The sequence below is a fragment of the Vigna unguiculata genome, chromosome 7, assembly GCF_004118075.2.
Source record: "Vigna unguiculata cultivar IT97K-499-35 chromosome 7, ASM411807v1, whole genome shotgun sequence".
NCBI lineage: Eukaryota > Viridiplantae > Streptophyta > Magnoliopsida > Fabales > Fabaceae > Vigna > Vigna unguiculata.
Genome location: NC_040285.1, coordinates 534,190 through 605,055, shown reverse-complemented (window position 1 = coordinate 605,055; position 70,866 = coordinate 534,190). Strand labels below are relative to the sequence as shown.

The following is a 70,866-nucleotide window of genomic DNA, read 5'->3' as shown; positions in this document are numbered from 1 at the left end:
ATTATTTTAGTGATTAAATTTTATTTAACAGTCAAATAGAAAAATCTATTAAAGAATACACTTTTTAAAATAGAATTCATTTACAATCATTTATTAAGATTAAAAAAATCATTTCAAATATGTATATAGTAAAAATTATAGATAATTTATTTTTAAAGTAAACTCCACAATTTTACCTCTTGAAATTTCTCCAATTTTCTAACAAAGAAAAATTAAAAGCAAAAAAATAAATAAAAATCAAAGAGTTTGGTAGAATGTATTTTTCGTCATAAAACTTATGTCTCTTTCAAGTTTTCTTTTTTTAGCATTGAATGAAAAACCCCTTTTTCAAAAACGCAACGTGGCTAAATAGAAGCCCAAAATCTAACCCAACACACACAAAAAAAAAAAAAACACGGAACGAAACGATCCTCATAGCAATCAAATCCAGAACACAACACAGAGCAGCAGGAAGAAGTGTTCCCATTTCAACACTCATCAGATCCCATTGAACAATCAATTGCATCTCCACTGGTACGTTTTTTTCGTGTTTCTCACCCTTCTTCTTCCCAAATCCAACAATGTTGGAATTTCTCAAACCTGTGCCCTAGTTTTCTTTGCTTCAGATTTCACCTTCAAAACATATTCGTGGTTACGATTCGCCTGCAATGCAATCTGACCCTTTCTTCATTCTTCCCAGACTTGCAGATGCATGAGACCCATCACGTTTATTTGTCTTTCTGATGTTTCCCCAATTTCTCATAAAACGCTATTTTGTGTGTGTGTGAAATTATTGTGTGGATTTTATGTTGAGAGAAAATTTGAATTTTTCTTATTGGGTTGTTTTTTTTTTTTTTTTTCTTTTTGGGAAAAAACTTAGATACAGCCCCGTAGTTGTTTTTGGCACTGTTTTCTTCAATCAGAAGAGAATCAGAGTTTTATCTTGATAATTTTAGTGATTAAGGTTTGTTTTAAAGGTGAACATAGTTAACAGAGATAAAACTCCAATTGTGATGCCTACAAATGAAACTGCATCTAAGTTTTGTCCTTGTTTATGTTATTTGATTTGATTGCGCTGAATAGGGTTTGATTATGAGTAATTGTAATTGGTAATTTTAATTATTGTGTTCATGTGTCCCGTAGTCAATAGTCAATTTTATTTGATGATGTATAGTTGTGGACGATTTGATTAACCCAAAATAATTTGTTCTGAAACTTGGAATTAATGTCAGGTAAGGCAATCATGAGGGGAATTCTTTCACTAAGGACAGCCTTGGTTCAACATCGTAGTGAGAAATTGGGTTTTGGTTTAAGACAATTTAGCACTCAGGGTGCTTCTACTCCTACCTCACCACAGCCGCCACCACCTCCTCCACCGCCAGAAAAAACCCATTTTGGTGGCCTTAAGGATGAGGACAGGATATTTACTAACTTATATGGGCTACATGACCCTTTTCTGAAAGGTGCCATGAAACGTGGTGATTGGTATCGAACGAAAGATCTCGTAACCAAGGGTACTGATTGGATTGTGAATGAAATGAAAAAGTCTGGCCTCCGTGGGCGTGGTGGTGCTGGTTTCCCTTCGGGCCTTAAATGGTCATTCATGCCCAAAGTATCTGATGGCCGCCCTTCCTATCTTGTCGTTAATGCTGATGAAAGTGAACCTGGAACTTGCAAAGACAGGGAGATCATGCGGCATGACCCACATAAGCTGTTAGAAGGTTGCTTAATTGCTGGAGTGGGAATGAGGGCTACTGCTGCCTACATCTACATCAGGGGTGAATATGTGAATGAACGTAAGAATCTTGAAAAGGCCAGGCAAGAGGCTTACGCAGCTGGTTTATTGGGTAAGAATGCTTGTGGCTCAGGCTATGATTTTGATGTTCATATCCACTTTGGTGCTGGAGCTTATATTTGTGGTGAGGAAACAGCCCTCTTGGAGAGTCTTGAAGGGAAACAAGGTAAACCAAGATTGAAGCCACCTTTCCCAGCCAATGCTGGGTTGTATGGTTGTCCTACCACTGTTACAAACGTGGAGACTGTGGCTGTTTCTCCAACCATTCTAAGGCGTGGGCCTGAATGGTTTGCCAGTTTTGGTAGGAAGAACAATGCTGGGACAAAGCTGTATTGTGTGTCAGGGCATGTCAACAAGCCTTGCACTGTTGAAGAGGAAATGAGTATTCCACTGAAGGAGTTGATAGAGAGGCACTGTGGAGGTGTTAGAGGAGGATGGGATAATTTACTTGCAGTGATCCCAGGAGGATCGTCTGTTCCTCTGCTTCCAAAGAATATATGTGATGATGTCTTGATGGATTATGATGCGTTAAAGGCTGTCCAGTCTGGGTTGGGAACTGCAGCTGTAATTGTGATGGATAAATCTACTGATGTTGTGGATGCTATTGCAAGGCTTTCTTACTTCTACAAGCATGAGAGCTGTGGGCAGTGCACCCCATGCAGGGAGGGAACTGGCTGGCTTTGGACGATCATGGAAAGAATGAAAGTTGGCAATGCCAAGCTAGAAGAAATTGATATGCTTCAGGAGTTAACTAAACAAATTGAGGGTCATACAATTTGTGCATTGGGTGATGCTGCTGCATGGCCAGTGCAGGGTCTTATCAGGCATTTCAGGCCTGAGCTTGAGAGAAGGATTAGAGAGAATGCTGAAAGGGAGCTGCTGCAGGCCACTGGTTAGGCTATTACTAAGGTTGTTTCTTAACTTAGTTACCTTACTTTACCCTTTTAATCATTTAAGGGAACATCTCTTTATCAGACTTTTCCATATTTGTTTGATCAAGCTTGGAAATGCTAGATAAAAACAGGGTTAAATAGATAAAAGAATATATTTGCTTTCAAATTTTTGTAGTGAACAACTTGATGTTTGGAGAGGCACAAGAGAGGCATGATTAGACCCAAGAGAATTGCATATACAAACCAGATAGTTCTCTTTATATATTTTCTGGATTAAATCTGAAAATAACTTAAAACAGATATCTGATCAAACAACAAAGGACGAACACAGGGCAAAGTCTCTCACAGAATGACCTCTCTCAATAAACAATAAACTGGTCGTCTAATCCCCAACACAGGCATTTTCTCTTTCAAATACAATCCCTACCAATTACCTTTAGAACACAGAAACTGTTATGCCATGTATATATATGGTAACACCACAAATCTATAACTGCCTGAAGACAAATAGTACACCAACAAATACTTCAGATACATAACATCCTAAACAACAGCCTAAAGACGCATCAGATACCTATTCAGAGCTAGTACGAACTTAAATGCATAATAAGGTGTCCTAGAGTTCAACTTTAGTAGTATGTTATTCCTGAAGTGATAAATGTGGGACATCTACGTGTTGATGAAATCTATTTTCAGGATATTGCTTGTTAAATTAACTACCTTAGAGAAAGTTCTAGTGTTTGGCTAACAAAAGCAGAGTTTTTGGTTTATATATTTCGATAAAAGCAAAATTTTTTGTAGGTAGAAAGTTGTGACCCGAACTTATTCCAAGTAAATTGCACTCCCCCCTTCCCTTTGGTTCAGTTTAGTGTAAGCACTCTTATTGGAGATTTGATAGATCTTAGGGACTTTAGAAGATGAAATGAAAATTATGGGTAAACTTTCAAACTAGAGGGATTTTAAAAATGTCATCCAATATTATGAAGTCCTCAAATCAATAAGAAAGCTGTGGAGAATGGAGAACTATCTCTAGTAGGTCTATTCGTAGTCGTTTTTCACTAATAAGTAGCTTGTTTTCTACTTGCTATTGTGCTGCTATCAAATCACCTAAATATCTAGTCTCATACATACTCATGATGTCCAATTTTCAAAGTGAGGTAGTGTATAAGATATATCAAATTAACTAAAGACATAGTCAAATTATAGTATGTAGATAGGTGGAAATCTTATTTTAGGTCGATTTTGTGAGGTTGAGTCATGTTTAAAATTGACTTTCTAAGATTAGTTTGATTTATGTAACATTTATTTCTCATTGAAATATATCGCTGAAAGAATTATGTTTATGTTGTATGCTCTATTAGCAATATGAAGAGTAAAGGCTTATCTACCCTTAATTTGTATTAAGTCACGTGTAAACTTAGCCCACTTCGTATGAAGAGTGTACGTGAACCTTTACTTTATCACTTCATATATTTTTGTCAAAGACCAGTTATCCCATTATAATTTCTTTGTCCGTGGTGGAGTTCAAAATAGTTTCTTTTTTATTTTTTTTTTATATTATTGATGTTGTATAGTTAGTTTTTAACATGTGAGATTGAGATGCTTTTGACTGGCAAGGTTAACCTGAAACCAATGCTAGGTTTATATCTTTATTTTATAAATGTTGACAAACGTCTTTCGCATTGACATTGCTACCGATTGAGTCCATCTTAATATAAAAAATATGAAAGAAAATTCATACTTAAATATCAACATTAACTATGCTATGCAATGGGAAGATGTTTGCTTATATGATGTTTGATGCCTGACCGCTCTTTACATACGAATTGTATTATATGCAGGGGTATGACTGTCTGGTGGATAAAAAGAATCAGAATAAAACATTACCAGTCATTTTGCAAAAATAGGTGGATCAGGTTACTGTAGCTTTATCGCTACTTCTATTTACTTTTTTCATGTTGTAGCAGTTATTGGCTGGACCATACCTGGGAATCCATTTGGGAGAGTTTAAACTGTGTACCTGCTTGTCATTTGACACATTTTCCTGTAATTTGTTAATAATATCTGTATACTGTATTAATTTTGAGAAACAATTCATGCTTACGCATGTTATCAGTGAATCATGAGGTATCATGTCCACCGGATTTGATTGAATTATTTATTTGGGTTAACTTTCTTAGAAGAACATGTTATTCAACAACCATTCTCAACTTGCTTGTTCGAAGTCTGTTGATTCATATGCATGGACTGAAACATATGTATACTTTGATAATTTTCGGCTAGAATTATAATCCCGGCACCAAGGTCATTTCCTTATTTCTTTTATATGCAAGAGACATTTTTGACTTCTATGAAATACTTCTTCCAAATTGCTGTGTTTTGATTTTGCCACTCTTTATTGTAACAGCAGCCGAAGTTCTACCTATATTTGGTGTTTTGTTCTTATAGCATATTATTAACTGTTCTTATAGCATATTCTTGTAATATGCTATAATTATAGCATATTATAGCATATTATTAACTTTTTTGTCATTTTGTACGTCTTGGCAATACATGCTGTTCAGTCAAAACAATTGTCAAACAAGCACAACTTTTGGCAAACTATGACCAAAAGAATTTTTGTAGTAGGAAAATAATTTCATACCTTTGCATTTCTTCAATAATTTATTTGTTATGATCTTTTTATTTATAGAATAAATCAAATATAAAAATTAGGAGACTTATTTGTACTATCATTTTACAATATATTTTTTAATAGTACAAATTTAAAATAACAATAAATATTTAACTAAATTGAATTGAATTTAAAGGGTGAAAACAATTAAAAAATGACCATGAAATTTATAAAATTAAAATAAAGATTCATATTGAATTGCCATTGAATTTTCTGTTGAGTGAAACTAAACACATGATTGTGAGTGAAATAAAGAAATCGGAAGGATTTGGGGTAAAATATATAAGATTTTGTTGAAAAAAAGTGTCAATTGCTACCAATCACGTATATACAGAAATTTAGACCAAAAAATTAGGGTGTGTGTGTGAGAGGGTTAACCCTCCCTAATATTGTAAATTTTTCTTAATATTTTTTTACCAGAATAATAATTTGATTTGAAAGATCTTTGAATTTCTTAATGATTAGTAGATTACCCAGTTACTTTTCTCATTTTTCTGAACCACAATTATTTCATTATATAAACCAGATTTTATTCCAATTTAGTGCGTACTATAATTTAGTCCCAAAGCAACTAGCAAAGCTGATTTAATTGTTTTTCTTAGATGGAGCAGATGGAGAATACTAAACTTTCACACAGTAGTTAAAGATAAAAAAAAATCATGTGCAAATTCATCTTTCATTTTCATTAGAAAGCATACACACTATCTTTTGCTTGCTCAGCTATATTAAATCATATTTCTTTCTCCAATCTTGTTTTCTGTCAAAATATGCAATGTGATATCTCTCCAATTGTGAAGAGAGTGAAAAGCAAAATGGTCACACCCTAAACAACTTAATAAGCTTACAAATACTAAACTATTCCTAAGTTCTTTATTCTGACACTTAAGCTGTTGCTATGCTCTTTCTTCCACTTTCAATCTCTAATTAACAGGAGAAATAGAATGTGATGATAAAATAGAAGAGAGAAAAAAACTAGATTGAAAGTGTTAAATAGGAGTTTACAACATTAAGCTGTCTATAAATCGATATTGAATCAACTAATCACTTGAAACTTAGTTTGACACATCGCATCTCTTCTCCTTCAGTTCTTGTGCAAGCACATCAATAGAATCTGAAATTTCAGCTCTGTACACAAAGTACTTTGCAGCAAACATGAAGAAGATGAAATTCAGAAAGTTTAGAACCACGAAAAATGCGTAGTAGTAATCAAGATGAGAAGCATTCAGGTTGTTCAAAACCCATCCTTTGTGGCCATTTTTCTTAGTGATGCTTGAAACTGTGGAGAGAAGAAAAGAGCTGATGAAACTCCCAATGCCAACAGTAGTAATGGAAAATGAAGTTCCAAGGCTCTTCATGCTTTCTGGGGCTTGGTCATAGAAGAACTCTATCTTTGAAACCTCTAAGAAGGCTTCACCTAATCCCATCAGCACAAATTGAGGAGCCAAAATGAATATGCTCAAAGGAACTTGTTTTCCATTTTGAACTACCCCATGTTCCTTTGCCACTTTAAGTCTATACCTTTCTGTCAAAGATGCTACTATCATAGTCACTATGTGGATCATGATTCCTATGCCCATTCTTTGAAGAAGAGTGATCCCTCTGGGATTCTTGGTGAATCTCTTCATGATCTTAACAAAGACACGGTCATAGAGTACAACACAGACAAGCATGGTGAAAGATGTGAATGCAATCAAACTTGCAGGTGGAATGTTGAATCTGCCAATGTGTCTATCAAGAGTAACTCCTTGCTTTACAAAAAGGGTGTTTGTCTGAGCAAGCATTGTGCTTGGAATAAATGTAGCAACCCAGATGGGGATCATCCTCAGGATTTGTTTAGTTTCCTCTACTTGAGTAACTGTGCACAGCATCCATTCACTAGTACTTGAACTACTTCTCACACAAGCCTTGTTGAGGAACCTGCATATTTGTACTTGTGAACATAACATTTCATAGTAACAAGATCACACATCAAATGAATGAGAAAATAGGCTAGAACTACACCTTGTTTGTTTGCAGGTTTCAAAAACAATTCTATGTTGTGTAAACTGTTGTAGCCTAAGCACATTTGAAAGTATTTTGTCCTCTATGCACATTTCTTTTTTTTGTTTTCTAAAAGTTTTTCCCCTGAACAAAGTTTGAAGAGAACAGAACAGGATGAGAAAGCTTCTCCTAACTCTTTCTCTTCTTTGGCTTTTAAAAATTATTTCAGAAACTATTTTCAAAATGGGTTAAATATATATTTAGTTTCAAAACATTGACGCGAAATTAGAATTTAAACTTGGACATAATTTGGTTTTCAAATTTTAGAAATGAATAGATACAATCCTTCTAACCTAACTTGAGTTAATTTTTTTAGATGTGTAAAATAGTATTTTAGGCTAATATTTGAACAGTTTACAATGTTTGACATGTTCCAACTCAAATGTCAACTTCGAACGTCATTTAACAATTAATGTCCTTGGTTTAAAATAGTTATATCTATTCATTATTTAAGTTTGGAGATCAAAATATACTAAAGTTGAGACAAGAACAAATTCTAATTTTACTTCCAAGTTTAAGTAGAGTTTGGATGAGAAATTATTATCCATCAGTGTGAAAGGAAAATTTTTAAAACAAAAAAATTAGAAGAGAATCAGACAGATCATAGTACCTCAATGTATGAGTGGAATTAATCCTGAATTTCCCTTTCTTTCTGTATTCTTCCACATCAAGCTCATGTAGTTGTGTAGAGTCAACAGGAACATTCACATTCCTTTTCCTCACAGCAGCCACTATAACCCTTGCAATTCTAGTGAAGGAACTCCCTGAGGCCAATCTGTGTCTATAGAAGGGTGTGCCTGCCATGAATGTGATGAATGCTATAGCAAGCCCAATAGTTGGAATACCATAACCAAGAGCCCACCCCACATTGTCTTGTATGTACACAAGAACTGTGAATGAAAAAAGGGTCCCAACGAAGATGCTGGAAAACCACCAGTTAAAGAATGAGAGTTTATATGCCTTCTCTTTGGGGTCAAAATCATCAAATTGGTCTGCACCAATGGTGGAAATGTTGGGCTTGGTTCCACCACCACCCACTGCTAAGATGTATAGTGCACCATAGAACACACCTAACTGTAGTGTGGTGGCCTTCTTGCATTTTGTCACATCCATTTCATGGCACTCTGGAGGCTTTAAACTTGGAAGGGAAACTGATAGTGTAAGCAGACACATACCCTGCCAATGCCAATACACATTAATTTCTCAACCCAGCCAACAGATTTAACAATTTAGCAGAAAAATTGATAGGTAGTAGAAGCTAAGCCAATGTACAATACCTAAACTGAAGATAAACCTAAACATTGACTCTTCTTATTCATTCATTGATGATGCACTCAACAAGACATGTTAGTGTGATTTGCACAAAGATTTGGACATACAACAACTTCATTTCACAAAATCATGGCAGAATTGGCTTTGAACTTGATAAGGATGTGTAAAATGTGTAGAAAGACATACCAGTAGATAGATAACAGAGGAAATGACGAAAGTCCAATAGCGACCAAGGTGAGCATCAGCAACATAGGCACCTAATATAGGAGTTATATAGTTCGTGCCAACCCAATTATTGACATTGTCAGAAGCAGTGACAGTGCCTTGGTGAAGCTTCCTTGTCAGATACAGAACCAAGTTTGATGATATCCCATAGTATGTCATTCTTTCAAACACCTCGTATACTGCATCACACATCTCATTGATTTATTCAACCAAATCAAATCCAATCGATTCAATAGACAATGCAATTCTGTTTTACATATTCACAACCTTATGAGAAACATATGACAATGTTTGGCTTATGCATGACTGCATGTTCATACAACAATATAATGGTAAGGATTCACCTAGAAAATCACAGCATAGACCTAAACAACAAATAGTTCCATTCAATTGCAGCTACTTCAAAAGATGTTATCCATAAAGTGGAAGTCCAGATTCTCTACTGGTTTTTTTGTGTTGTTTTTTAATGAACATTAAAAATACACTGGATTGGTATTTTAAATATCTTTTTAATATATTTTAAAACATTAAAATTAATGGTAATCAGTATATTATGAAAGGTACAGTAGAAAAATAACACAACAAAATTCAGCGGAGAATCCAAGTTCTAAGTAAAGTCATACCATTATAAGGATTAAGTAAGTAAATTTTATATACTACTTTCTGAATTTGGATTTTCTGCTGGTTAATAAATTTTAGTTAATGTTTTGGTATCTTTTGGAGTAATCTTTTTGTACAAATTTTGAGTACAATATCATATCATATAACAAACTTTATAAAATAGGCCTTAAATTAAACCATAGTAAATAAAAAAAAATAATATATTTTATGCCATAAATATTTTGGTATCGACGTAACTCATTTTAAGAGTTCTTCATATTAACTTATATGATTACATTCATTTTAACACTTTTATAAATCACAACCAATATACTCGTCAAGCTATATAACCAATTCACACCTTTAATAAATCATTTCAAGGATTAAATTTGATAACATAAGACACATTCAAGAACTTAATTCACCCCTCATTCAATAAAAGTATAAGTAATTGATAAAATAATAAATAATTATTTAACTTAATTACTCACCTAGCAATAATCTAATCACATCAATTTAAGATGCTTTTTATTATGTTAATCATTTTAATTAATATTTTTTTATTAATCATCTAATTATAACTAATAATATGAACATAAAAGATCTAAACATGATTTTTTTTTACATAACTTAAAACATAATATTGATAGCATATCCACATGATTTATTATTATAAACAAGTTTAAATTTTAGAAGAAACCTATATAATAACATATATGCCAAAATACGTTGACAAACTAACATTCCACGTTCAACTTCAATTTTTCTTCTTTTTTATATTCCAAAATCACATCATCTCTCTTTTTTCACTCTTCTCTCTCTCTCTGCAATCTCACTTCTTATATCCTTTCTTTCTTCCTCTTCATCGTTTCAATTTTTTTTTTCTCTTCTTACCAAGAAAACAATCTTTTAAACACGTAGCAATGTCTTCAAAATTAGTTTACGAAACTAAACAAAATATATGAAAAAAAATATGTAAATATATATAAAGAAAAAAACTAGTTATTTTATGATGGTTAAAATTAATTTTCTACATGGAATCTAAAATTTGGATAGATATAAACATGTAAATGTTAAAAAAGTGTTAAAGTTGTGAAATGATGATAAAAGTGAGAAGAAGAAGGTTACCAAGAAGAAAAGAACAAGCTTTCCAACCACCACTCTTAGCTTTGAGAACAGGTTTTCCTTTGAGATCCACAGTTCCATCTTCTGCATAATCACTCACTCTTCTTCCTCTTTCCATACCCAAAAAAATCTTCACTTCTGAACAAAACCAAAACTATGTCTTTGGATTTGTCTTCAGATTCCCACGTTTGCCTATAAATTCTCATCAAAATTCTGAAACTACGCACAGAACAATCACTCATGTTTCGCGTTTAATGAACATCCTATGACTTTCTTAGACTCAACCAAACACGCAAATGATCTTCTTTCTCTTCACACACAACTATGCTACTTTCAACGTTCAGCACCCAAAAAATCTCTTTCTTCCATAAAATATTTGTCAACTTATATAAATATATGCATACAAAATTAGTAATAAGTAATTAATGAACAATAACTTGTTATGAAAACTTTTTTATGTTACCACGGATAAATGCAGTTACAAATTAATGACTCTATTGAAAAAAAAAAATTGTCATGATTTTGTCTTAAATTAAATGAAAAGAAATTAAATTCCAATGGTTCCCATGTACTTTTGCCTAAATGAGCATAATTAATGTGGAAGTATGCTGACATCATTATGATTCTATATGTTGACACCCTCTAAACTAAAACTATGGATGACAAAGCGAACTGGATTCGACGGGTTAGTCTACTAGCCTGTCAGCTTGCCAAAATAGGGTGGGTTAGATTATATTTTTCAATCCGTCAGTTCGTTTTGATCTGGTCTGCCAAAGACGAATTAGCTCGTCTTGAATCGTTAAACCATTTTTATTTTTTATATATTTTTTAAAATTTAAAAAAAAAATTCATATTATATTTTTGTAAAAATGTAAATATGAAATATCATTATAATTTAAATCATTAACATTTACAAATTAAGTTCCAATTATTAATTATAATAGAGTAATTTAACATGTAAGTGTAAATTTGTCAAATTAAAAATGTTAATCGATCAATTCAAAGCTTAGAAAATATTTAAAAGCTTAAATATTTATTTATGAGTATATATGCAAACAAATGTTATAAATAAAATGTTAAAATAAAAATGGTGCACCTAGAGGTGCAAATTTTACAAAATTGAGAAATACAACAAGTAAATGAAACGAGTACATATGAAAGTGCAGATTTTACAACCCAATCCTATTGCCAAGCAAGAAGCCTTAAGATCAAACCTATCTTAATTGATTCTTGGTGAACTTCAAAGTCCTAGGCAAGCTTTTCACCAAGAACTCGAGAACTCTCTCAATCTTAGTAATTCCCCTTTTTTACTTCAAAATTCCTATTTTACATGAGAGACAATGTTGATTTTTAAAGATAAGGTTGCTTTTGATGAGATTAATTGATTGGGGAAATAATATAATCGATTATCGAATTCAGGTCTTGTATTAGTGGCTCTAATGATCAACTTAATTGATTAGATTAGTTAGCTAATCAATTATTGAGATATAGAAAACTTTGCTTGGTTTAGATTTATCCTTGATTAGGTTGATTTTAAATGCATTAAGCTTGGCTTACAATAGTTCTAGATTGACACTACCATTATAGATTTGGGCAGCTCTAACAAAGCTAGTAACAGATCTAGGACACTATCAATGTGCATATGGACATCATCAAAAACTTGTATATTGTATGACAATCTTCCCTTGTCAACATAATACAATCACCCTTACCTAATGTTTAAAAAATATTTTTAAGAACAACATCATATGCATCTTAATATCATGCCAGATTGATGATTATTTAATGAACATATATTTCTTATACTTAGACTTAAGAAATGAAATACACATAAGTTCAATTCAGGCTAAACATAGCAAACAAACTTTATTCTCCAACTAAATATTACTAACCTCTAAATGAATATTTGTAACCTCCAAACTAGAATTCTCCTTAGAATCGCACAAGATTGACCATTTAATAGTTAACAGTCCCCAATTTTGTAATCACCAATCCAAACAAAATTTCGAATCCATTGTTCCACCTCAAAAAGAAGCTTAATATATAGGCTATTTGTAAACCTTAAAGTTAAAAGATAACAAGCCAACAATTACCGAATTTACTAGTTAAATTCTTCCTATTATACTAAACAATCTCCCTTTCCAAAAATCAATCTAATTACAAATCTTATCAACTAAAGACTGAATAAATCGTGCTTTAAGAATCCCACAAAAATTGATACACTTAAATATGTAAAAGCCTATTGAGATGTCTATCAAGAGAAGAATAATTTTTACTAATTATTTAATTAATAAATAGTAATTACTCATTTAATAAATTTAAATAAATTAATAAATTTAATTGAGAATAGTAGTTTGACTAATTATATAACTAATAAACATTCCATTGTAGCTAATGTTGTAAATATTAAATTAATAAATTTTAATATAATATGAACTTTTATGCATTTATTGTTTTTGAATTTGTCAGTAACTATTATATTATATTTTTTTCATTTTGATAAATAATTATTTCTTTTAATAAATAATATTAATCTCACCAATTATTTAATTAATAAATATTTAATACTTTATTGTAATTAAAGTTTTAAATATTAAATAAATACATTTTGACCTTATGAATGTATGTTTAATAAAAAAATATAAAAATAATTTAGATAAATAAATTATAAATGATCATATAAACAACACCTTTATTACAAGTCTTATTAACCATAATAGTGACAATTGTTACATTTAAGTTTCTTCTCGCAATAGCAAAATATGCTATTATTCAAAAGATGAGATGGTATAAATGGTGTTGACTAATGAAAAGAAATATTATTATGACTACTCTTACCATAAGTGATACTGATGACAAATTTTTATACATATATTTGTTATTTGTTAAATATAAGTTGAAAATGAAGACATACATGTTCCAAAAAATTATAAAATAAACGAAAAAAAATTAAAAACAATCTCATTAAAATTGACTTATTGGTTATAAAAATATAATTTTTTTACTAGTAATGATTTCAACAATTTTTGTAACATTTAATTCAATTAAGTTATGAACAATTACATACGTCTAACACGTATTTACGGAATTTATAATAATATCATGAAAATACACAATGTTAACGTATCCATATTCTCCTTTTGGTGTACAAGAGATATATAAAAATATTAGATACTAATATCTTAGGTTATGAAAATGTATTCAAGTCTAATATATACAAATGCTTAGAAAATAAGTTTTTTACTACGTACTTAAATAAATAATTATTTATTAATATAATATCATATAAATATATTCTCTCACCACATTTTCTTATAATATACATACATGATATCATGGGTTATCTCGATTGATAATGAATTGGTACCTAAAATAAATACTAATTTTTTTTGTATTAATTGAGATTCTCTTGAGATGTGTGACCTAACATGCAGATTCTACTTGACTTTTCTAGTGAAAAAGCTTATTTTAATTTTTCTTTTGCAAGTCAAAGAAGTAATATTTTCTTTTTTATACTCTTGGCTATTTATTATGGAGTGAGAAAATAAAATGAAATTATATATTAGAGGAAATCTAATTGTTACAATTAGAAAATTACATAATATAGTTTTAAAAATTTAAATATTAATCATACTTCTCAATTTCTCTGTAGAAAAAATTAAATATAAAATAAAATACTAAGAAACCTTAGACTGATCTTGCAACCAATGAAATGAATTTTTATAGTAACTTAAGAGTGAGCATAATTTATGACCCTTTTGTTTATCATTTATAACCTATTTCAGTGATTGTGTATGAAATAAAATATGTGATGTGTATTGTATAATATGGAATTTAAGATAACTAAAAAAATAGCATATGTATTTATCAACTTTATTGGCTGAAGACTTAATATTATTATAAAAGTATAGGGTTGATGTCTTTAATGGCTGCTGAGAAAAAAAATTTAACATGCATGTATTATTATTTTGTATCATCAAGTTTTTGTGATTAAAGTGTTAAATAACATTAAAATTCTTGCACTGATATATTATTATTTAGTTTATGATATTGAAAATGAATAATATGTTGTTTATATTGTAGTGTATATGATTATTTGACATAGTTTATAATTGGTTTAATGTTGGCTGAAGATATTTAAAAATTGGAAACAATGGTATAAGTATTTTTGTAAGAAAGAATTTTGTAAATCGAGTAAAATTAGGATGAGTATATGGGTGAATTATGTGGACTATTCCGTTAGCTCACAAGAAAGAGTAAGACATATTAAATTTTCTAGTCTGCAGACTTATTTAGGTTTTGTAGAAGGATAATGATATTTTAATCCATTTTTTTGGACTCACTTTAATCCATTACTCTTGTCACTTTTAAATCATCTGTTTTGATTATTTTAATGATGTGATGTGTTGATATAAGAATGATTGAAGTGGTGAGTTAGAAATAAATTAAAATATCATTGTCCTTTGCATGATCTGCAATGCCATTAACGAGACATAATGAAATGATTTGCCTGAAGAAAAAATTATATTTTAATTTCTATGTTAGACAAAACTCATTTTGTTGTTCCTTCACTCCATGCTTGAATTTCTAATTAAGTAAGTTATGTTGTTCAAATTTAACATTGATTAATTGTTATAAAGTTGTTTGGGCCAGAAGCCAGCTGCATCTTCAGCAAGTGAATCACGGAAGTTAACTTATTGGGCCCTCAACTTGTTCATGCAGCCCATTTTTATTGGGCCCTCAACACGTGGGTAAGGGACACTTTCTTAGTTGTGGCTGCATAGACTAAGTGGCCACGTTTCCTTCTACACATTTTCTTGTTATTAGGATTGATAGACGACTACCTTCTTCATTTCCGTTCTCTGTTAACGTTTTCCGGCTTGCCTTCATCATAAAAAGGCAGGCCAACCTTTTGTAGCGGTTAACTTTGAAAATATACGAGAGTGACTAGCCTTTTAGCTTTTCTCCTTTCACCTTCAGAGTTCAAATCGAACCAGAGTTAGGGTTCTCCTCCTAACCTTGCTTCACCGTAAGCACCGAGCTCCATGATTGGAACCCTCGTTTGCTTCCATCGTTCTTCACTTCCGCTGCATCATTCACCGATCATTCACCAGTTCCGCTGCGAGAACGAGGGTTCGAGAATGTTCTACCGAACCATTTGTCATCATTTGGTATCAGTAGCATCATCTTCAGCGGTTGGATCGCGTTTGGGCCCACTTCAAAGATGAGTAGCTCTTTTCGTTCTTTTCAAACCTGTCTTTGCGTTTCGTGGACATCAAATGGTTTAGATGATGCCTAGGCTGACTGTGTTCTTATGTAGTTTTATTATCTGGCAGTAATGCTACAATGTATAACAATGTATAACAATGTATAGCATGCATGTTAGGTTTCATTGATTAGGGCCAGAATACAAATAGATGAGATAGACTGACATTACACCTCCACTACAACATCTAGTTATGGAATCTGAATTTAGAAAAACATACAAATAGAACGTTCATATTTGTGCTACAATTTAATCTATGAAAATTCACATATCTGGAATGATGTGGATTTAGTTCCAGATAGTTCATTCACCTTTATGGGGAAAGTACATAAACAATCTGATGAATGGTGTTCTAAATTCAGATTCCATGACTAGATGTTCTAGTGGAGGTGTAATGTCAATTATAGTCGTCTCACATCTATTTGTATTCTGGCCATAATCAGTGAAACCTAACATGGAAAACCACATGCTATACATTGTAGCCTTACTCTTCGTTTGTAACTGTATATTGAAATTGTGGATTTGAATATTGCAATGACAGAGCAATGGCATCTCATATTGTTGGTTATCCACGCATAGGACCCAAGAGAGAGCTTAAATTTTCCTTGGAATCCTTTTGGGATGGAAAGAGTAGTGCTGAGGAGCTGCAGCAGGTTGCTGCAGACCTTAGGTCTGCTATCTGGAAGCAGATGGCCGAAGCTGGTACAAAGTATATTCCAAGCAACACCTTCTCATACTATGATCAAGTGCTGGATACAACAGCCATGCTCGGGGCAGTTCCTGCTAGATATAATTGGAATGGCGGGGAGATTGGGTTTGATGTTTACTTCTCAATGGCAAGAGGGAATGCATCCGTACCAGCTATGGAATTGACCAAGTGGTTTGACACCAACTAGTAAGTAAAATCACCCCTTCTAAATTTTTGAGTTTTACATATAGTTAGATTAAATACGATTAACATGAAAGGTGTAAGTTAGTGTATGATGGAGATTTTGTTGGGGACTTTGAATGACTGCAGGAGCACACACATACGTTCACTCTTGACACTGTAGTTGATTTAAATCTATTAATGCAAAATTTAATATGGCAATTGTTTTGATATTTGTTTAGTTCTCATTAATGCAAAACTTATGATCCCTTATGTTACAGTCATTACATTGTTCCTGAATTGGGTCCAGATGTTAAGTTCTCATACTCATCACACAAGGCTGTGGTTGAATACAAAGAGGCCAAAGTTGTAAGTTCTAAATAGATTTAGCACAACTATCCTAGATTGATCTGAAAAGTTCATAATAAACCTCTGTAGACTCTAGGCTTAGAAGAATTTTTACTACCTTAACTATTGACATATTGCAAAGGTCTCTGATATGCAAAGAATGTTAGTGGCCAAAGGGTGAAATAAATTATTTTGAATTGTTAATTTCATTCACCGATGCTTATAACCTTTGTCTTTCTATAATGTAGCTGGGAATTAATACTGTACCTGTGCTTGTGGGACCTGTATCCTACTTGTTGCTGTCAAAACCAGCAAAGGGTGTTGATAAGTCGTTTTCCCTTCTTTCCCTAATTGACAAGATCCTTCCTGTCTACAGGTATGGTCTTAAAGTGCTGATATGTGCTGGAATTGTATATTAATGTTGCTTCAATCATACTTCGTTAAATATTTTAGGAAGGTTGTGGTTGATTTGAAGGCAGCCGGTGCTACTTGGGTCCAGTTTGATGAACCTACCCTTGTGAAGGATCTTGATGCCCACCAGTTACAAGCATTTACTCATGCCTATGCAGAACTAGAATCAAGTTTGTCTGGTTTGAATGTTCTGATTGAGACATATTTTGCTGACATTCCTGCTGAAGCATACAAAACTCTCACCTCTTTGAAGGCTGTTACTGCATATGGGTTTGACATTGTTCGTGGAACAAAGACCCTTGATTTGATCAAGCAGGGATTTCCATCTGGAAAATTTCTTTTTGCTGGTGTTGTTGATGGAAGAAATATTTGGGCCAATAATCTTGCATCTTCTCTGAACACCTTGCAGGCACTTGAGGACATTGTTGGGACTGGTACTTGTTGTCAATTAGCATTGTTATTGACATATATTCAGCATACCAGAAATTAAATCTGAACCATCTTTTACTTCTGCAGACAAGGTTGTGGTTTCTACATCCTGTTCTCTTCTTCACACTGCAGTTGATCTTGTGAATGAGACCAAGTTGGACCAAGAGATTAAATCTTGGCTTTCATTTGCGGCACAAAAGGTTGTTGAAGTCAATGCGTTGGCCAAGGCATTGTCTGGACAGAAGGATGAGGTACATCATACCCATTGAATTGAAAACTTTTTGTTACAAACTTACATCATTTTGTTTTTTTATGGCCTATCTTTTTGCAGGTTTACTTTTCTGCTAATGCTGCAGCCTTGGCTTCAAGGAAGTCCTCCCCAAGGGTGACAAATGAGGCCGTCCAAAAGGCCGTAAGTGCTGATTTAGATTTTCAATTTGGTTCTTTTACTTGAGGATTGTTTTAGAAGATACGTATGCAGAATCATCACTATTGTTGAAAGGACTATTTACTAAACTGGTCACAGAGGATGTGATCACTTTCTTACTATGTTGAGAAGAGAGAAATTGTGAGGGAATATAATGAATTCCTTGTGTTAGTACATGCATGTACTCTTATAGCAAAGAAAGGATATAATAATAAGGAACAAAATTAATATCTAATGATGAGAAATATTTGGTTTCAATATATCCGTATCAAATCATATCATATCTTCCTATTTAATGTAATCAAACCATATCTCTAACATAATCAACTCATATCCCTAACACTACAACTAAAGTTGGAGCATATGTAATGAACGGGACTGAATATCATCATGATCAACATAAATTTTCAAGCTAGAACTACTGTTTTAGCATAGGAGCAATGAAAATATGGTGATCAGCAGTTTCAAATGCATGTTGACAGTGTTTACACGTAGAAACAATATAATAGCCAAGTATAATAAGCATATCATTAGTTGGCAGCTTAAGCAACAATCTCGAACCAAAAAAAGACACAGCAGCAGGAATAAATTTATACCAGAAAACTTTGGATAGAGGAAGTGTTTTACCAGAGCCTGAAACAAAAGCATAGGCTTATTTTAGTGTTACCAGAAAGACCAACAAAAGGAGTAATTAATCCCTTTTCATAACAGCTGAGGGAGACCCCTACCAAGAACCTGTTAACTGGAAAACAAAAGAGAAGGGGTGATGGATGATAACCCTGTTGGACGCTTCTTGTACAAACAACTAATAAAGCCAACAACATTCCCATTAAAAGAAAAAGATATAGCTTAGCAGATTCCAAAACCAATTTAACCCAATGACAGAATCTATCATGTATACCAAACTATTTCAGAACCTGCAAAAGGAAAGACCAACCAATTTTAGAAGGCTTAATATGTTTTTTCCTCAGGTTGCAACTCTGAAGGGATCTAATCATCGCAGGGTCACAAATGTTAGTGCCAGGTTGGATGCTCAACAGAAGAAACTGAATCTTCCTATTCTTCCAACCACTACAATTGGATCTTTTCCTCAGACTGCAGATCTTAGAAGAGTTCGGCGTGAATTCAAGGCTAATAAGTGAGTATAAAGTGTTCATCTCCTGCCACCTGCCAAATCCAACTATCATTACAGTATGACATTTAGAATGCTATATAATTACTGTGAATAGGATCTCTGAGGAAGATTATATCCGTTTCATTAAGGAGGAAATTAACAATGTTGTGAAGCTCCAGGAAGAACTTGGTATTGACGTCTTGGTTCATGGAGAGCCTGAGGTGTGTAGATGATATTTTTGATTAGTAGTAGTTTAATAAAAAAAACTTCTTTCTGAAGAAAAATATAAAACTTAATTGTTGAAAAATGTTTGGCAATTTAGAGGAATGACATGGTTGAGTACTTTGGAGAGCAATTATCTGGCTTTGCTTTTACTGCCAATGGGTGGGTGCAATCATATGGATCGCGATGTGTGAAGCCTCCCATCATTTATGGTGACGTGAGCCGTCCCAAGCCCATGACTGTTTTCTGGTCTTCAACAGCTCAAAGTTTGACCAAACGACCTATGAAGGGAATGCTTACTGGCCCTGTTACTATTCTGAACTGGTCCTTCGTTAGAGATGACCAGCCAAGGTATGAAAACCTTTATTTTGCTACCTTGCAGGTTTGAGTGGATATTGTCTTACTTAACATTATCTATTTGTTATTAGATTTGAAACATGCTACCAGATTGCTTTGGCTATCAAGAATGAGGTTGATGATCTTGAGAATGCTGGTATTACTGTAATCCAGATTGATGAGGCTGCTCTAAGAGAAGGTTTACCGCTGAGGAAGTCTGAAGAGGCTTTCTATCTAAACTGGGCAGTTCACTCATTTAGGATTACCAACTGTGGTGTGAGAGACACCACTCAGGTTCACCTTCATTTCTCATCTTCTGATATCTACTAATTTATTAATAATATTAATATACTTTGATGTTTAATAGATTCACACTCATATGTGCTACTCCAACTTCAATGACATCATCCACTCAATCATAGACATGGATGCCGATGTGATCACCATTGAGAACTCCAGATCAGATGAGAAATTGCTTTCAGTGTTCCGCGAGGGAGTGAAGTATGGTGCTGGGATTGGTCCTGGCGTTTATGATATTCACTCACCAAGGATTCCACCCACAGATGAAATTGCTGAGAGGATCAACAAAATGCTTGCAGTTGTTGAAAGCAACATTCTGTGGGTCAACCCAGATTGTGGCCTCAAGACACGCAAGTACACTGAGGTCAAGCCTGCTCTCACTAATATGGTTGCAGCTGCCAAACTTATTCGTCACAGGTTAGCAAGTGCAATAAATAAATCCATGTGAAGAATATGGATCAAATAATGTCTTCATACAAGAATATGGATCACAACAATTTTGATACAGAATGGTGGTGACTTTTTAAAGATATTCAAATAAAAACTTGTGTGAGGGTAATTACATTTTTCTGTTTTTATTTAATAATTATTTTTTAATATAATTATTATACTAAATTTCAATTTATCATTATTAAAATAAAATTAATAGGATAATATATAGTTATAATATGCAAAATTTTGTATATAACTAGAGTGTTTCTGGTGCAGTTTGATTTGGTTTTTAGATAAATATACATCTAAACTAAACAAAAAAAATCAAATTAAACTAAAATTAAAGATCAAATTAAAAAGCATAAAAATATAACATCGAGTCAATATAGAATGGATCAAGGAGAGTCGACAACAACGACGAAGATAAATTAAAAAAAAATCATAAATCAAATAGATAACTTTCTACTTTTATTATTATTGCAATTACTCTATTTTATTATTATTATTATTATTATATTTATAATAATTAAAATATATAGTTATTTCTTAAGAATGTTGGTTCGACACTTGTCCAATATATTTGTGAAGAACCAAATCTACTTGACATGGATTCTTTGTTTTTTAATCTAACTTAGAGTGTGTTGGTTTTATGATTCCACAACTGTAACGAAATACAAATTACTTACAATATGTATCTGTCTCACAAATATATGTAATCCATTACAATCTCTTTTGATATGATTTTGAATGGTAAACTTGTGTGTTCTTTCTAATAATCATATTTTTGTATTTTGTATATAAAGATAGAATAATGTGTGGGAAGTGAAAAAAATATAAAGGAAAGTAAAGAAGATGGAGATAGATTGCACTGATAAATTAGAAATGTAAATTGTAAGAAACTAAATTATAAGGATAAAACAAAAATTGATACAAAAAAATTATAAAAGTGGTAATCCAAGTTGCAATATTGATCACTAGATTTGTCGTTTTTCTTGTTCGATGTGTTCTAGTATTTGAATTGTAACTATAATTTGTAATTGTAACTACAATTTGTTATCCTTACTTTTAAATAACCTATGTTTATGTTTTTTTTTTTTCTATCGATATAATAATTGTCTCAAAACTATTCACGTTGTATTCGTTGTGTCTACTCAATCCATGTTTTCCGATAATTATCACAAACTAACCTTCCTTTCGATCCAACATTGTTCATCATCGATTATGTTAATAAATGCAATCTTTATTGTTGTATTGCTTGAATTCTTGATGACATCTTGGACAATATTCCTAAAATGTACACAATTATTAGTGATATGACCATAATTTTAAAGCAGCTTATGAAAAGTGTTTTATTTAATATTATTAGGAAATATTTTATAAATTTAAAAAATTAAGTCAAACGAAGTGTAAATTTTATTACTTAAAATTTATAAATGTTATATAAAATCTAAAATAAATTTATTTATTTTATTTAAAGTATTTCATCTCCCTTAAATACAAAATATATGATTTTTTTCTAAATTTTAAAACTAATTTTTTATGTTTTATTTTGAGTTTCTATCAAAGGTAGTTGACTATAGAACAAGCTCATCTAATCATATTTTGCTTTTTGCTGTTGAGTAAGTTTTTTTTTGTAACATATTTTGTTTTTTTTTTATTCTTGTTACATTTATGGATATATGTTTGTGCTTGCATTGAGTCAAACAAACGAATGTGTGTTAGTTTAATTTTGTAGTGAATTTGAAATTAGTATTTTTTATAAAATTTTGGTACATTTTGAGTCTCAAATTTTAAAAATAATAGATATATAATTATTTTAAATCAATTATGTTAAATTTGTTAATATATCAAACATGTTTCATTTTGACTTGTTTATACCATTTCACACATTCCCACTTCAATGTGTTTAATTGACTTACAAGATTACATTCATTCAAATAAAGACAAAATGAGTGAAAACATAAGTAGCCCTTCATTAAATTTAAAATAGGTAATTTTGAAGTAATTAACTTTTAAAATATTAAGTATGCAGAATTCATTTATTAAAGAAAAGACAATTATTTATTTTTTAAATAAATAATTGGACGAAATATGTTTATTTTATTAAAAAGATTACTTTTTAAAAAAATAAACACAGACTAACAATTCAACCTATATATTATAGAACTATGATTCTATATTATACTCCTACATTTATTTTGTACAGCTAAGTATTTAAGAGAGAAAAAGAGAAAGGTATAAGCTAATGAGCAGGAAAAAAAAATCTTCCACCAGCCCTCGTTTAAGTTTTTCGAAAAATAAGGAAAAAAAAGCAACATATTATTTATTTTGTTAAAAAAACACTTAATATGCACAACTAATTATCACAAAGTATTTAAGCCTACAATAAACAAATTCAAATATTCTCATCTACCTTGTTCTTTCCATAATGAACATGAATCGAGTCCAAAGCATCACACGTCAAACACATTATCATATCAGCTACAACATATTCTTGATTTCTGCTAAACTGGTTTTCAATTATCCCAACCATCCCATGTTAAATGTCCACCATTATCATCTCTAATCAATCTCTTGGAATCACTTGGTTCGACGTCTTTTCTCTGAGCTCTTCTCCAAGCACTTTAATGGAGTCTGAAATTTCAGCTCTGTAAACATAGAACTTTGCCACAACCATGAAGAAGACGAGGTTCAGCAAGTTGAGTATGGCCAAAAGGGCATAGTAGTAGTCAAGACGAGAAGCATTCAAGTTGTTCAAAACCCATCCATGGTGGCCATGTTTCTTGGTGACATGTGAAACTGTTGAGAGAATAAAGGTGCTCAGGAAATTCCCAATGCCTAATGCAGTCATTGAATAAGAAGTGCCAAGGCTCTTCATGCTTTCTGGGGCTTGGTCATAGAAAAACTCAATTTTTGCAACTTCAAGAAATGCATCAGCAGTTCCCATAAGAATGTATTGAGGAAGCAAGATGAAAATGCTCAGAGGAACTTCTCCTCCATTTGCCACCAGCCCATGTTCCTTGGCCGTTCTAAGTCTGTACCTTTCAGTAAGAGATGCAATTACCATGATCACTATGTGGATTATGAGGCCAATTCCAACCCTTTGCAGAAGGGTTATTCCTCTGGGGTTCTTGGTGAATCTTTGCATGATCTTCACAAAGAAACGATCATAGAGCACCACACAGATAAGCATGGATAGAGTCACGAATGTGCTTAAACTTGCGGGGGGAATGTTGAAGCTACCAATGCCTCTGTCAAGTGTTATACCCTGCTTCACAAAAAGGGTACCTATTTGTGCAACCATTGCACTGGGAATGAAAGTGGCAACCAAGATTGGGATCATTCTCAACATTTGTTTGGTCTCCTCTACATGAGTAACCGGACTTAGTTTCCATCCACTTGCACTTGAATCTGTCTTGACACATGCCTTGTTGAGAAACCTACATGCATATATATGGAAGTAGAGCCAGAAACATTAATTAAGATAACAAAACACTCCAATAGGACTATGTCAGGTCATACTTAATATGTTATGACCTAACATAATAAATATGATTTACTATGATAAAATTTTGTGACGTTTATGGTTTAGAGTTTAGGATAAATATGACGTCAGAATCCATGTCATACGGTAAATCATTTTTAACATTTAAACAGAATTATATGAGAAGTTAAGAATATGAAGTGGATGAGATATTAAGGTAGAAGTTAGACCTCAAGGTTGGAGTAGGATGAATTTTGACTCTCCCTTTCTTGGCATACTCTTCCAGATCAAGCTCATAGAGTTGTTTAGTGTCACTAGGAATAGGAATGTTCCATTTTCTAATAGCAGCCACTATGACTTTAGCCATCTTAGTGAATGGACTCCCAGTGGGTAATTTGTGTCTGTAAAAGGGTGTGCCTGCCAAAAAAATGGCTACAGAAATTGCAAGTCCAAGAGTGGGAAGACCATAGCCAAGAGTCCACCCCACATTATCTTGTATGTAGACTAAGACAGAATTTGCAAAGAGGGTTCCAATGAAAATGCTGAACATCCACCAATTGAAGAAGGAGAGTTTGTACTTCTTCTCTTTGGGGTCATAGTCATCAAATTGATCAGCACCAATGGTGGAAATGTTGGGCTTGGTTCCACCTGTTCCCAGTGCCAGAGTGTAGAGTGCACCATAGAACACAGCTAGATGCAGTGTGGAAGCTTTCTCACATTTTGTTACATCCAATTCATGGCACTCTGGTGGCTTTAGGCTTGGAAGGGACACTGATAGTGTTAGTAGACACATACCCTGCCAACATTGAAAGATTATGATTTTTTGTCTTTTTCAAATTGAAAGAACATTTCAGAGAAAATGTGAGAGATAAGAAGTAGAGTTCAGATCATCTGTTGAGTTGATTTTACTACCATCTTTTTATGACAGTAAAAATATAACTCAGCAGAAGATCTAAATTACTATGAGTGTTACCAATAGATAGATGATTGAGGAGAGAATGAAAGTCCAATAACGACCAAGATGAGCATCAGCAAGATATGCTCCTAAGATGGGAGTTATCCAAATGGTTCCAACCCAATTGGTGACATTGTTGGAAGAGGTGACAGTTCCTTGGTGAAGCTTCTTTGTTAGATACAAAATCAAGTTTGATGATATTCCATAGTATGCCATTCTCTCAAATATCTCATACACTGCAATCCAATTCAATGCATCATCACTCACTCACACATAACAAATGGCCAAATGGATTTTTAATATGTTATTTTATCAAACAAAATTGATGTGAGTTTCATCAAGCATGAGGTTTATTATCGTATGTAGTTGGTCTTATTTTAAACTAATAAAACTAGTGAATTTTAATTACTAAAAGAATGTGTTAAGAATAAACTATTACAAAGAATGTTATGGACAAAACTCTATTTACGTATTTATTATTATTATTATTACTACTTGTATTAGTACATTTTTTATTACTCTTAAGTATTGTAATTATTATAATAAAAATAGAAAAAAAATAACCTCACATTCAATTATGTAAATATTTTTAATCATTAAAAGTATTATGAAAACCACAAGGTTAACTTTTACCAGTAAAACTTTTTTATTTCTTTCTCTTAAATCTACTTATTACTAATAGAATTTTCTCCATACACATAATGTCAATGTGCCTATGTTAAAAAATCATGAAGACTCTTGTGAAGAATTGTGGTCTTCCAGCAATGAATCCCTTCTGTACACTAAAGAAATATATATATATATATATATATATATATATATATATATTTTTTTTTTTTTTTTTTATTTATTTATTTATTTATTTATTTATTTATTTATATAGCTACACCTACCTTCTGCCAGAATCAATTAAACTCTTCCAGAATGTCATAAATTAGATTTTGAAATATAACCTACTTCTCCACTACGGGTCCTATTGTAGTAAAGAAAGAAATATGTACAAAATTACAGTGAATAAAAGAAAGTAAACGATAAAAGAAAAAAAATGTTTAAGTAAAAGAAATAAATTAGTAAACAAAAATGGATAAAGAGTATAAAAAGGTAATCAGTGGGTCTTTCAATGGTTAATTATCTCGTCTTTCATTATATTAAATAAATTCAATTTGATTCTGCACTTATTTTCATTCCTCGTCGTTCTTAAACTAAAACATCAATAATGTTAATATCAATCTTTAAATACCAACACCTAAATAATAAATATCATAAATTAAGTTTAAATATTTTATTTCATAATCAATAAAAAAAACGGTATAATAAATTTACTTTTATCTCATTCTACTTACAATATCATGGTTACTGTCTTCCATTGCAAGGAGACAACTCAAAGACCAATGTTTGGTTTTATGAAATATCTCTCAAAGCAGTAACTTAGTGTGTGTTTGGGTAAGATCCAATTCTTAATGTAAAAGTAATAATTAGTTATTTCTTATTTGATAACTTTTTTGTGCGGTTCTTTACTGATATTTTAAATATTTTTTTAATATATTTTAAAATGTTTAAAATTAGTGATAATGATTATATTATGAAAATATACTAAAGAAACAATCCAAAAAAAACTAGCAAAAATATCCAAATTCGAACTTTTTATCTTTTTATTGAATTTAGAAATCAAACACATATTAATATACATTAAAAAATCAATTCTTACCAATTTTATATCATTTTAACGAAAAATCAAACAGGAATTTAGTGTATGCTAAGATTACATGAAAGAATCTAAAGATAAAAAAAGTGATTTTGAAAAGAAATATAAGAAAAATAGATAGAAAGATACCAACAACAAAGGAACAAGCTTTCCAACGACCAGTTTTGGATTTGAGAATGGGTTTTCCTTTAAGATCCACAGTTCCATCTTCCGTGTACTCATCATCACTTCTTCTTCTTCCTTCTTCTTCCATGTTAAAAGAATGAAGGAACTTCAAAAAGTTTTGAGTGAAAAAGAAAAAAAGCTTGAAGTGTGATTTAGACCAAACTATGTTGCCTTCATTTATAGAGTGCCTCACCTTCTCCATGCATTTTCTTCTTCTAATGGGGACCCATTATTTATCACTCTCTCTCAGCCGCCATTTTTCGACTCAATTTTTTATTTTTTTATTTATCAAAACAAAAACATAATATTTAAAAGGATTAAATATGTTTTTGATTTCTCAACTTTCAGTAAATTTTGAAATTAATCTATTTCGAAATTTTAGATAAATTTAGTCTTTCATCTTTCAAAATATGTGGATTTAGTCATTTTAATCAAATTTGTTAGGTTTATTTGATGTTTCATACGCATTTCAAGATTGTATTTGAGTTGTTTATATTATTTGATACATTTTTGCTTTAATGTTAAGTCAAATACTATTATGAAATGCGCTTGAAATATAAAATAAATGTCAAATAAATTTAATAAAATTTGATTAAAATGACTAAATTGGTTCAAAATTTTAAAATGAACTAATTCCAAAATTTACTGAAAGTTAAGAGATAAAAACACATTTAACCCTATTTAAAACTTTATAATAATTTATTTAGACTTTAATCTTAGTTTACTTTAATGTTAATAGTTAACAAATTATGGTACAGTATATGACAATTTGTCGCTGGATGAGTTTGTTAAATATTTGTTACGTGGATATTTGTTAAGTTATATTAAAAATTGTAATTCTAACTATGATATTTTGCATGAATTATTAAAAAAATAAAAATAAAGAACGTACGACGCTAATATGCTGTCACTAAATTATGGCATTAAATTGGGACAAGGCCCATTCCACACTGTTTGAGTTTTTTGCATTAAATTCAGCGTAACTACTTTTCAGTTTTAATACCTTTTAATATTTATTTTTGTCATGTCAATTTTTCTAGTTTAAAACTTAATCAGTGATTTTTTACAAGCCAGAGGGTAAAATAATTTGCTTATACCTGAAAAATATTAGTAATTATTTTTATCAGAAAATTAGAAGATAATTATGGATTAGACATATAATAATAGTAACGCATTTGGTTCTAATTTTCCGGCACTTTTAATATACGTTGACGTGATATACTAATTCTCAAATTAAAGACTTACATGTGCCCCTATTCTTTATCCTTACAAACTTTCATTTTATGTATATGTTTAAAATATCAAAATTAAAATAAAAAACTATAATTAAAATTAAACAATTGCATTATAATTTAAATGATGAACATTTACTATTTAAACATTAATTCTTCATTATAATTAAATAATTTAATATGTAAAATAAGATTTTTTTAATTCATCTAATTAAAAACTACAATTGACTATTTACTTAAAAAATATTTTTTTTTCACTATAATTGGTCAACTGGAAGAAATATTTAATTTTTAACAAATTAACCTTAAGTGAATATGCGTTTACTTGGCCAATTACTATAATTTTATTAGTGAAACTCGTTGATGGTTTTTAAAAAACAGACATATATATATATATATATATATATATATATATATATATATATATATATATATATATATATATATATATATATATGTGTGTGTGTGTGTAAAGAAGATGTGTCGGACATCACACATCAAAGACATTTTATGTCAATTATGTAAAGATGATTTAAATTTAAATTCATTTTAAAATGATATATGGTTGATTTTATGACAATTATATTTTAACCTTTCTTATGTACAATGTTTATTCTTTAACTGAATTATAAAATTTAAATTTGTTATATGTATCCTGTGGCGGAACTTGACCAACAATTCTAGGGGATCAAATTATATTTGTTATATATAAATTATTTTTTTAATTAAAAAAAATTAATTTCTTTTAATTAAAAAAAATCAATTTCTTTATATTATTTTTTTTATTCAAAATAAGCACTCATGACAATAGAATCTAAACAATATAACAATGGATAATTTTATAAACACATTTGATATGGATCCCATTTTAGATAAGCCCTTCGTAACTCATCAAATTAATTTGGTGGGTATTGCCAAATTTGAAAACGCTCTCCCAGATCACGTTCTAAAGTATTTTCAAATTTATTATATGTAACTTTAGGAACCTTAGAGAGTTGTTTTTCGTTTTCTTCAATATTTGGATTCTTATGAAGTTTCTCAATTTTAGATGACAGATGCATTTTTTTCATCTTCATCACAAGCCTTCCTCTTGAAAAAAGAATCAATTCTTTTACTCTTTATCATAATTTTTCTAATATAAAATTTCCACCTCTCACCTATTTACAAAAAGATAAAATTATGAATAATTAAATCTTAAAAGCAAGAATCAATATTTTAAGAAAATTAATAACTTCTAAATGATTAGCTTCCCTTACCTTAGAGTAGATTCCTAATCTTGTTCTTCCCTTACACAACTTCAAAGCCTAAAATAGCTCTATCTACACAAAAAAGAGTTTGATCAACAATTAAAGCATGATTTTATGATCTCTAACAGATAGAGATATGCCTAGAGCGTAGAAAAGCCACATACAAGAGAGAAACATATTGCTTCAAAAATAAAAAGGAAAAGATGAACTTACTCAAAAGAAGAAATTGTTCGGTCCAAAATGTTCCTTAACTCTTCAATTTTGTCGTAGTGCAATTTGATTTTGAAAATAATAAGAAATTGATAGTGAAAATTGAGATGAAAATAAAATGGGAGAAAGAGATGAAGGCACGGAAGAAAGAAACCAAATAAAAAAATTTTAAAAATTATATTAGAAAAAAAAACATAATTTTTAAATTCTAAAAAAGATTTTTCAAACTAAATTAATATAAATAAGGTAATAATATATAAATAAATAATAATATATAAATAAAGTAATAATATATAAATATTTTTTTAAAATATATAGAAAATAAAATAAAATAAAAATCAATTAATATAAATAAAATAATAATTTATAAAAATTATTTTTTAAATATATAGAAAAAAAAAATTTTAAAAAATGGTTGGGGGAGCCGTGGCTCCCGTGTCCCTTCCTATGTCTGCCATTGTATGTATCTACGTTGATTCTTCAACCAGCATAAAAAAATAATAAAGAAACAACATACACAAGTCTTAACTTTGATGATAATAATAATAAAAAGGATTTTCGGTCTGAATTTATTATTTTTTTCAATTTAGTTACAATTTTTGTTAAATGAACCAATATGGTCATTTTTGAAATTGAAACCAAATTTAATTTTTATATTAAAATTTACATTTTTTATTAAATATTTTTATATAATATATTAAAATTCACATCATTATAACTTTGATATAAAAATTAAATTTGGTGACATCTTTGATAGGAACAAAATTGGTCAATTTTTAAACAAAATTGGAACTAAATTGAATATAGAACATCGACTTTGACACATAACACATTGACATGTGGACATTTAAAAAAATAAAAAATAAAAAATTCAAAAATCTAAAAATATCACGAAATAACACGTAACAGTCACTGTGTATGACTGTTAATGATTTAAATGGAGTTAGTAAAAAAAACTCAATTAAACAAAATTGACGAAAATTAAGACAAAAAATATTTTAACTTAATAATAACAATCTATCTAATTTATTCTTTAACGGAAACTCCTTTTATTTAAGTAATTTTTATGAATTTTTTCTCTTTGATAATAATAAGCGAATTTATATCTTGGTGATAGCCGAAAACTCTAGCCTAACATATTTAAATCGCTCAACTACTACATTTGAAAAACGTATAAGTAAGGCTTTGAATTTTTATGATTTTCAAGGCTTGTTATCATTTTTAAAAATGATTAGGTCTAGTAATTAAGGATTATTAATTAAATGAAACCATAAACCACTCACAAAAATTCATTTAAGTCAATGGAATCCATTTATGTTAACTGTTGCAAAAGGTTCTTTGACTTTTGGAGGTAACAGCTGGTTGAGAGTACGAAATGCAGTTCCACGTCTATTCTCATCAAAAAACGGTGCACTCTGTTACCTCTTTCAACCTATATTATCACTTCATTACAATCTCTCACTTATGCCACTTCACACATTCAGAATGCATACACAATACAGGAAAATTACAAGCTATAATATAAGGTTGGCATATTAATAAAGGTTGAAAGGAATTATGTGATAGATCGTTGATTCAACTTTTTCACTAATGTTTTAAGTAGAGTTATCAAAATGGATAATTTGGCTTGGTGCAGCTTGACCCATCACGGGTTGTTCATTTAGTGAGTTAATATAATTCGGCTTAATTATTAACAAACAAAAAAAAAATTGAACTCGATCTGGTCCACCATGGATTGGTGGATTAAATGGCTTGCCTCACCGGCTCATTTAATTAAAAAAATACATTTTTTTCTTCAATCTAAAAAAAACTAAAAATTATAATTCTCATTAAAATCTAAATAAACTTTAATGAAATCTAAATGCAATCCAAAAGGATGTTAAACTTCAACTACAAACCAAAATCACTAAAAAACCAATGTGTTGGCTAAAAAAACAACATAACCCGACCCAAATATAAAGTCCAACCTAATAAAAAACACTTATGTAATATTTTGTTTGCGGGTTGGTGAGCCAACTCGAACCTGTGGTGAGCCGAATTCTAGGTGAATTGGATCAAAAATTAACCCGTATTAAAATTTGTAAAAAAATTTCATCTTAACAGAATTTAAACCCGTGATGGACCGGGTTAGCTCGCGGATTCCAACCTTTTTTACCACTCTAATTTTGAAAAATATAAAATTGATTTGAATTATCAAAAATGAAGGTAAAAAAAAAAGATTATAAATTCAGTTCTCCGTTAACAAAAATAATAACTAACATTTACCGATAAAAAAGATATCGTACACACAAAATGTGAACGCAAATCTTGCAACTTGAGAATTTCATGTTGGTACTTTAAACTTAATATTTTATTGTAACCAATACTTGAACAATTTTATTAAGAAACTAGTTACAAAGTTACTTTTCAAAATGATAAAAAATAAAATAAAAATCGATTAATATCGCAGTACAATTCTCCGGTTTGCTCGGAGGGGAGAGTAAGTACCTACAATAACTCTAATGGTGATAAGAATATGTTTTCTTTTATTTGCTTGAAGAGAAAGTAAGAAAGAAATAAAAAATATTACTATCAAAATAAGCCCAGTTTCAGAAAAAAAATTATATTTAGTGTAAGATTAAAGAGTTGGATGTGATTATTACCATTAATATTTATAGACTTTGATAGGCTTTCAGGTCCAACTTTTGTCAAAGAAAAACTTTGAGTTTGACTATTTATCTTTTATATTTTAAAGATTTGACTTGGATATATATATATATATATATATATATATATATATATATATATATATATTTTGTAATAACTTGACTAATATTAGTTGAAATATAAATATACATACATATATGTATATAACATACATAATGCCTCGTTGAAATATTAAGTTTCCACTATAATATTTACAACATATATAAAATATAAAAAAATATTTTGTAATATTACCACCTCTAACATCTTTAAGTTTACAAATACATGAGCTAATTTAAAAAATCAAATTCTCAACCATAGAAGTTACATGAATAGTACATTAAGCTCCAAGAATCTTCAACAACACATGTACATTATAAATTGTTACATTATCGACAAGATATTGGATTTTTAAATCTCAAATCCAAAAGAAATCACATATCACATCACATACATAATTTGCATCTTTCATTATCATTTACATATATTTATTGTGTATTTAAAAACACACACATACTCTAATTAAAGTAAATGAGTAAGAAAGTTCATATATAGTTATATTATCTTATTTTCATTATGGTATTTCCTCTTTTTGTGTTTCACTTTTTGCTTTTTTAGAAAGTAAAACAAGATTCAACAAATTTAGCTACATCACCTTTCATATTTTAAACATAATTTTCTCCTCCCAACATTATTTTGAATCTCCATAAGTGTTAGGTTTACAAAGGGTTTCATTAGGGAAAACAAACACCAATGAGACCTAAGCTCAATCACATAACGCATTGACATCACTCTCAACCCAAAACCTTAAATACAATAGGTTTATGAGTCCTTATCCTTATATAGTGCTCTACTCTCTTATTTCTAATCAATGTGGGATTTAGACTTGCACTTAGATTCCTAACCATAAAAAATCTTTAACTTGATCTTTTTCCAACAACTTCTTGATATATTAAATCTCGTGATGAATGGATCAAAATTTATAATAAAATGATATCTTACACCATACAATGATTTTTTTACGATATAAGAATTAATAGGAATGTTTTCAAATATATATATATATATATATATATATATATATATATATATATATATATATATATATATATTGCTAACTATAGTTCTCTATTTATTTGTTAACTAACTTTGGGTGGTGCTGTTGAAAATAGACATCCAAATTGAATAAGGAAAAAGTCCAAGGTAGGTCTCTCTGACTTTTTCCATATTTTGTGTTTGGGTTGGATAGCATTTTTTTCAAAATCATTTGATATCTTGTTTATATAAATTGAAATTCACATAATGTATATAGTTTTTAAAAATACTAAAATATGAATAAAAATTGATAAAATAATTTTTAAGATATAAAATTATAATTTAATAGTTGGATTTAAAGGTGAATGCATTCGCATTTTCAATATGAAAATTCACACTTTGATATATATACTAAAGTTATTTTAGTTTTTCTTCTTTTTTCTTTCCATTTTTTTTTTTGTGTTCTAACTTTGACAAACAACCCAGTTTAGTTCCTCTTCGACAAATAAACTTTACTATTTTAAGTCTATTTTTCACATAAGAAAAGGACTTAAAAGTCCAACATATACCATGTTTTATAATAGATGGATTCTCCAAATTTGTCTATTCCTCTATTAAAACAAAGTTCCCACCAAAAACAATTAACTAAGTTTATGTTAGTGGAATAGTTAAACTAGGTAAAATGTTTATAATATAATATCAACCCTTAGATTTTGGACGGCATTATAACTTTACACTTTAAAATATCTTAAAATTGTCTATCATCCCTTTAAATGGCAAGATATAAAATACATCTAAATAAGGAAGGAAAAGAAATCAAACCAAACATATATATATATATATATATATATATATATATATATATATATATATATATCCTTTTCAAATAATAGTTTTCTCAAAGATATAAAATTTCCTAGATAGTAAAGTCGTTTGAGTTCTTTTTATTATAAGGTTAGAATTCTTTGTTCTGAAAGCCTAATGAACCCTTTTGTGACCCATGTTGGTCTAGGAAACATTGAGAAAATGATATCTAATATAAGTTTTGATCAAAGTAAGAAACAAATTAGAATTTGTAAAAGGTGCACAAGTACTTCTTAAGAATGACACTTGCTAAAGTGTTCAAGGATAAAAAAAAGTTGAATCCATATACAATCGATTGCCATCAAGTTGTTTTTTTTTTCTCTATAATATAAAATGAAATATAAGATAAATGAGAAGATTACGATATGAGATATATTTAGTATGAAGATAAAAACATTAAAATATAAAAATCTATAAAAATATTAAAATATGAGAAGTCAAATAAGAACAAATAATATGAGACTGATTATTTAAATTTATGGTCAAGATTATTAGAAAAGAATAAGATTATTAGAAAAGAATGAAAAGATAAGAAAAAAAGTCAAACCAAATTAAAAGTCAAAATTGTAATATGGTATTTCCTCGGATAAGAAAAGAATATAAATCTTCATTGGTCATCAAAAATTTACTTTAAGTCCTTTCTAATAGGGAAAGAATGTGACCTATACGAAATATAGAATCATATGAATGCTACATAACATTTTATATGTGAAATGTATGATTTTGTGTTATTATCTTTACTAGTTTATACTAAATGTTTGAAATTAAACCAAACAAAAGGATGAAAAGAATGTAGAGTTTAGATACATGTATACTACTAGAATTGCACATACCAATTTGATATTATTTATTTAGATTTTAATTCACAATTGTATTAATTTAATTAGATTATTGTAATGATTTAACTAAAGTGTTGAGAATAAAAAAAAATGTCATGTTTCTCGATTATAGTAAAGTGATAATTGCTTTTTTATATTATCATAAATTTAGTAATGTTTGGATGTATTACAATTAACGTATATGGGTTCTGACTGATAATTGTCAGGTTTTACAGAGGGGGTTTCACCGGGGAGAACAACACCAATGAGACCTGAGCCCAACCACATAAGACATTGACACCACTCTCAACCCAAAACCTTAAGGCAATGAGTTTATGGGCCTTGATCCTTATATGGTGCTCTACTTTCTCAATTCTGGTCAATGTGGGACTTAGACTCACACTTGGATTCCTAACATTCTCCCCCTCAAGGGTGAGTCCCTTCAACCACATTGGTACACTCCCCCTCCAGCGGAAGCATTCCCAACCACGAGTACCCCTTCTCGTACCGCCGTTCATCTTAACGGGACACGCTTACCTGGAACTCTTTGCCAGGAAGACTTTCGATACAGGGACCTTACTGCACTCGTCTGAACCGATTTTAACCATCGGCTCTGATACCACTTGTCAAGTTTTACAGAGGGGGTTTCACCGGGGAGAACAACACCAATGAGACCTGAGCCCAACCACATAAGACATTGACACCACTCTCAACCCAAAACCTTAAGGCAATGGGTTTATGGGCCTTGATCCTTATATGGTGCTCTACTTTCTCAATACTGGTCAATGTGGGACTTAGACTCACACTTGGATTCCTAACATTCTCCCCCTCAAGGGTGAGTCCCTTCAACCACATTGGTACACTCCCCCTCCAGCGGAAGCATTCCCAACCACGAGTACCCCTTCTCGTACCGCCGTTCATCTTAACGGGACACGCTTACCTGGAACAATCATCAATAAAAGTAACAAAGTAAAGTGCACCACTAAATGACTTTACCTTTAATGGGCCACAAACGTCAGAATGCACCAATTCAAGCAATTCTGACTTCCTTGAGGGAGGATGCTTCTTAAAAGATACTCTGGTTTGTTTACCAGCCATGCAATGAGAACATTTCTCCAATTCTGCATTTCTCAATCCCATAAGCACATCCTTTTTAGCTAAGCAGTTAAGCCCTTTCTCACTTATATGACCAAGCCTCCGGTGCCACAAAGATGCCTCCATATACATAGCATTCACACTGTCTTTAGCAACCAAAGCTTTAGTCCAATACAATTTAGATTGTCTCTCCCCTCTGGCCATAACCAAGTTACCTTTAGTGAGCTTCCATTTACTAGAACCAAAGTGATTGTCATAACCACAATCATCAAGCAACTGCACAGAGATTAAATTAAAACGGACATCCGGAGCATGTTTGACTCCTTTAAGCAACAACTGCACTCCCATGTTGGTTTGCAGGCAAACATCACCAACACCAATCACTTTAGACTCACCATCATTACCCATCTTCAACACTCCAAAATCACCAGAAGTGTAAGATGTGAAGAACTCCTTCCTAGGTGTAACATGCAGTGTAGCACCACTATCAATAATCCACATGCTCTCATCAGATACAAGATTAACGGACTCAAAGTCACGAAGAAGAACAAGATCACCATCTGTAGCAGTAGTGACACGATCATCATCATCATGATCATTCTCTCTCTGTTTGCCCTTCTTGTCTTTGTTCTCCTTTTTCCACTTAAAACAGTATTTCTGAATGTGTCCAGTTTTATGACAAAAATGGCACTCTAAATTCTTGTATCTTGACTTGGACTTGCTCCTACTCTTCTCTCTACCACCTTTATGTTCCTTTTTCTGACTTCTCCCCCTAGCTTCTGTAACAAGCATCTCAGACTGAGATGAAGAACCATGTGCCTTCCTTCTCATCTCTTCATTAAGAGCACCGCTCTTTGCCATCTGAAAAGAAACAACACCATTCGAGGCAGAGTTCGTAATTGAAACCCGAAATACCTCCCAAGACTCTGGTAGAGTATTAAGCAACCATAATCCCATAACTTCGTCATCAAACTTTATGCCCATTCCTGACAATTGATCTAGGAGCCCTTGAAACTCATTTAAGTGATCAGAAATAGAAGAATTCTCCCTGTACCTCAAATTCATCAAGCAATTTAACAAATACAATTTATTATTGCCCGACTTAGAAGCATACAAAGACTCAATCTTCTCCCACAAAGCTCTGGCATGTGTCTCATTAGCAATATGATTATAAACATTATCTTCAACATATTGCCGAATAAAACCACATACCTGTTGGTGCTCAAAGTCCCATTCTTCTTCAGACATAGAATCTGGCTTCTGTGTAGCAAAGACCGGAAGATGCAATTTCTTGACAAATAATAAATCTTTCATCTTGCCCTTCCACAAATGATAATTTGTACCATTCAAAGCAACCATCTTTGCATTTGCCTCCATCATTCAAGCAAGTAAATATAGCCCAACCAAGAGCTCTGATGCCACTCTGATGGGGAAAACAATAACAAACAATATACCAGAGAATGCAGCGGATATAATTTCCCCTAACTTGCAAGAATCTATGAGGAGCAATAATCAAAGAGCAGCAATAATAAACCACCAAAAGCACAAATAAAAGGCACCAAGATTTTTAACGTGGAAAACCCCTCAAATCAAGGGTAAAAACCACGAGTCGTCCAGACCAAAGAAATAGCTTCACTATGATCAACAAGAGTACAAAAGAGTCTTAATCAATAGCACAAATTAGTGCCAACACCCAACCAATTAACAAAGCAACAAAGCTTTCAAATAGAGAAGAACAAGAGAGGAAAACCTCTACAAATCACTGCTGCAGTGCGAAATTAATATCTCCCAACTCAGACCTCGTATCAAAGATCCGACCGGTCAGAATGAAGAGCAATGAGTTCCGAACCTGCTGTAAAAATTTCAGCCCGATCCAACGGTGAACGAATCCGCAGCGCCGAATTTACTGCGACAGCTCTATGAAAAACGTGAACAGAATTTTCCCTCTACCTCTCCCTCTATGTGTTAGGGCTTTCAGTGTATTCTGACTCTATTGTTCTGCCTCTCTCTTTATTTTATAGCCTCCTCTCCACTAGGTTTAAGTGAGACATGGGCTTCTCAAATTTTGGGCCTTTTCTCCACATAGGAAGGGAGCCCAATACCCAACAAATCTCCCCCTCACAACTATGTGGAGATAACCGCCAAACCGGCGATCTCACAACAAACTTCAAACTTTCCTCTTGGCAATGCTTTAGTCATCATATCAGCACCATTATCATCTGTATGAACCTTTTTCAACTCCAACAACTTAGCATCCAAAGCATCACGTATCCAATGATACCTCACATCAATATGTTTGGATCTAGAATGAAAAGTTGGATTCTTACCAAGATGGATAGCACTTTGGCTATCAACAAACAATGAATAGTTATCTTGCCTAAAACCAAGCTCCTGCAAGAATTTCTTCAACCATAACACCTCCTTGCATGCTTCAGTAATAGCAATGAACTCTGCTTCTGTAGTAGACAACGCTACACACCTTTGTAGTCTTGATTGCCAAGCCACAGCTCCTCCTGCAAACTTTATCAAATAGCCCGAAGTGGACTTTCTGGAATCAATATCCCCAGCCATATCTGAGTCTGAGTAACCCATCAAAGTAGGTTTATCACCTCCAAAACAAAGCTTCATATCAACTGTACCATGAAGATACCTCAAAATCCATTTCACAGCATTCCAATGCTCTCTACCTGGGTTTGACAAAAATCGACTAACTGTACCAACAGCATGTGCAATATCTGGTCTTGTACACACCATCGCATACATCAAACTGCCCACCGCAGATGCATAAGGAACTCTACTCATATTGGTCTTCTCAACTTCATTTGAAGGACTCTGTTTAACACTCAGTTTAAAATGAGTAGCAAGAGGAGTACTCACAGCTTTAGCATTTTCCATCTGGAATCTCTGCAACACCTTCCTAATGTATTGCTCTTGTGATAGATAAATCTTCTTTTCTCTCCTATCACGTGAGATATGTATGCCAAGAATCCTTTTAGCAGCTCCCAAGTCTTTCATGGCAAAAGACTCGCCAAGTGTCTTCTTTAACCTGTCAATTCTGGAAATATCTTTCCCAACAATAAGCATGTCATCAACATATAATAACAGGATAATAAAGTCATCATTAGAAAACCTTTTAACAAAGACACAATGATCAGAAGTAGTCTTCTTGTAACCTTGCTCACACATAAAAGACTCAAACTTCTTATACCACTGCCTTGGGGCCTGCTTCAAACCGTATAGACTCTTCCTTAGTCTACACACATAATCTTCCTTGCCTTTAATAAGAAAACCATCAGGTTGCTTCATGTATATCTCTTCCTCCAAATTACCATGAAGGAAAGCTGTCTTCACATCCATCTGCTCAACCTCCAAATCAAGAGTAGCAGCTAAACTTAGCACAGTTCTGATGGATGACATTTTCACCACAGGTGAGAAAATCTCATTGAAATCAACACCCTTTTTCTGTCTGAAACCTTTCACCACTAATCTGGCCTTGTACCTTGGAAGCGTAGAATTTGAATCTTGTTTCACCCTGAAAATCCACCTAGTTTCCAATGCCCTTTTGCCCTTAGGCAATTTCACCAAGTCGTAAGTGTGATTAACCAAAATAGTGGATCAATTCAATCAATATATGAATGTATTATATACATGTACTCCTCATAAAGGTTAGCATTTATCATTTTTCTTTTCAAGAAATGTTGAAATATTTCATAATTAATTATACGTTTATTCAAATCCTCGAGGGTATATATATATATATATATATATATATATATATATATATATATATATATATATATATATATATATAGGGTTAAATATGTTTTTGGTCCCTTAACTTTCAGTGAATTTTGGAATTAGTCCATTTTGAAACTTTGGACCAATTTAGTCCTTCATCTTTCGAAATACGTGGATTTAGTCCTTTTAATCAAATTTTGTTAGGTTTATTTGATGTTTCGTACGTATTTTAAGATTGTATTTGAGTTGTTTATACTGTTTGACACATTTTTGCTCTAATTTTAAGTCAAATACTATTGTGAAATACGCTTGAAATGTCAAATAAACTTAACAAAATTTGATTAAAAGGACTAAATCCACGTATTTCAGAAGATGAAGGACTAAATTGGTTCAAAGTTTCAAAATGGACTAATTCCAAAATTCACTAAAAGTTAAGGGACTAAAAACATATTTAACCCTATATATATATATATATATATATATATATATATATATATATAGATTTAGTTAACGCGTTATAAGAACACATCATTTAAAAATATAGAATTTTCCATCTATTTTTAAGATTGAAATATTATGATTTCATTTTATGTTGAATTTTTAGTTAATTATATATAATATTATATAAAATTATGCCAATATTTATGAGATTATTTTGTTATTAAGATACAACGAGGGAATACTAATTTGATACTTCATCGTATTTGTTTCTTTGGATCAAAGCAATATTTTATTATAAAACCCAGATCAATTTATCATTACACCGTAAACAAATTTATTTATTGGCAATACAAAAAAGTTCTTTCAAAAATTAAATCGCAAAGTGGGTGATTTGCTTATGTAAAATCACATAATTTAAACCCACGATAAAAGATTAGGGTTAAATATATATTTTTTTTCTAAATTTTCAATAAATTTTAAAATTAATTTATTTTAAAAATTTAGACCAATTTACTCATTAATTTTTTGAAATACATGAATTTAGTTTTTTAATCAATTTTTTTTAAATTTATTTAACATTTTAAACGTATTTTATAATAATATTTGACTTAATATCAAAATAAAAATATGTTAAAAATATAAACAAATTAAATACAATCCTAAAATATATATTACATATGACATATTAAATAAATACAATAAAATTTAATTAAAAAATAAAATATTTCGAATGATGAAAAACTGAATTAATTTAAAATTTTGAAATAAATTAATTGTAAAATTAAGTGAAAACTAAGAGAAAAAAACCATATCTAACCCTATTAATTATTTGGCATATATAACGTGATTCGACAACCAACGATGTAGTTCAATATCAAGATCAGTGTGTCTGTATTTGCAGTGTGAGATGGAGCAGAACAAAGAAAGCACAGTGGCAAAGCTGCAAGCTGTGAAGCTTGAGAGTGGGAAGTCCTACAATCAATTAGCGGAGGAGACAGGGCTCACCAATGTCTATGTTGCTCAGCTTCTCCGAAGACAGGCTCAGCTCAAACCCGACACTGCCCCTGTTCTGCGGGCGGCGCTGCCCGGCCTGTCCGAATTCCTTCTGCGGGAGATGATGAGACCCCCTTTGAGATCTTATGATCCTAATCTTATCCAAGACCCCACTGTTTATAGGTATTCTTTCTTATTTCTATGGGGTTATTCTCTGTGAAACAAAGGTTCGATTTTTACTTTAAATTGTGGTGGAAAAGTGTATCTGTTGTGTGGGGTGAAATGGGTTATTTGGAGTATAATCATGGCTCAATCCAAGACCCACTGTCTATAGGTGTCTCCTCCTCTCCCACCCCATTTCTCATTTATATGATTACGAGAGCTGTGTAGTTATTGTTTGTGTAAAAGGTTGGGATTTTACTTGAATTTGTAGTGGAAAAGTGTATCTGTAGTGTATGGTGAAATGGGTTATTTGGAGTATAATCATGAACCAAATCATCGATTACTGTTTTTTAGGCTTAATTGCTTGTTAAGTCTGAGGTTATCGCCATTCATATTCCTATTGCGCCAATTGGGTTCTACCAAATATTTAAATATTGGATGGAATTAGGATGGTGGGCATTGATTGGGTAACACTTGAAGGACACCCAGATAGTTCAATTAGAACCTGTGGATAAGCATCGCATGATTACGACATTTTCCGGACTAAATGATTAATTAAAAACTGTTTTAATGTTCACTGAATCATGTCAAGTTATTACTAATGTGTCAAAACATGATTTACTGAATGATAGTGGAAAAATCTTTTATACTGGTGATGGTGTGTTAGTAGTGCAAGCTACAGTTTCATTTATATGAATGCAGCCAGTGTGAAGACAGTTAAAAATTATTCTTAGATGCAAAATTGTAAGTTGTGGCCCTCATATCTTAAGTGTCTGTGTTGATGATCAAGCTGTTGTGAAGTAAACGTGCATCTGTTGTCTTGTCTGTGGTGAAATTGCCAAATGCTTTTGAAGAGAGACTTTCTCAGAAAGTCTATAAATAGTTTTCCTTTGGGAGGTGTCTTCTTTTTGGTATTGAAAGTCTTTGACTTTGGTGACAGGGAATACCCTGTGTGAAAGGATGTTTTTTCCTTTGTAAACATTGTCTTTTTCAGCCAATAGTGAACAATTCCATTTGGGAGTTTATCTCTGGTTCTTCTCTGTCTCGTTTTTCTGGTCTTTGTTTCAAGGTACCTAAAAGTTATGTTGATGTTCTATTTCATAGGTTGAATGAAGCTGTAATGCATTTTGGGGAGAGCATCAAAGAGATAATCAATGAGGAGTTTGGTGATGGGATGTAAGTTTCAATTCCACACTCATAAATTTCTCCCACATACTGAAGGTGTTTTTGTTTGGTGTTTTACTTTACATCACTTGAGTTGATGATGCTGTTGATTGTATAATGTTTCTGAATCATTCTGCTTTAAAGCTCAATGAAGAGAAGAAAAGTATATTGCTTTAAGGAAATAATCAACATTTTTATTTTTGATTCTTGGTACCAGTTCAAATTAATTTCTTCATCTCCATTAACCATAAACTGTTAAAACCTGGTTTTATTTTCTGATCTTGCAGTTGGTTATATACATTTTTTTGTATTGAGCTTTGAACCTAAATGTGCACTAAGCATGTGCTGATGCTATGTGATAAATCAAGACTTCTTTGCTATGCAACTTGGGCAAGCTCCAGAAAAGCCTAGAGAGAAAAGAGTCTTAGCATTAGTCTAAGTCTTAAAATCTCAATAAATGGATGACATTTTAAATCCTGTTGTACAGTAAAATTCAGAAACCTAGGGCCAAGGGAAGCATCATATTATAAACTGATTTGTTGATTTATGGAGTTCTAAGAGGATTTCAGACAAGACACCCAAAGACATCCTAATTTTCGGAAAGTTTCAGTGTTTCTTCTTACCGATCTAAGTGATTCAAACTCTTCATCTAATGCTTACTAGATGTAGTGAATGATTTTTGAATGAGGGAACAAGTGTCAAGGTCTTGTATCAGTTCTGATTTTAAAGGAATACACAGTCATAAATAAAGAATAGAAGATTTTGATAGTATATTTTTTAGAAGATTGTGAGTTTGATATTAGAGGTGATAAAGCATGCCATACTCATCAAACGACATGAATGAATGAATGAATGAATGAATGAAAATTACTGTCATAAATGTAAAGTATGAAGATTTTCTTTCTCATTATTTTTTGTTCATTTCATATTTAGCATGTCAGCAATAGATTTCTACTGCTCAGTTGACAAAATTAAAGGAGTGGATGGGAAGGATCGTGTGGTAGTGACATTTGATGGAAAATATTTGCCTCATTCGGAACAGGTCAGTTTCTTCTTATTCCTTTTTTCTGTAAGATTTTGATCCACACAGTATTCAATGATTAAACTATATTTGTGAAGCATAAATATCCACACACAAACATTCTTACTGCATATGATCTACTGTATAAGATTGTTGTTGTTGATGTTGTCAATGGTAATGAAATTAAATAAATAGTTATTCTGACAAAATTGTTTTCAAACATTCCTTCTTTTTGTGTATTTGAAAACTCTTTTTCCAATGTGAACAGAAATCTGAGCACATGGTTTCAATAAGAAGGTCATAGGGGAAAAAATGAGAATCTTCAAAGGAGGATCAACTGCGAAATCTTCAAGAACATGTTGTATTTGGTCACTGCTATTTTGTGTTGCCAATAGAGAGACAATGGAAGAGAAAAATAAAAAGTTTATGTTATTGGTTTGTGGCTAGGAGATTTCATGGCACTTGGATCATAGATTTTAATGTCAGAAACTTGGTAAGATGCAGAAGTTTGTATTGTGCATTGTTGAGTAAGTGAAACAAACGTAATAATTTTAATTTTGTCCATCTCTGTTATGTACAACTTTTCTAAGACAATTGAAGGAGAAAGAACAAATTTTTCAAAAAAAAAACCCTAAAACATATTTAAACCAATTTCATACAGAATAAGTTTATTCATTTAACTTATTTTTGTGTTGAACTTTTATTCAAATTTTTTGTTAAAATGTTTAAGATCTGAAAAATGTAAACTACTTATTATTTATTTATCCTAACATATACTTGATTGATCTTAAAAGTTTTGTAAATGTATTACTTGCGTTATATCATAGTATTACAGGTGCTTTACTTCATAATGTTATTACTTGACTTTTAATTTAACCCATAATGGGATTTCATAAAATGCTAAGGTTAAAAATAATATTTAATAATAACTTACACTATATTTAATTTTTGTTGAAAATACAAAGACGACAATATTTATCATTTTGTCCGTGTATATAATTATTGAAAATAACCTATTATGGTACGAATGGAGCACGTCACTAAGTTATGTCATGACGAACAGCACATGACAAAACAATAAAGTAGCTTTTTGGGTTAGCCTACTCCAACCTTAACCTTATCCGGAACTACGTATATTCTGTTCTAGTATATTGTCGATCCCTCCGCCAAATGATCCATTGAGAGTGTGTTCCTCAAAGTTTTCAGAGCCACTATACTACCAAGGGTGTTATGCAGCGACATTGTGACATTCGAGGACAATGTTTGCATAGTAATGCTACAATAAGCTTCCACTTATAAGTAAGGATGAAAATTTAGTGATCTATTTTTTTTATAAAGATAGTTTAACCCACTTTTATTGACTTATTTTTAATCCATTCTTTCAATAACCATTAGATTATCTATTTTGATTTTTTTTAAATGATGTGATGTGATGATCTAATGGTGATTGAAGTAATAGATTAAAAATGAGTCAAAAAAGTAAGTTAAAGTACCATTGTCCTTTTTTTTTCTCGGTTTGAAAGAGCCGATCAATCCAGAATATGACAAAACGATTTCTGATTAAATGTCCTTTTATGTACAACATTCCCAAAACAATTGAGAAAGAACAAGTTATTCATCAAAATAACCTAAAAATCACCTATAAAATAAATAAAAATAAATAAATTTTTTATTTTTTATTATCATCAAAAAAATATATACATATATACGTAACACATGTATTTTTACTGATATTTTTATATTTTTATAATTGATCAGAGTTTGCTAATTAATTAAATCAAACTACAAACTACTCACAAAAATTCATTTAATTTAATGGATTAAGTCAATGCAATCCATTTATCAAAAAGTTCTTTGACTTTTGGAGGCAACGACTGGTTGAGAATAAAAAATGCGGTTCTATGTCTATTCTTCATAAAAAAAGTTATTTTGACACTCTTCGATAATTTAATAATAGGTTTAATTATATTTTGATTTCCATTTTTGTTTTAAAATTTCAATTTGATTTTCTTTTTTGAAAAGTCTCACCTAAGTCTCCAATTTTATATAAATGTATCACAAATAGAACTGTGACCTAACATGGTTAGACAGTGTTGAAATAATAATAAAGACCATTAACATAAAGGTTATTAACGACGTGATAGAGAAATAAAAATATTATTTAATATTTAAACAATTAAATTAGGGTTTATGTTCATAAATCATATTGGGAATATTGATGGTTCCTCTTATTCGAAATTTGATTGGAATTACACAGAGGTTGCAATGTTCGATCTAAAGTTTCGTCTCTGTTCATGATCTCAAGGATGGAGAAGTAATTAGCAAGGAGCTGCTTCCGCTGGTTTGAAAAGCATGGAGCTTCTCATAACATAAATCCACCTCAACAACCACGAACATGATTTACTATAATTTAACACAAAGGACATTTTTGATACATTTAAACAAAATTGGGAACTTAATTAAAACTTAAAAAAAATAGGAACTAAATTGAGATTTTGAAACGAAAATAAAGATAAAAACATAATTAAATCTAATATATATTATAAATTTAAAATTAGAAAAATAATATAAATATAATGAAAATATTTCTAAGTGCAAAGTATTTTTAAGTTAAAATTAAATTATGTTATTGACATAATTTTGGTTTAGTGCGTTTTACATTAAAATCAAATCATAATTAAAAATCGTGTCAAGATGATAAATTTGATTTAATGTTTTAAATTGAAATTATATTAATATGACCCTATGTTAATTCAGTTTTAGTAAAATTCGTATGAGGTTGAATTATTTGAATTTTGAAAATGATTTCAATTAAAGTTATATATGTCATATTGACCTGACTTGTTATCATCTTAATAAGATTTGTCCATTTTCATAATTTATTTGAAAATTGTGCATTTTAGTAATTTTTGAAAAAAATTGCACCGGATACTTTTGCAAACATTATTTAACTTTTCATTCATTCTCATTTATGTTGAGATAAAATTATACCCAATGTCATGGAAACACTAGAGTAGGTGAGGAGAAGAGATAATATCATAATAACATGCCACGTGTTTTATGTAGAAACAAGTGTTCTACGTAGAAATAAGTGTTTTGACTATAGTTTCCAATGGTAAGGCAAGGAAGTTCCCACTTCAATGTGAGTATCAATAGGTGCCTATCAGAAGAGGAATGCAAATATCCCCAAATCAAATCCTATCTCTCTACCTTAAGAAAAATGTCAATTCCTCCACCAAATGATCCATCCAGAGGATGTTCCTCAGAATTCTCACAACCTCTAGGACAACAAGATTTGGCTGAAGCTCGAAATTTGTTGGAGAATCTGAACCGTGTCAACGTTGTTCAAGGAAACTTGACAGAAGTTGTATACAGAACAGGTGACCAAGATCTTGATATCCGTCGCCCTGTGTATCGTTGGGACAGAAGGCCCTACCAAGACATCTTTGCGAACGGCTTCCAAGCATGGCCACAGGGACAAACTCCCAACAACACTTACTATGATCTGCTTCACTTCATTCAACATGCAGGTGCTCCTCTTGATCCCAACAGGCCTCCAACTACAACACACGCCTTTGTCAGCACCACTCTCAATAATGCATGGCAACCAACCCCTTCCACCCAAGTCCTCCCACCAGGTTCTCAGATTCAATTTTATCGCTATGAAGTTTATGCTCCTGGTGGCATTTGGGTCGCTGTCACCCTTGGGAATCGATACTCCTACGTTTCTCAGGCTGAGGTTTGCTTTGCCGGAGGCATTGCTCCTCAGTACATTCGATCCTGTCTCATATTCACAGCAACACGTGAAGCCGGATCAAGGTTCTATCTCATGCTATTTTTATAATCAACAACTCATCTTATCAATCAATAACTTATACTGTGTGCAGGTATGTGAGATTACGGAGAGAAACAAGATTGATCATAAACAGGAATTTCAATCCAGAGTCCGCTCCTTACAATCAAGTAGTTATTTATATCCCTGTTTACTACTACAGGGATGATAACGGTGAAAACAGATACCTACCAGAAGAGACTTATCCGCCTATGAGAGAGAAAAGACAGGTCTTGGAAGCTGATAACGATGCTGCTCTTGACTGGTATACTACTAAAGTTGTAGAGGTACCAAGTTACATAGATTCTGCATTTCGTTCATCAAAACCAAATGAAGTTTATTTCTTCTTAAAAAATAAGTATGTGCAAGTGTATTACACTCCTGGAGACACAAAGGATAAGATCCTCACTGATCTGCGTTTGATCTGTGATGGCTTTCCATCACTTCTTGATACGCCGTTTGGAGAATATGGAATAGACTGTGCCTTCGATACTGAAGCTAGCAAAGCATATATCTTCTCCACCAATCTCTGTGCCTACATTGACTATGCTCCAGGAACTATGGATGACAAGATACTGTCGGGTCCTATGACAATTGCAGCCATGTTTCCTGTCTTGAAAAACACTGTGTTTGAGAATGGTATAGACTCTGCATTTAGGTCAACCAGAGGCAAAGAAGTTTACTTATTCAAGAACAATAAGTATGTTCGCATAGCGTATGATTCGAAGCAGCTTGTTGGCAGCATTCGCAACATCGGTGATGGGTTTCCTATTCTGAAAGGTACGATCTTTGAAAGTGGAATCGATGCGTGTTATGCTTCTCATGTGGAGTCTGAAGCTTACCTTTTCAAAGGAGACAAGTATGTGCGCATCAAATTCAGCCCAGGTACATATGATGACGCTCTTGTGGGTGATGTGAGGCCTATCCTCGATGGTTGGCCATGTCTTAAGGGCATTCTGCCTCTCGATAATAAAGGAATTGATACTCATTCTCACGCTGATCATGAACAAGCTGACCCTGATCCGGTAATATTTATGAGATTATTTTGTTATTAAGATACAATGTTTGCAAACTAGTTTGATGCTCTATCATATTTTTGCGGATCAATGCAATAACTTTTTACAGACCCCAGATCAATTTATCATTAAACTGTAAACAAATTTGTTTATTGACTGTACAAAAAGTTCTGATCAAAAATAAATCGTAAAGTGGTGATTTGCCTTTGTAAAATTACATAATTTACACACAATAAAAATTAGCAATTTGGCTTATATAACAATGATTAAACAACCAACCATGTAGTTGAATCTTAAGGTGAGTGTGTTTCTGTATTTGCAGTGTGAGATGGAGGAGAACAAAGAAAGCACAGTGGCAAAGCTGCAAGCTGTGAAGCATAAGAGTGGGAAGTCGTACAATCAGTTAGCGGATGAGACAGGGCTCACCAATGTCTATGTTGCTCAGCTTCTCCGGAGACAGGCTCAGCTCAAACCCGACACTGCCCCTCTTCTGCTGGCGGCGCTGCCCAACCTGCCCGAAGACCTTGTGTGGGAGATGATGAGACCCCCTTTGAGATCTTATGATCCTGAACTCATCCTAGACCCCACTGTCTACAGGTATTGTTTTTTAGTTCTTTGGGGCTATTCTCTGTGTAAAAAAGGTTCGATTTTTACTTGAAATTGTGGTGGAAAAGTGTATCTCTTGTGTGAGGTATAAAAAACGTCATTTTACACTGTCATGAATGTCTTGAAGTGATTGACATGAATGTTACATAGTACTTTTGTATAGGTTATTATATCAAAAGTATACTTTATTTGTTGGGTTGTGTTGATGTTCTATTTCATAGGTTGAATGAAGGTGTAATGCATTTTGGAGAGAGCATCAAGGAGATAATCAATGAGGAGTTTGGTGATGGGATGTGAGTTTCAATTACACACTCATAAATTTCTCCCACACACTTATGGTGTTTTTGTTTGCTGTTTTAGAAGACTGTGAGTTTAATGTTAGAGGTGATAAAACATGGCATACTCTTCAAAGGACATAAATGAATGAATAAATATTACTGTCATAAATGTAAAGTATGAAGATTTTCTTTCTCATTAGTTTTTGTTCATTTCATATTTAGCATGTCAGCAATAGATTTCTACTGCTCAGTTGACAAAATTAAAGGAGTGGATGGGAAGGATCGTGTGGTAGTGACATTTGATGGAAAATATTTGCCTCATTCGGAACAGGTTACTTTCTTCTTATTCCTTTTTTCTGTAAGATTTTGATCCACACAGTATTCAATGATTAAACTATATTTGTGAAGCAGAGCAGGGTTATTAAACACACAAACATTCTTACTGTATAAGTCAGTTGTTGTTGGTTTCAATGGTAATGAAATTAAATAAATAGTTATTCGAACAAAATAGTTTTCAAAGATTCCTTCTTTTTCATTGTGAACAGAAATCAGAAGACATGGTTTCAAGAAGAAGGTTATAGGGGAGAGAATGAGTTCGAAATCTTCGAGACTTGTTTCTTCCTGCAGCAACAAGAAGTAGAGGTTCCTGATGTAAGAAGACAAGGGCAAATTAGTCATTTCTCTAACACTATAAGGGTGCAGATTGAAATCATGGGAATGGAAGAACAAATGACCTCTGTTTCAATACTTTGCTGAGTATTTCTTCCTGCACCTCCATATTTTCTTCAGGGAGAATGTTAAATTTTTTAATCAAAGGTACTTAGGTCATTTTAATAGGGTTATGGGGTGCAGGAAGAAATTTTGGGGGTCCAGGAAGAAGCCTACCTTGCTTTGCTTGAATTGAAGTTTTGGTTCCGCGTTTCTGTAATAAAGACGGTGTTTTATTAACTACATTTTATTAATTATTTAGTTTTATTACTTTTTTGATAAGGAAGTGTATTCAATATAATAGAAAAATAATACTGATAATAGGAGTTTCATTTGTTATCAGAATCATCAAGTTAAAAAATAAATTAGTATATTAAAAGTATTTTATTGATTTTTCTTTTCTTAGTATTTTCTGCAATAGTTAATTATTTAATTAATATAATATTTAGTTTTTTAAATAATTTTAATTACTATTTCCAATTTTATTAATGATTATTCCCTATTAAATTATGTTTCAATTTTAATTTATATTCATCTATTAGTTGAAGACATTTTAGTAATTTACTTGATTGCATAACTAATTTAATTTGTGTCACATCAATCAAATTAACTTTTTCAATTATTTTGATTAAGTTTATAATTTTTTTCTTAATTTTAATTCTTTTTTTATCTCTCCACTCCACCCCAATTTAAATTTAAACATTATTAGGGAATAAGGGATGAAAACACAAGAGGATTAATTGTATAGTCACAAAATTTTCACCCTTGGATGGACTGATGCTCTTATAAATGACAAATAAGAACAAACAATCTAATTAAAAAAAATTAAGTACACTTTGTAATGTTATTTAAAGGATTAAACTTCTCTTTTATAACCATTAATATATTTTCTTTGACAGTAAATACACAAAGAAATTGTTTATAAATCCGAAACATTTCTTTCATAATGTCGAAATCTGTTTTGAAATGAAAATTGTGTAATTCAAAAATTAAATATATTTTATGTATTGCATAATTTAAAAATGTATTATAGATTTTACAATTTCAGATCTGAAAAAATATTTGACATTATATAATCTATAATATATTTTTAAATAGTATAATTCTAAACAAATATTATAAACGATATAATTTAGAATACGTTTATAACTTAAATAATCCAAAAATATACTTTAAATTATATAAATCTAAAGTACATCTTGATTGCAAAATTAGATAATTTTCACTCTCCTCTTCACTAACTTGGTTGTGCTGCCATTGTTGTTTTACTCTGAATGGAGCTATCTGCACCACCCTCTCTTCCAACATCTCCTTCATCTCTGCTTCTCAAATCTAGGGTTAGGGTTTTCCACGCAATACCCAACCTCACGCGTTCTCCTTTCCAAGCTTCAATCTTTTCACCCAATCAACGCAATCTCACTCCAATCCACCTTCCCAGAAACGTCTCTTCCGCTGTCGTGGTGGGAGACAATGCTTCAGCTATGACGACTTTGCCAGTTGATTCAGGTCAATGCAAAGCTCAATATCTGTTCTTCACTTTCTGTGATTTTGGATTTTCCAATGCGTTTGAATGCTTTTTCAATCATTTTCAGATGCTAGAGTTGGAGAGGTTAAAAGGGTCACCAAGGAGACCAATGTATCAGTCAAAATAAACTTGGATGGTTCCGGGGTTGCTGATAGTAATACTGGAATTCCCTTCCTCGATCACATGCTTGATGTCAGTAATTTCAACTCAATTTTTGTGCTTTTGTGTTGCTGATGCCTTGTGTTTTTGTTTTTCATATGTTCTTTTTTCTTCATTTACTATTTATATTCCATTATTGCTATTTTCCTTAAAATGTAATATTAGATTTCAATAATTGTTCATATACGTGGATATATCTATGTATGGTCCACAAAATAAGTGTTGTGGAAGCTGAAGTAATTAGTTAAAGAATTATTTAGTGAATATTCTTCTATGCTCTTGATATTAGCTTAAGTCAAAGACATCCCAAATGAGAATCGACATTGGTCTACCACATTTATGGCTATAATAGAATAATGAGCATGGCAATGTGAAATGAAAGAGGTGAAAACTTTGGTGTATGTGAGATGAACTTTGAACTTGTTTATAAAAGAATATATCTCCGTAGAAAGACTTGCATTGTTAGAATCTGGTCCTGTACCTTGAAGACTAAGGATGTTGACATTATCTAATTCAGATAATAGTTATGGAAACTAAACTTGATTGTGATTTTTCAGCAACTTGCTTCACACGGGCTGTTTGATGTACACGTAAAAGCCACAGGTGATATACACATTGATGATCATCACACAAATGAAGACGTTGCCCTTGCTATCGGAACAGTAAGCAAACCATTGCATGAGCTGATTCTTTCATTTTTTTTTTTGGTTTTCAATAATACAATTTACAAATTTTCCTTGAAACTAAAACGTGTTTCACTATCCTGAATTAAAGATTTGTGCTCAAGTTATATCTTTATATAATTTTTTATTTCCCCTTTTCCTTTCTATGCACAATGGCATCTAAGTAATTGCTGATGATTCTAACTATCATAATGGAAAGTGTAACCTTATAGCAACAGGGATTTGCAATTACACTGGTCTGATTTTATTTAAAAAAAAAAATGAATTTGTCTATCATGTTAAAACTAAGAGGTTTCTATTACTACGTCTTCAGGCTTTGTTGCAGGCTCTTGGTGATAGGAAGGGTATTAACCGGTTTGGCAACTTCTCTGCTCCACTTGATGAAGCACTGATACATGTTTCACTGGTAATTTGGATACTGTGTTTGTAGAAATAGTAATTAATTGTTAGATAATATTAACATGTGTGTTGCGAGGAAGTGTGATCTTTCCTTGCTTATAAACATGGTAAATGGATAAACGGTGTTCAGAAAATGTTAGGACTTTTTATTTGTTAGCCTTCATAATTGTAGGCATTCATATTTGTAATGTGCATAAAGAAACTCAAATTACCTCCAGGTGTTTTGATGGGGATCTCTAAAATTTCAAAAAAAATGAAATGTTTTAAATTTGAATTACTTTGATTTAAATTTTCCTCATCTTTTAAATGATTCTTTTGGAGATCTATTCAAATTCTTAATTTGGATAGACTAGTTTAATTTCTACTACATGTACAAAATAAAAAAATATATTTAAAAATTGAAATTTTACCATTAAATATTGTGAAAATAAGCATGAGCTAATTTTAAATATTGTATAATTAAAAAATAATATAATATTAATAATTCAAAAATACAGATATTGACACTTTTTTATCAATATTGTTATAGAGAAGGTAGATGGAGGAGAGAGAAAGGAGGGAGTGAAGAGAGGGAGAGAAAAAAACTGAAAAGAGAGTGAAGAGAGGAGAAATAAGTGAGGCAAGAGGAAACAAAAAGATATGGAGACAGAGAGGAGCCACAAAGGCAGAGAAGAAGGAACATGAAAAATTTTAAATTCATATTTTTATATTCTTACCATTTTAAGTAATCAAAATTTTCTGATAAATCTCTAGAGTTTCATTTTTTTCTATATTCTCTATTGAAAAACATATTTTACCACAAAACAATTCAAATTGTCAGAAAAAAAAAAATGAATTACCTTTTTAGAGTTCATCATCCAAACATTGGGTTAAAGTTTGTTTACTTTTCACATATCGAAGCATGACACTACTGACTGAGCTTATGTTGAGGCTCATTCATTATCAGCTCTATAAGATTTGTACTCAATGCTTCAGAGTTGAAATTAGGAAGTTCTAGTGTCCAATCTGATCACTTTTATAAGCTTACTTTTCCACTATAAATAAACTCGTTACTTGCACACTTTTCCAGGATTTGTCTGGTCGACCTTATCTAGGTTATAATTTGGACATACCCACTCAGAGGGTTGGAACATACGATACTCAGGTACTGTATACCTGTTAAGTTACTTGATTCAAGTTTGGAATTTTATCTATTGAGCTTCTGATGTTTCCATAATTTGTTTTATATGAATCATTCATCATGCCTCTTGTTCCTTTTGTCTCTCCCCGTTTATTCTTATTTTTTACTAATGAATCCACTGGGTATCCTTATTTATAGTTGGTGGAGCATTTCTTCCAATCATTGGTGAACACGTCTGGTATGACACTTCACATTCGACAGGTATTAATACGAACATCGGTTATAATCAATTATAGTCATAAACTAGCAAATATATTTGTACATATATCACTATGAAAGAAATATACTGAATGTTTTAGCAGGGCTCTTTGATGTTTTTCGATTCCAATTGTGAAAACCTTGTAACAGAATGAACATGTATATGCATTCCTCTTGCACAGCTTGCTGGGAAGAATTCCCATCATATTATCGAGGCAACCTTTAAAGCTTTTGCTAGGGCTCTTCGACAAGCAACAGAGTATGATCCACGTCGCCGTGGAACCGTGCCAAGGTATGTATGTTATCACTGGAAATGCCTTTTATTTTTCTGATTTTCGCTACTCCTTTTTGTTCTCAAATTTGTTCTTAATCTCTTAATGTTTTACAGCTTCTAAGTCTCATATCCTTACTTAAATGCACTATCTATCATATTTTCTTGTGCTGTAGGATGGATTAATAACTAAGGTTACAGATATTAAGTGAGTGTATTTTAGGCCAAATATACCAAAATGCTATTTTTAGCATTTTGCAGTCAAATTTAGGATTGGAGCAAGTGTATTGTTGGCTGCTAGTTTGAAAACCTTTTATATTTTGACAATTTTCCATAAGAAATGATATACTAATCAATTTTGTTTGTTTATATACATGCTTTGCATTTACATTTACTATGTGTGTATGAAAACTATGGGAATTTCCTTGAATATTGTTGTTATGTATCCATCGTTTTCTTTGTGCAGTTCGAAAGGAGTTCTGTCTCGTAGCTGATATCGTCTTCTGCTGGTGGAACTTGATGTTTCTATTGTTATATATTTGTGGTACAAGACTGGCCACTGTTGACAATATTGTATGTATATTCATTTTAGAAATAAAATAATTTTGAAGTGTATTTCGCTGTACATTTTTAAATAATATTTTTACATAAGTTTTAATCACAAATCAATATAGTGATAAAAAAAATAATATATATTTGATCATTTGTGACTGAATAACAATATAAAGTTCATTTTTGTGTTTTTTCTCATAACTTCATCCTTTTCTTCTGACGTTTTGAAGTCACCATAATTATCATACTTCTGGATTTCTTTGTATTTCTTTATGCACTAGATTGTGGTAAAAATCCAATCCTGATCTATCGTTTTCTCAAGCAAATTTAAAATGAATTTTACTATCTATTCTAATAATGAAAGACTTGTAATAACATATAGTAAGAGTACAATCCTGTATAGTTAAGAAATAACAATCAAGGGTAAAAAAAAAGGATAAATGGTACAATCTACATGAATCTTCTTCTCAGTTATTATGAAGTAGTCTCCATAATATGTTGAAAAAGAAACAATTTCAAGGTATCACAATCAATGTCTATGTATTTTATCCTATACATTATTAGAATAATCATGAATGTATCTCTTAGAAACATTGTTTTAATGTTGAAAATCCATATAGGCCTTTTACTTTTTCTCTTATTTTATGATTTCTCTTGTATTGTCTCATTAAATTGATGTATTCCAAAATTAGAGGAAAAATAGACCAAAAAAAAAAATATTATATCATAAAGTTTAATATAAATTTATTTAAATTCTTCAGAACTGTACCAACTCTAGGGATTTTTCGATGCTCATTATTGTCCTCAAACATAGCTCAAATATTGCGCATCACATCTTTAGACAAACCAATATACCTTTCATCCACAAGTCAAAACACTAAAGAGAAATCAAACTCTGATCACATGTTTAAAAGATAATAGAGCTATCAACTTTGAAGGTAAGCTATACTTGAATAGTTCAAAAAGAAAAACAGAAGAGCTATATACATATATTTATTTTTTTTGCCCTCTTCATTATTTAATAAAGATATTATTTAAATGAAAAAACATGTTAAAAAGAAACTAATCGTTTTAACAGATGTCACTATGTTATTTTTCATAAATATTATTACTACAAATAATATATTTATTTCTATATTGCTAACTCCATTATGTATCAAGTTCTAGCCTTTCTATGTACATCAGCAGATGCGCAATTTTTATTATTTTTTTTCTGTTTAAGAAATTCAAACTAAAAATGTGGTGCATAAGATGTCTTTTTCTTTGGCTACAGAACCATAAATATATGTTGTCACTAAAGGCATCATCATTGAGAAGGTTCTCTGGATTCTAGGTGGAATCAATCAAGTTGCAGAAAGCATAATTTATTGAACAGAACTCATTTGAGTGGGAAACTTTGAAAAGCATTTTAATGTTTTTAAGACTGATAATCTTTTGAGTGGAATTTGTATGAAATAAAATAAAACAGTGATAGAGACGTTACCATTTCGCCAAACCAAAATGGCCAAAAACATGCCATAGTAATTAATAAAATAAAGGAGGGTGCTAAAAAATAGTAAGAAAGTGTACCATAAAGATCTTTGGTCAATTCTTATTTGTTGAATTATTAAAATATAATATTTTCTGAACCTAACTCCAACTTCTGCTACATACATCATATCTAAGCATTAACTAACCAGGAAAATAAATATTTTCTAACTATATAATATGTGAGCTAAATCAATCCATGAATTTGAAAGATGTTCCAATAATGTCAAATTGGCTTGTGTCATGAAAACTATCAGCAAATTAAAATACATATTGATGCAAAGCATGTGATACACTAAGCCCCCACTAAAGGATTAGTGTTGAAATATGGAAGTAAAGCATTTGGTAATGGTTATTTTAAAGTAAGAGTATTAAATTTTGTAGTTTTTAGTAAATATCAATCAATAAAAGAAAAGAGATTCAAAATAATATATTGGAGATATACTCTTACCACTTCCTTTTGGTGGAGCAATCGTGACTCTTAACGAAAAAATTTGTTAGAAACATGACTTTCCTCTTTAAGGAACTTTTTTTCCCTGTCATAAATTTTCCATAACTCGGTGAGTTTGTAGGACATGAGAATCTAACAGATTTTCGCTATGTGGATCATCACAAGTTTATAGTGTTTAATCACTGTTTTAAACTATTGGATTATGAAATTTTGATGAACTATGAACCCTGTACCAACAAGTGTTGCATCATTTAGAATAGTATCTTCCATGACTTAAAATTATAAGCGGTTATTTCTATCAATGGAATCTTCTAACTTACAATAGTGTGCATCAATCTATCTGTAAACATGTGTCATTCGAAAGAGATATCTTACAAGATTCTATGTAACGTAATTGTCAAGTAAATAGTTAGTGAAAGTTTGTATTTTGTTACGGTAAGACAAGGTTAATATGTGAAAGAAACAAAACAGAAAAAAGAAAGTATGGCCCTGTGACCATCATCTAAAATAACTACGATACAACAATCAGTTTGTAACGCAACATAACATAACCACGTACACAAAACATTGCCAAAAACCATGACATCACCATCTCCAAAGCTAACAGCATTTAAAACATTTGGCATGAAATGATAGTTTTCATCATGTCTCGTTTGAAAAACAAATCTTTATCAGATGGTCTGCAGCTACAAACTTGATGTATACTAAACTTGCATTTTCCCCAAATCCACATTGCTCAGTTAAGCATCAGCGAGGTAAACCAGAAAGTTAAAAACTGTTTACCACATTTAATAGCAGGAAGCAGGCTGGCATAACCGATCAGATGAATTAATCTTCCACAATCACCAAAAAGACAATATTATGTTTCATCATATAACCAAGAGTTACCGCTCACTTAGAAATGCTCATTTTGTGAATCTTGCTCTGTATAGACTCTGAGAAACATACTCCACCGTCACCATTCTGCCATCAAACAGTCGTCCATGTAAAGAATGTGCTGCTGAACAACATGCTTCGGCTCTTCTATACTCAACAAGAACAGAACCTGGTTCAAATACATGATCATTATCATCTTCCGTATCAGTAACCTTTTGGGGACCAACTAATTCTGAACGAGTATCACGTTCAGAAAAGCCTTCCTGAACTGCAGAAACCGTGCCTTTTGAATCCGTGTTTTCCCCCACAATCTTATTTTCAATATCCACATATGTATCGTTAGCAACCATTTCATCATCCAATTTGGGCACGTCATCGGATGTATCCTGTTGATCAGGAAATTCTTGAATGATACTAGAAGGTATGCTCTTGCCACCCACATCTTCAACTACTGTATCATTCACAAGGTGTTCTCGACATGATTTATCCTCAAAAACTTCAGCATTTTTATCAGTATTAACACTAGTACCACCATCAACTTTATATTCTTCCAATTCTTTATCATCATCAAATTTAACCCAATTTGTTGCTTCAGATTTGGGGTCAGTAGCCTTGTCTGAGAAACTAGATTTTGTACTAATAGAGTTGGTGTCTTGAAAATCTTTAGACTCCACTTCATTTATGACTTCATATTCTTCTAATTTGGTTGCTAAATTCTTTTCACTGCTATGCCTGACTACATTAATTGATTTAATAGTCCCAAATCTGCAAGATAAAAGGGACTTCAAAGTGTTTATGCTTTATAAACTTTTAAAACAAGAATAATTCCAGATGAAAAGCAAATACAGGGTTATGACCTTGCACATTCAAATCGTACATCATCTAAAATTTCTTCAATTGTCAAGTCAGATAGAGACGAAATAGACTCCGCTGCGAACTATACATATTACACAAACATAAACCAAAAGTAATCATAAAGATGTGTAATGTAACTAGAAATATAATTTAAAGGAGAAACATATATTTGACCCAAAGCGAGCGAGACCCCACAAAGATTTGTACTAAGTCCACAGCTCCCTTTCATATGAAAAGATCGGTAGGAAACAGATCATCCACAGACCACAAGTTATAGACAGAATTAGGAATCGTTTAGGTGAATTGCTCTCTCAACTTGTGTTTGAATCAAGATGATTTAGATTCGTGTATGAAAAGTAAGAAAATAAACTTTCAATTATTACAGCTAACAGATTCCAAAACGGACGCTTAACCCCTCTTCTCTGTTATTTATTTCCCCCCATTCAATTATTATTCTCTCAACTGTAAGAACTTTGGTCAACAGTAACAACTGTTCCCTAGTATAAATCCCGCCGCCGCGGCCACCCCCCCCCCCCCCCCCCTTTTCCCTTCCTTTCCTTCTAACATAGACCTTCTGGATAGATGGCCAAGCAAAAACATTACATAGTAATACTACAAGCATTTTAAAAAACTGGGAATGGAAAAAACCCACTGAAATTGAATGAAAATATAATAACCTCATAAAATCTAAGTAAAAGATTTTGTACCACATTTTTAATCTCTAGTACTGATGTAGGCTTTCTGAGCAGTGGTTTTGCATGTTCTGGAATCCCATAAGACAGTTCGCCAGCATTTTCCTGGAGTATTTTTATTTTATGTAAAAATGTGGTTATACTTCAAAGAAACCAAGGATCGTATCAAAGAACTAGAGTGAGACAATAGGGATCACTAGATGATGAGGTTACCAAAGGTGATGATGCATCAGGCATTGCCTGAACAACTGTAAGTACTTCCCCTCCCAGCTTCATACCATTCATACCAGCACAAGCTTTGATGGAAACAGAGTGATCCGAATACTGAACACAGTTTGATCAAATCAGTGTTCAATAGAACATATGCAAAAGGAAAGAGAACTAAAGTATATAACAGTACACATTAGCTTTCAGATTTTGCTTCATGTTAGAATTGAAAAAGATACTGAAAAGAAGAAAAAAGTGACAATTTCGCATCATAGATAAGAGAAAGTCATATAGAGCCATATACGCCCAAAATCATACAAATTAAATCAAATAACCAACCCATCAAGTTTAATTTTTCACTTAAATTTGACTCTTCTAAACTGGGAATGCACTTTAAAGGAAGTTGAAAGCTATTATTAAACTCTTCGAACTTCATTTTCTGAGTAGAAGTTATAACTAAAGCACATTTTGCGCTATAGAACCACAAGCAGTAAACAGAATGGATCAATAAGTACTCTTTCCAGGATGTGGGAAAGAAGCTGCATGTATAAAATTGTGTTCACTTATAATAAACAAACCCAAAGCCAGCAGTTTAATTAGGTTAATTTTGATGATTTAATTTGTCTGAATTCCTAGGGAAGATCCAATTATTGATTTGAGGTTTTCAAAACCGTTCCATAGGCTCAGAAAAGGGATGCCTTAATTATCATCTTAAAGTGACAGTGAAACTTTGCAAAAGAAGCTTCAAAATGAAGAGAGAAATGGACGTCTCAGTGGTTGAAATCTCTTTTCCATGGTGACATCCCACCCAGCAGGGGAAAAAGTATTTCTTCTTTTCTTCGCACTTGGGTTGAGACTGAATTTGTAAATATGTTGAAGAAAGTACAAAACAGATAGAGGATTTTAGAAAATAAAGAAGTTGAGAAAAGAAATATTACAAATGAAAAACCCAAATACCTATCACAAATTCATCATTCTAATTTCTAACAGATAAGTATTTATAAATGGACCCTTGAGCCACTTGGGCTTTGCTCAGGTCATTGTCTGGCAGTAAGTGTAAATTATAATACTTCCATTCCATTGTACAGAAGGTAAAAACTATTAAAAGAACAATACGGAAGAAATGCAGCATTACCTCTAGAAAAGCACATGATGCATTGCTGGCGTTGGTTTCAAAGTGGTAAGCCTTCAAAGATCCAAACGCACTAGCAATCTCCATTAGCTGAAAAGAAATTAAATAAATAAATAGGCCTTAGTCATCACAGGAAAGTTAAACTACGGACATTTAGTTATTAGATGGAGTTCCAAAACACTCGGGTGGCCAAGTTAAATATTGAAAAAGGATTTTTCGCTTCATTTCTTAATTATTACCATCTCAGAAGAAAGAAGGTTTGAAATTCCACCAATGAAGATCTGCCACAACATAAAGGATACAATCATTAGACAAACAATTAATTGAGCTATAATGTAGAAAAAAGGATAGCACACATATAGTTGAATCACATAGTACCAGAGTCAAAAAGTTAAAAACATGGATGGGACAATGCGAGCCGTTAAAAGAATCAAAACCAGAATACCCTTAAAGCAATTACGTCAGGAAACAATAACTGAGCAGACAACATAACAGGCTAAGAAGATCCTTCAAATAAAAAAACCAGTCCCCAACAAATAGTACCAAGTTATTTTGTCGACATGACAGTTACAAGTTTGATGATATAGGGTGCTAAGCAAAAAATAGCATATAGATTGACACTTACACATATGAAAGTAAAAATTATTGTTTTACATGCATACCTTGTGAGGTGAATCAATTACAACATCACTTATTGTAACAGTAGCATCCATTGATCTCTCTGGTTCACCAGTCTGCATGAAAATAGCAATTGTCTGAAAACCTGCTACATGGATAATAACCACAATATACCTTAGAATTGTAAGGCTTACACAAAGGCATTAGTTTGTAATAATATCTTGAGTGATAGATAAAAACAAAATTAAGATCAGTTGACACTAACCATATACTTTTAAGATAAAGAATGTAAGCAACATAAGTAACATAACCAAAAATATAAAAACATAAAAGATCATCCACCTACACAAGATACTGCCCAGAACTTCTCAGATCAGAAATAAGCCAAATAAATTAGTACCTGACACCTAAGCAATCAATATATTGTACATTTAATTTATATTATTCGATAGAGAAGTTGTTCCACATATACGTACAATAAATATACAATGCAACACATAAAATGATTATTCTTTCAGAGGTTAGAATCCTCATAAGAGGAACCCAAAGATCAAAAAATGTCAAATAACAAGATATTTCTTTTGGTTTTCCAGGTGATTGAGGTAAAAAAAACTAATAAAATTCAAGATGATTTTTCCTTACAAATACTGCCTTAAAAAGTAACAATTAATCAGTATTTCCACATTTCAGATTATTCATACCACCCATAGTAACTTCAAATAGCGTAGCAAGAAAAGTACATGTTCCAAACACTTGAATATTTTATTCTTTTAATGCAGTTCAGAATCAAAGACCACCTTCACAGTATCAAAGGGTCATCTATAAAAGAAATTAAGACAAAATGGAGGCCTCAATCTACCAGAACCAAAACATTATATTGTTTGTCATGCATCTATGTGGCATGGGGAAACACCCTGCAAAACAGCATACTTGATTTGCCATAAAATCAAATGATCTTGGGATCATAACAAAATGAACAGAATTACTATCAAAGCACCCTTCAGCAATGAAGTTACACAAGTATATTCAACCTCCCAAAGGATGCCATGTAAGGATGGAATACCAGAGGCCCGCTTAAAAGTTAGAACATTCTTCATTCCTTTAAGCTTAAGTAATAGATACATAGCATTAATGTGTTAAAATTGACTACAGTGAGAAAAGAACCATTTAGATTAATATGTAGACACTCCAAATTAATACAGGTTCTTCTTTAAGCGATGTATGTGCTGTGTAAAGTGATAAAAACCAATGCACATAAAATATTATGTGAAAGGGGAGAAAATACTGAGTAAAGACACCTTGAGCCTTTTAAGGTAAATGCACCTCATCTAAATCAATCAAGGATGATGTTCTTAGAAAACAACATAAACCAAATTTTCAATCCTTGGGATATTCAATATGATGATAAATCAGGATCCCACGGAAAAGAACAAAGCAGGCACTGGAACCGCGAGTGACATAAGAAAGTCAGAAATAACTTGCAACCCATAGCACTTACATGCTGAACTCGATAGAACAAACAAAGCATGAGATCATAAATAGCATTGTCAGCAGCCTAGAACAATAACCCTGAAACATTGGCCAGCTAAATCCTGGTAACGCATCAAACTTGCCAATACACCTGGAAGTCTTCTTAATTAGGAGTCAGCTTCATCACCATCCAGAATGTGTATTACGAAATACCCCATATAAACATCCTATTTAAAAGATTCCAATACTAGGGTCAGAAGATATCTCATAAAATGGAACAAGCAGATCACTCCATGTGAATTATAAAGCTCTTGAAGCTACAGAAGCAGTTTCTAGCATTTGGTTATGAACAATATGAATTTATTGTCCAAATGTCCAAGAAACCTATCACTAAAAATGTCATGAAACACAATTCTAGATTAATAAAGTACACCCTCCCAGCATTACCCAGAGGACTGGAATTGTGTCTCAGGCAAAGTTGAGATTTAAGCCTTCAAGGCTGAGGACACGACAGCCTCTAAAAGTTAGCACTTACTGACACAAGATTCTTCAGTGACAACAAACTTAAACTTGGAAGTTCTTTTCTTATGATTATAATGTTTATTATTTTTTTTATATATGGAAAATTAGGATCTAGTACTCTTGCTATATTTCACAAACAAAAGAAAATTAATTTGCCCACCCCTAATCAGAATAATATTCTTTGAATTCCTGGCAAGCATTGGATATGTCCTTAAACTTTAAGCACCTTTTTATCATCTGCTATAAAAATTAGGAGAATTGGGTGTTCAAGATTTTGGGCCATGGTGCTGTTTATGCAGTCACTCAGAGATTTGGTTGGAGTAGAATTCTCAAATTACTGAGAATTTTTTTTCTCAAAACTTGCCTTGGAGTTGGATTAGGTATCTTTGGTATTCAGCAGCACACAGCTATTCCAATGAAATTGATCTTTCTAGCATAGAGATCGATTGGGTAGATTTACTAGTTTATTTGTAAGTTTTTTCGGTCATAATTAATTCTCCCCCTAAATTATTTATCCTGCTACAGAATAGACGTATTAAAAAAACATTACCTCCAAAAATAATATAGCTTGAGATGGGATATGTAAACAATGGCTTAGCTCAGAGAAAGAATGTAACAAAATTCATCTTTAGAAAGGCACACCAATTTGATATATTTTGCAGGATAGATAAACTAAAACGTAAGACACTCATTTTTCAATTTATCTTAAAAGATCTTCATATCCAAGACACAAGCAAAATCACACAGCTGAAAGGAAAAACTAAAGAAAATAGAAATAACTTAATAGCTCAAATTAGTTGCATTTTCATCACAGAATCTTGAGAAAACATACATTATAATGATTGACTCGTTACGTTTAGATATACATACAAAACATTCAACATAAAATTAGAGCACATAAACAATAAGATGCAATGAAATTTTGTACATGCCCAGCCCAGGTATCTGTTGCTTTGTGGATAGAAAATATTAAGGAGTTCAGTAACTATGTGCATATTAAACAAGCGGAGACAGCCTTAGCAGATGCCGAATAACTTGAACCATCCCTACATTCAGTTATGATAGGAATGTCATTTGTGGGAATAAAAATTATGTTACCTAGGAATTAGCTTGTAGTTGAAAGTGGAAAAGATCAATTACATATTACACGTAGCACATAATCTTCATCAAGGAGATACTAAACAAGAAAATTTTACATAATCTCAATCATAAAAGTAAATCCTTTTCTAAGAAAACCAAACCATTAATCTGGGTCCATTAAACTACTTCTGGTAACCAATGATGAAAACCGACTATCAAATTCTAAAGCCTGCATAGGTCTCTGTCAGTATGACAACATACAATCCAATGATTCATTGATTCAGAACACAGCTATAACACAATATCTAATAGACCCTTCAGTACTAGGGATATATGAAACAGTTTGTAAGGGATGGAAAGTAGAGAATCAGCTTATATGGAGAAAGGAGGACACAGTAGTGAATATTCAATTGTAGCATAACAGATTGCCTATCTAGCAGTGACAGTGACAAATGAGTAGAGAAGAGGGGTTTTGCTTCGAGGGATGAAATAAATGAGAGCAGACGACGAAGCAGTTAGGCAAGAAGTTTTGTAATAGTTTAGGTAGAGATGTAGGCAAGAAATCAGTATATGCTTCTATATTCTTTAGTGTTACTAGGTCTGTTTTACCTATTATAAGGACCTACACTCCATTGTTTCTCATAAAACATCAGGTCCGATCAATATCAATTTCTACAGTGGATTCTTCACAGTTTGAAATAGAAAGGCAGAACCTTTGCAAGATATTCATGCTGCAAATCTGGGTCCTCTGAAGATTCATTGAGTGAAAAATGCAGTTTGGTAACAATTGGAAATTTAAAAAATTGATTACCATAAAATTACAGAAAACACAATCAAATACTTATATTTCATTCATAAATGCACATAGAATAGGAACCATACACCTAGGTTGTAATTTTGCATCATCCTACAGACAAACTACCAGCATACAAGGTGTCTTCTATAAAAGCAAGTCAAATTAATGTAACATTAATTTGAAATATGCCAAAAAGATAGTGCTGCATATATTTCATTTCCTTTCTATTGGCAATAGCTTCTTAATATTAAAAACAACCATATATTATTCAGAAAATTCCTCAAGTCCATTCATTAAAGGATCAACTGTCCAATATAAATAAATACACCATAAATTGATCATGCCATAAAATTCAAGAAACCTATAGATATTAACAAAAAGTATGTAAGAATGCACAAGCATAATAAATTGAATCTTTTCAAATCGAGTCAACACAGCATCAATAAGCAAATCAAAATCAAAGGAAAAAGATACTACTCAATTAAAAGCAGGTACAGGTAAGCAAAGTAAGTGGTGGTAAGACAAATTCCACGGTTTGATCCAATAGTTATCTATAAATGGTTCAATAATTTTTTTGAGTAAATTAAGAACAATTTGGTAGAGTAAAAACATTGAAATCTAATATCTACAATCTACAATGAAGCATAATAAAAAAAATTAAATCCAAGAGAAAAATATCAAACACTTCAACAGCTATTATACTAACAGTCTTAGTTCTATTATACAAATGAAAGAATGAATAATGGATAAGGTTTTCAATCTTACTGCAATTTCAACATAGTCTTTGGGTCGTCTAATTTTCACAATGGAGCCAAATAGTGTACTGCCATCAAAAGAAAGAGCAGATGATGCATCCTCAGCTGTAAGGAATTCTACAAGAGCTTGGCCCCTATCTTTATGCAACTGCACAAAAGAAATACAAGAACAAATTCAAACGCATTTCTTCATAAGTAAAGGGAAAGCTAAATTTTCATATTTTGCACTACAGACTCACAACGCAGCTGATGCATGGTTGAGCTTGCTGGATATGATTTACTCGACCAGAGAGTAAGAGGTTATTGAAGCAATCCATCACAGCTTTCTCAGAGGCAGAAGCAGGTAGATTCTCAAGATAAAGCCTTCTAATAGGCCGGGTAGCTTGTGTCAATTGGACAGAATCAATATTGGAATTTTTCCCTGTTGATACATCATTTAGAAAGGGCACTGGTCCACGCTTCACAAGGGCTAGATCAAGAGAATTGGTTGACACCACTCCATGCATGTTGGGCAACACAGCACAATTTGATAATAGAAAACTTGAAGAAACAACAGCGGGAGAAGGATTATTTGTTCCTACAGGGGGTAGATCCCATCCAGCACGTTTCTTCTCAAGAGAGTGCTTAGATGGGGAAGGAGTCTTGACAGCAGCTTCACTTTTCCTCTTCCTTGGAGAATAGCCACCAAGTCCACTTGTAGAGCCACCATGACGATGATGGTGACTACTTGAACCATTAGTTGATACTCTACTTTTATCCATATCAGGGTGCTTTTTTCTAGAACTATCTTTCAAAGAATGCATAGACGACTCTTTACGCTCTCCATCTTGATAAGTACGTTTTTGCTCCCTTTGTGGAAAAGATGGTGACCTTCTATCCTCACGCTCTCGACTTCTTGAACGTCTCCTCTTTGCTGTTAATTCTTCATAATGTGACTTGACCTTAGCCCGCCTCTCCTTCCTCTCATAACTGTGCATGTTATGATGTTTCACAGCATCATGTTTCCTCGGTGTACTCCTGTCTTGAGTTTCATCATCTCCATTTTGGTATTTTCTCTTGGTTTCCCTTGCATACTTTGCCCTACCACCCGCATGCTTATCCTTATCTGATTCTCTATAATGCTTCTTTTCAGGCACTTCTTCAGAGTTATTGCTTAACCACCTTTTCAATCTCCAGCTATTATCTCTATCATTATCATGCCTCTTTTCGATAACATACTCATTAGGATTCTCATCCTCTCCAACATGGTTTTTTTTCTTTTTCCTTTCAGATTTTGGTCTATTTGCTTCCACATAACTATCCCTATCTCTTGAATGCTTTTTTCCAGCTTTATACTCAGAACTGTCATGAATTTGCTCATTTTTTCTATGACCAAACGTCTCTTTCTCAGTCTTTTCTTTGGTTATCCTGCCTTTATTATTTAATCCAGCACTTGATTTAGTTTCCAAATTATGGTTAGCCGTACCTTTCACTTCAATTAAATCATCTTCCTTGACATATGTGTTTTGAACCTTCTTTCTAGAACTTACTTTTACATATTCCTCAGAAGCATGTTTCTCCCTGCCAAATGATGAGCTTTTGTCATGTTTATAGGTCCTGGCAGACTCAAAATGATCATCAATTTTCTCTAAAGAACATCCAAGTGCGGGGTCTTCAACATTTTCAAGCAGTTCTTTGTTTCTTCTTCTAAGCATAATCTCTTCAAAACTAAATGGCCTTGTACGGGCTGCACTCCCTTCATCACAATTATCCCCAGAAAGCCTATCACTTTTTCCATGCTTATCCTTTGAACGATTAGATTTGCTCATTTTGTATGACGCAAACCAATTAATACAAACTACATTAATCACATCCCGACTAAGATTATTAAGGACAGCGCCAGTGAAGGAGAGTATTGAAAACTTGGAATTAAAACTATCAAAAGATAGATTATGCTGTTCCTGAAGAAGCCAAAAAAGGAAAGACAATGAGATCACAACCACAAACATGAAACTATATGTAATAAATAATTCATTCAACTGAATGGAAAACAGAAAGTCCATTTCAAGCATTAATAGGTTCATCAATTCTGTCCAATAATGTTATGAGGGAATGATTGACTACAAAATGAATATACTATAAATCGGGCTCCTCTAAAGTGAGCAAGTCACATTTGAGAGCAAATAAGGTTAATCACAATTGTCAATAAAAATAACAGTTGATGCTCCATATACATGCATTACATATAAATCAAACATGTGTAACTGAAAGTCCTCACTTTACCTTTACTCATTTTAAAGGAGCCAAATTAGTATAGTATATGTCTATAGATTTGTTCCTTAAATTGATCCAGTCACTAGATGATATGTTTGTTTGTCATTAATGCACGGTGCAAAATAAATAACAAACTGAAGCTAACTGTAGCAGAATAAAACCACATAAAAGAAATATATAATTCACCAGAGTGCAAACTTTTGTAGGTCCTAGGGCGCAAAAAACTTAATTGTGTAAATAGCATAAAAGCTTGTTTTGTTAGTTTTGAAGTTTAATAGAACTTTTTTTATCAAATTAATTTTCAACCATTGAATGTAATTGGGATGTGTGCCCAAATTAATCTCACAGCCAGTGTTGTCAATAGCATATCACGGAAAACTGCAAAAAAAGCTTAAATCCACTTTATCATATGGAAGATAGCGACATGGGCAAATAACTGAAAACAAATAGCAGGCAAATTTTTAGTGTATACGTGAGAATGAGAAAAATAAAAAAGAAAAATAATAATTCAAATTTTGAAGAAGTTGAAGTTAAAGAAAAGAGAAAGGGGAAAGAAGGAGGAAAGGATTAAAGGAGAAAGGGGAAGATTTAAGAAAAGAGAGAACAAAAACCACAAAACAAACAATGTTACCTGTAAAAACAGAGGAATAAAAACAGAGGCGTTTCTGGACTAGAGGAGAATTTGAAGTGTTTAGAGTTTTAGAGGAGATAATAGAAATTTAAGTGAGAGAATGACACTCAAAGGTTGCATGGCCTGGAAATAAAAAAGGCTAATGTGGGGGATTATTTTAGAAGTAAGAAAACCCAAATAAACAAATGAATATAATAAAAGAAGAAAGAGACCAATAAAAAAAAGCACTAAGATTCTTATGTTTAAAAAAAACATGTGTCTTAGCATTGAGTGCTACCCAAATAAGCACAAAGAAGATAAAACAACATAGACCAAAGCTTTTCCCAACACTAAGAATTTTCTTGATCTTGTATAGCTAGTCTTGCAATACAAATTATTTTACCTTAAGAGACATGTTTCGAAATACACCTAACACATTCCTTCATTTCATCCAAGATACCTAAGTAGTGTGACGAGTAGATGGTCCCCAATTTTCACCTCCAAATCAATGCTAGTATATTTCTTGTTGAACTTGCGTTTCATATACTCTATTTTATTTCTTACCCTTCAAAATTCACGGTACATAAGGAATGGGTGTGATTAGCATTATAATAAACAACCGCAAAAGTCTTATCTTATCCCACTAAATCATCCTATACATAAAATGTACGATAACATTGTACTCAACAAAATAGCTTGGCATTCTAACAAATAAAACTTACTACATTTCTTTGGAATTGTTAAAATTAACAAAATCAAGACAAATGTGTGTTATTGACAAAGCACAAGTACTACTTTCTTTTTTCATTTAACCTTTTAAAATCAACCTCTCACATTCTCAGCAACCTCTAGTTCCTGCTCTGCAACACCTTGAAAGTACTTATTCATACATACTCATAAGAAGGGGAAGTCCTAGCACAGCGGTAAACTTACGCCCTCCCAAATCCATAAACAGTGTCTTAGCATATGTAACGCTTACAATTACCCTCCCACCGTAATAGCCTCTCTTTTCTTATACAAACTGAGCAATCACTAGAATTTATTTTCCCACTTGGAAATTGAAGTTAAACTTATACAAGCATTTTTGTTTTTCCCTTCAATAACCTAATCTATGACCTTAATATGCTGAATTTAAATTGCATTCCTCCTCAATCCCCTAAACTAGAGTTTGTGCTTCCCTCTAAAACACGCAGTACCTTGCGAATACCTAAATCAAAGTTGCTATTGCGAATCATGAACCTTGCTAAACTTCACCAGCAGCGTATAATGGTATAACCAAAACCTAATATTGAAAATTCGAAAAAGTGCTATTGCGCAAAGAGAGGGAGAAGAGAGAGAACCTGGAAAGATGAGAGTGGAGGCGCGGCTGTCTACGACGGAATAGCGGCGGCGTAGAGAGTGAAAACGAAATGTAAGAGCAGTGGGTTATCTAAAATCACGAAATAGTATTTCCTCGTCTCATCTTCTCCTCTTATTTCGTAAAGTGAAAAAATAGGATAAAATAATATATATTAAATATTAAATATATATATATATATATAAAGAAAATTTACTTCGTATATAAAATTATTAAGAGAATAATGTTATTTTATATCATAATTTCTGTGAAATTCATCTTTGATTAAACTTTTTTATTAAATAAATTATATTTACCAAATTTTATATTAATTTAGAGTTATTTATACTACCTACATCTTTTATGTAATGTATATTTTTAAAAATATGCTAAAATAAAAATTATTTGATCAATTTACTATTATAATACAATTTTAATAAAATCTAACATAAATAATTATGATGATATAAAAAATATGTAAAAAACGAATAAACACGTGTAAATAGACT

General features: G+C 31.8%; 8 protein-coding genes across 9 annotated transcripts; 5 read left to right on the top strand and 3 right to left on the bottom strand.

Moving 5' to 3' along the window:
- Positions 1–351: 351 nt before the first annotated feature.
- On the top strand, positions 352–4,846 carry LOC114190905 (NADH dehydrogenase [ubiquinone] flavoprotein 1, mitochondrial). Its single transcript, XM_028079974.1, has 3 exons — positions 352–513; positions 1,212–2,683; positions 4,509–4,846. The coding sequence occupies exon 2, from the start codon at positions 1,223–1,225 to the stop codon at positions 2,669–2,671; it is 1,449 nt and encodes a 482-aa protein (XP_027935775.1). The 5' UTR covers positions 352–513; positions 1,212–1,222; the 3' UTR covers positions 2,672–2,683; positions 4,509–4,846.
- Positions 4,847–6,288: 1,442 nt separating this feature from the next.
- On the bottom strand, positions 6,289–10,978 carry LOC114190267 (protein NRT1/ PTR FAMILY 5.2-like). The gene is made up of 4 exons (XM_028079080.1): positions 10,607–10,978; positions 8,840–9,057; positions 7,992–8,557; positions 6,289–7,258 (listed from the first exon to the last, which is right to left on the bottom strand). The coding sequence occupies exons 1-4, from the start codon at positions 10,719–10,721 to the stop codon at positions 6,394–6,396; spliced, it is 1,764 nt and encodes a 587-aa protein (XP_027934881.1). The 5' UTR covers positions 10,722–10,978; the 3' UTR covers positions 6,289–6,393.
- Positions 10,979–15,415: 4,437 nt separating this feature from the next.
- LOC114190227 (5-methyltetrahydropteroyltriglutamate--homocysteine methyltransferase 1-like) lies at positions 15,416–20,907 on the top strand. Its single transcript, XM_028079026.1, has 12 exons — positions 15,416–15,827; positions 16,405–16,764; positions 17,019–17,106; positions 17,334–17,461; positions 17,539–17,930; positions 18,013–18,176; positions 18,257–18,337; positions 19,324–19,490; positions 19,582–19,687; positions 19,789–20,039; positions 20,117–20,318; positions 20,392–20,907. The coding sequence occupies exons 1-12, from the start codon at positions 15,649–15,651 to the stop codon at positions 20,770–20,772; spliced, it is 2,499 nt and encodes an 832-aa protein (XP_027934827.1). The 5' UTR covers positions 15,416–15,648; the 3' UTR covers positions 20,773–20,907.
- Positions 20,908–23,054: 2,147 nt separating this feature from the next.
- Positions 23,055–27,228, bottom strand: LOC114190575 (protein NRT1/ PTR FAMILY 5.2-like). Its single transcript, XM_028079520.1, has 4 exons — positions 27,030–27,228; positions 25,214–25,431; positions 24,471–25,036; positions 23,055–24,196 (listed from the first exon to the last, which is right to left on the bottom strand). Exons 1-4 carry the CDS (start codon positions 27,151–27,153, stop codon positions 23,323–23,325), a joined length of 1,782 nt encoding a protein of 593 aa, XP_027935321.1. The 5' UTR covers positions 27,154–27,228; the 3' UTR covers positions 23,055–23,322.
- A 14,056-nt stretch (positions 27,229–41,284) lies between these two features.
- LOC114190386 (cyanate hydratase) lies at positions 41,285–44,334 on the top strand. The gene is made up of 4 exons (XM_028079243.1): positions 41,285–41,606; positions 42,690–42,761; positions 43,683–43,791; positions 44,039–44,334. Exons 1-4 carry the CDS (start codon positions 41,338–41,340, stop codon positions 44,072–44,074), a joined length of 486 nt encoding a protein of 161 aa, XP_027935044.1. The 5' UTR covers positions 41,285–41,337; the 3' UTR covers positions 44,075–44,334.
- A 2,543-nt stretch (positions 44,335–46,877) lies between these two features.
- Positions 46,878–50,492, top strand: LOC114191994. Of its 2 annotated transcripts, XM_028081489.1 has the most exons (6): positions 46,880–47,589; positions 47,658–48,627; positions 48,941–49,215; positions 49,446–49,517; positions 49,725–49,833; positions 50,048–50,492. In XM_028081489.1, the coding sequence occupies exons 1-6, from the start codon at positions 46,883–46,885 to the stop codon at positions 50,081–50,083; spliced, it is 2,169 nt and encodes a 722-aa protein (XP_027937290.1). In that variant the 5' UTR covers positions 46,880–46,882; the 3' UTR covers positions 50,084–50,492. The 2 variants fall into 2 exon arrangements, 1 of the variants encoding a protein (XP_027937290.1); XR_003606049.1 differs by lacking the exon at positions 50,048–50,492 and having other exon boundaries at positions 46,878–47,589; positions 49,446–49,608.
- Positions 50,493–51,414: 922 nt separating this feature from the next.
- LOC114190433 (imidazoleglycerol-phosphate dehydratase, chloroplastic-like) lies at positions 51,415–55,378 on the top strand. Its single transcript, XM_028079310.1, has 8 exons — positions 51,415–51,716; positions 51,803–51,927; positions 52,452–52,556; positions 52,891–52,983; positions 54,046–54,120; positions 54,295–54,357; positions 54,537–54,646; positions 55,092–55,378. The coding sequence occupies exons 1-8, from the start codon at positions 51,485–51,487 to the stop codon at positions 55,117–55,119; spliced, it is 831 nt and encodes a 276-aa protein (XP_027935111.1). The 5' UTR covers positions 51,415–51,484; the 3' UTR covers positions 55,120–55,378.
- A 2,175-nt stretch (positions 55,379–57,553) lies between these two features.
- On the bottom strand, positions 57,554–70,503 carry LOC114190482 (splicing factor U2af large subunit B). Its single transcript, XM_028079380.1, has 10 exons — positions 70,362–70,503; positions 66,398–68,098; positions 66,169–66,306; positions 61,580–61,651; positions 61,157–61,198; positions 60,921–61,007; positions 59,792–59,902; positions 59,594–59,683; positions 58,889–58,968; positions 57,554–58,796 (listed from the first exon to the last, which is right to left on the bottom strand). The coding sequence occupies exons 2-10, from the start codon at positions 67,964–67,966 to the stop codon at positions 58,061–58,063; spliced, it is 2,925 nt and encodes a 974-aa protein (XP_027935181.1). The 5' UTR covers positions 67,967–68,098; positions 70,362–70,503; the 3' UTR covers positions 57,554–58,060.
- Positions 70,504–70,866: the final 363 nt, after the last annotated feature.

What these genes read in the sequence shown, in the direction of transcription:
- LOC114190386 (XM_028079243.1), top strand. Translation starts at nt 41,338, where the DNA reads ATGGAGCAGAACAAAGAAAGCACAGTGGCAAAGCTGCAAGCTGTGAAG. An exon ending in CAAGACCCCACTGTTTATAG is followed by an intron (nt 41,607 to 42,689) that starts GTATTCTTTCTT and finishes TCTATTTCATAG; the next exon opens with GTTGAATGAAGCTGTAATGC. An exon ending in GAGGAGTTTGGTGATGGGAT is followed by an intron (nt 42,762 to 43,682) that starts GTAAGTTTCAAT and finishes TTTCATATTTAG; the next exon opens with CATGTCAGCAATAGATTTCT.
- LOC114190905 (XM_028079974.1), top strand. Translation starts at nt 1,223, where the DNA reads ATGAGGGGAATTCTTTCACTAAGGACAGCCTTGGTTCAACATCGTAGT.
- LOC114190267 (XM_028079080.1), bottom strand. Translation starts at nt 10,721, where the DNA reads ATGGAAAGAGGAAGAAGAGTGAGTGATTATGCAGAAGATGGAACTGTG. An exon ending in AGCTTGTTCTTTTCTTCTTG is followed by an intron (nt 9,058 to 10,606) that starts GTAACCTTCTTC and finishes TGTGTGATGCAG; the next exon opens with TATACGAGGTGTTTGAAAGA. An exon ending in CCTCTGTTATCTATCTACTG is followed by an intron (nt 8,558 to 8,839) that starts GTATGTCTTTCT and finishes TGGCATTGGCAG; the next exon opens with GGTATGTGTCTGCTTACACT.
- LOC114190433 (XM_028079310.1), top strand. Translation starts at nt 51,485, where the DNA reads ATGGAGCTATCTGCACCACCCTCTCTTCCAACATCTCCTTCATCTCTG. An exon ending in TTGGAACATACGATACTCAG is followed by an intron (nt 54,121 to 54,294) that starts GTACTGTATACC and finishes CCTTATTTATAG; the next exon opens with TTGGTGGAGCATTTCTTCCA. An exon ending in CGCCGTGGAACCGTGCCAAG is followed by an intron (nt 54,647 to 55,091) that starts GTATGTATGTTA and finishes TTCTTTGTGCAG; the next exon opens with TTCGAAAGGAGTTCTGTCTC.
- LOC114190482 (XM_028079380.1), bottom strand. Translation starts at nt 67,966, where the DNA reads ATGAGCAAATCTAATCGTTCAAAGGATAAGCATGGAAAAAGTGATAGG. An exon ending in ACCTTCTTTCTTCTGAGATG is followed by an intron (nt 61,008 to 61,156) that starts GTAATAATTAAG and finishes ATTTCTTTTCAG; the next exon opens with CTAATGGAGATTGCTAGTGC. An exon ending in TACTAGAGATTAAAAATGTG is followed by an intron (nt 58,969 to 59,593) that starts GTACAAAATCTT and finishes TAATATGTATAG; the next exon opens with TTCGCAGCGGAGTCTATTTC.
- LOC114191994 (XM_028081489.1), top strand. Translation starts at nt 46,883, where the DNA reads ATGGTAAGGCAAGGAAGTTCCCACTTCAATGTGAGTATCAATAGGTGC. An exon ending in CTAGACCCCACTGTCTACAG is followed by an intron (nt 49,216 to 49,445) that starts GTATTGTTTTTT and finishes TCTATTTCATAG; the next exon opens with GTTGAATGAAGGTGTAATGC. An exon ending in GAGGAGTTTGGTGATGGGAT is followed by an intron (nt 49,518 to 49,724) that starts GTGAGTTTCAAT and finishes TTTCATATTTAG; the next exon opens with CATGTCAGCAATAGATTTCT.
- LOC114190575 (XM_028079520.1), bottom strand. Translation starts at nt 27,153, where the DNA reads ATGGAAGAAGAAGGAAGAAGAAGAAGTGATGATGAGTACACGGAAGAT. An exon ending in AGCTTGTTCCTTTGTTGTTG is followed by an intron (nt 25,432 to 27,029) that starts GTATCTTTCTAT and finishes ATTGGATTGCAG; the next exon opens with TGTATGAGATATTTGAGAGA. An exon ending in CATCCTACTCCAACCTTGAG is followed by an intron (nt 24,197 to 24,470) that starts GTCTAACTTCTA and finishes ATATGCATGTAG; the next exon opens with GTTTCTCAACAAGGCATGTG.
- LOC114190227 (XM_028079026.1), top strand. Translation starts at nt 15,649, where the DNA reads ATGATTGGAACCCTCGTTTGCTTCCATCGTTCTTCACTTCCGCTGCAT. An exon ending in TGAGGACATTGTTGGGACTG is followed by an intron (nt 17,931 to 18,012) that starts GTACTTGTTGTC and finishes TTACTTCTGCAG; the next exon opens with ACAAGGTTGTGGTTTCTACA. An exon ending in TGTCTGGACAGAAGGATGAG is followed by an intron (nt 18,177 to 18,256) that starts GTACATCATACC and finishes ATCTTTTTGCAG; the next exon opens with GTTTACTTTTCTGCTAATGC.